At 40.7% G+C, this 54487-nt stretch overlaps 2 protein-coding genes across 7 annotated transcripts; both read right to left on the reverse strand.

Annotated features, from left to right (window-relative positions):
- Positions 1-8903: 8903 nt before the first annotated feature.
- tars2 (threonyl-tRNA synthetase 2, mitochondrial) lies at positions 8904-42175 on the reverse strand. Of its 6 annotated transcripts, none has more exons than XM_074653543.1 (18): positions 25988-27904; positions 19225-19400; positions 19023-19137; positions 18373-18494; positions 17798-17906; positions 17290-17354; positions 17121-17199; positions 16274-16420; positions 16070-16168; positions 15025-15194; positions 14043-14205; positions 13373-13510; positions 12847-12924; positions 10936-11036; positions 9721-9822; positions 9552-9624; positions 9291-9405; positions 8904-9175 (listed from the first exon to the last, which is right to left on the reverse strand). In XM_074653543.1, exons 1-18 carry the CDS (start codon positions 26039-26041, stop codon positions 9033-9035), a joined length of 2049 nt encoding a protein of 682 aa, XP_074509644.1. In that variant the 5' UTR covers positions 26042-27904; the 3' UTR covers positions 8904-9032. The 6 variants fall into 6 exon arrangements, 3 of the variants coding, with proteins under 3 accessions (XP_074509644.1, XP_074509643.1, XP_074509642.1); XM_074653542.1 differs by lacking the exon at positions 25988-27904 and adding an exon at positions 21050-21223; XR_012596161.1 differs by lacking the exons at positions 8904-9175; positions 9291-9405; positions 9552-9624; ... (11 more) ...; positions 18373-18494; positions 19023-19137 and adding exons at positions 28171-28338; positions 29134-29379; positions 29503-29788; ... (4 more) ...; positions 32785-32914; positions 41904-42175 and having other exon boundaries at positions 19260-19400; positions 25988-28022.
- A 769-nt stretch (positions 42176-42944) lies between these two features.
- On the reverse strand, positions 42945-51416 carry prpf3 (PRP3 pre-mRNA processing factor 3 homolog (yeast)). The gene is made up of 17 exons (XM_074653544.1): positions 51253-51416; positions 50300-50453; positions 48794-48924; positions 48308-48475; positions 48129-48215; positions 47749-48005; positions 47535-47653; positions 47246-47433; positions 46958-47124; positions 46712-46794; positions 45731-45874; positions 45539-45638; positions 45308-45421; positions 45084-45202; positions 44333-44410; positions 44193-44248; positions 42945-44087 (listed from the first exon to the last, which is right to left on the reverse strand). Exons 2-17 carry the CDS (start codon positions 50442-50444, stop codon positions 43938-43940), a joined length of 2106 nt encoding a protein of 701 aa, XP_074509645.1. The 5' UTR covers positions 50445-50453; positions 51253-51416; the 3' UTR covers positions 42945-43937.
- Between the last annotated feature and the right edge of the window lie 3071 nt (positions 51417-54487).

Raw genomic sequence — 54487 nt, forward strand, 5'->3', positions numbered from 1 at the left:
TGCCGTTCTCGCTTTTGCCTTGCACATTATCATGTCTTTCACACGCCTTTCCGTGCAACCGAGCTGAATAATAATAATCACTATAATCAGAATCATTTGGGATAGGGGAAAGCTACGAAGATTTGTTGAGACAAGACTAATCACAAGACTTTTCCCTGTTCGTACCTTTTATACAGAACATCGAGGCGGAATAACAGCGCAACATTTCCCGCCTTCAACAGGCTGTGTGAAAAACTCTACACTCTGCAGCCATGCTAGGGACTCTGAGTCTGTACTTAGGCACAGCAATGCTTTGAGATAAATGCAAACACAAGCATGCCATTATGCTCACAATAACAACACGCTGATGTTAAGCAGGTATAATGTGGATTATGTTCACTGTCGTAATTTAGCAGGTCAGCTTGTTAACATTTGCAAATTGGTGTAAACACAAAGTTCGGCTGAAGCTGATGGGAATGTCATTGGTTTTGCAGGTATTTGGTCATCAACACAATTTAAAACTTTGACCTGATGATGGCAATGGAGGAAGACTTAAGTCATTTCTGGGAAGGCACCCATCCTGAGGGAAACATGAACATCTGTACCAAATGTCATAGTAATCTGAACCAACCTGAAGACATTGCCATCCATAGAGCCACGCCATTAGCATGGTTAAAATGGTCTCAATGTTACAAGATCCTGTTAAGCATCTTAAAATCCCTTTATTCTATCAAAATATTCATTGGTTTAAAAAGACAAACTATACCGAAGCCTCAAAAATAAATCCAAATTAGTCTTTTCTACCTATTTATTTATGCATATAAACCCCGGCCAGATTAACTCGCTGTGGCAGCCCCCGGGCAGAAATGTACCATGAGCCCCGACCAACTGTTTTGTGAAGGGGCCCGAATCTCTACACAACGGAGACACAAGCCTGGATAATAATGCAGGACTCTGAGAGAGGCCCCTATCAGTTCAGTTGATACTGTGCCTGAATAGTGCATATTCCCACACAAATTAGCATTTAATCAAATAACCAAATAACAAATGGAACAAGGTGGATTTGGGGAGTATAGGGCGCCTCTGCATTTGGGGCCCTGCAGCAGCAGACTGGCTTGCTGGAATGGTAATCCAACCTCAATAGAAACAATTCTCCCTAAATATTATCCAAGGTCTGAATAGGTGAAACACAGACGATCAAAAAAAGCATACAAATCTCAGAGGATTTACTCTCAATGTGTATACAGAAAAAATATTGTTTAAAGGAACAGTTCTGTAATAAGCCACCGTGAAACTCGTCATTTTACACTTCGGTTTTTGGATGAATTAATCAAAAGAAGATAGGTCTCGTCTTGTCTTGGAAGCATTAGAGATGCAGGTAGGCAGGTTTTTCGCTTGGACAGAGCCGGGCTAGCTGTTTCCAGTCTTTATGAAGAGCTACGCTAACCAGCTGGTGGCTGTAGATTTAATGAACAGATATGAGTGATACTCCTCTCGTCTAAGCGTCTAAGCATCTAAAGCGAATAAGCGTACTTCCCAAAATGTTGGACTATTCCTTTTAAGGTGCTAAATACGGGATTGGGAGCATTTCTATTGATTCCTAACACTCTCAACATGGCGATGGCAAGCCGGCGACTTGCAGCTAATGGTGCTAACAGAGATAACAGTGTTAACCTGAGGGGGAACCGTAGGGTGGGTGCTACGCTTCCATGGCGACGCCGTCGGTCGTGACGGCGTCATCAGCTGTAACTGCTGTATGAGAGCAGTGCAAAGCAGCGGCCATGAGCTAGCCAGCAGGGCACGCTCACATGCACTAAAAGCACGCTGCAATGTCAACAAAGCAAGAAGAAGCTCGGAGGGAGAGTAATTTAATTATCTGCTCAGGTAGACATTACTCCTCTATATCTTCACATACAAATAGTTCTTTTAAAAATAAGTATTGTTTATCTATCTGTAACACAACCCACTTTTATTCTTAATATTTAGAAGATGCCACATGCATGAATTCTTCTGTTGTGAAGTATTCTGTATTCACAAAAACACATGCATGCTTGCACAAACACACACACACACACACACACAGACAGATGGTTAAGCTGGTTTTCTGTCAAATAGTTATGCAACTACAAATGAACTCTCTGCCACATATTAAGTTCAAAAACATTGGAAATAAATAATTACACATCAAATTTACACAGAAACAGTAATGACTGCGTTTCATGCACGTCAAACGTGCTCTGAGTCACATCTACTGTATGTCAAGGACTTGGCGGTGTACTCCAGCACCTCCTCCCCTCCTTTAGCCTTGCATGAACTGACCGGTCTGTCTCTCCTTCCCTCGGACAGATTTAAGTTACACTACCCTCTACATGCAGGAATCCTGAAAACAACCTGAGGTCAAAGTCTGAGGTCAGCCTCTCCTCCTTCTCTTACTCCCCAAGGCCTCACTAGTCTCTGCACAACATGCTGAGATGAGGAAAGTTTATTCAACATACACACTTGATATACTACATGCATAGTAGATCATGTAGGGCTGAGTTTCTGAATGAACATCTTCTACTGTTTGGAGGAGCATAGTTGGAAAAAGATGCAATTATCTTAACTTTCAACAATAAATGTCATCTTTAATAACTTCTGATTTGCAAATAATCTAATTTCACCTAATTTATTCCATGATTGTGCAGAGATAAATGGCTTTCCAGTAAACATCACATCATTTTGTTTCCCCTTTAATCCAAGATGTTGTGTAAGCTAAAGTGAATCAACTCTTCCAGCTATCAGTTGTCACTTTTAAATAGTTAACTTGCATCTTGGAAGTCTCTGAGTCTGGATGCACGTCACACCCTCAGGTTTTCTGTCATCCCCACGATTTCTTTAGTCTGCTTTTTGCGTCCCGTAAGATTTTAACAACACAAGCAGCAGTCTAGGATATCAGAGCATGGGCGTCTTCCACATGGGTTGGCACAAAGTCATGCAAGCAAATTCAAAACTGATGCTCGCTTCCCGAGCCTTCCTTCCTTCTTCTCCTCCTCGTACAAAATGTAAGAATTTACAGTGAGTTCCTGCGGGAGGAGAATGGCGACTGTAAATATTTGTACATTTACAGATGAGTTGGTTTATTCTCCTCCGCTTACTAAACTGGCCTGAGAGTCAACATGACCTCTGACCTTTCCAAGAACCCATAAACTCCTCCCTCCTGAGAGCGATTCAACAGGTTGGCTAGAACAATAAACCGAATGCCTCCTTTTTTCTCTGGCCTCTGTCTGCTCTCTCTTCTCTCTAGGTATCGCAATCTGATGAGAGCAGGATAGGAAATCAGGTCAGCAGTGTGTTAAGCATAGCAGACATAGTTGGGAGCAGACGGAGGCCAGGCTGAGACTGTACACTACTGTGCTGAGTTATCTGTGTGTCTTTGTGAGTGTGACTTCCCCCGGCATGGCACAGTCACCAGCTCAGTGTGAGTGTGTGTGCATGCAGAGCATCTATTACCTTTAACTCGATCTAAAGCCAAGTGCAAGCACGCGTCTAAATCAAAAGCGTGAATTGCACACCGGTGGATTAAAGTGGAGACCGTCTGACGGGATGAGAGAGCAGCCAGATCAAATAAGGAGCAACATACCCCAAAAAAACTCTTTGTATAAACTGCGAGTTGGGACTGAGCAGAGCAGAGTTACTGGACCCAGAACAGTGAAAGGCGAGGAGAGACAGAGAGGGAGTTGGCGAGAGGGAATGAGAGCGGAGACTGTTAGCCCAGGCAGCGCGGGTGGGCTGAGGTTTTGGGGTTTAAGAAGAAAGCTTTCTGACAAATTCATTCCCCTCTTTTACATCTAAAAAAGATTCTTTTAGCCTGATTGTTGCTCGGCGCTGTAAACAAGCAAACGAGTCCCCACCCTGCTGCATTGAACTGATTTTATGTGTGTGCTATAGGACCGCACTGTTGTCATTTATTTGCATGAAAAACATTTACCCCCAACACACCTGTTGAACTAAGTAAACAATCCAAATGATCTAGTGATATTCCCTTAGGTGGTAATTTACAAGTCCCTATTCAAACATCATCGACTTAAACACACACACACAAAGGCATGGAGCCTGAATATTGGAGGGAGTGAACTATACATCCAAATCAGTGTGTTGAGAAGAGGTCAGCGGAGGGTCTTGACCGCTGGGTCCCTGTCACTGTTTGGCTCTGAGCCCCACAGACCTCCTGTTATTGTTTTCAGTGGCTTCACTTTCTAAGGCTGCTTTGGCAGTGATCACATTTCTCTCTCTCTCTGCTCACACACTCTTTCTTTCTTGCCTCTTCTCTAAAACACACACACACACACACACACACACACATATATAAAACGCATGAACACACACAGAGAGGGGTTATTTATAACGGGGTGGAAAGGAAAGGCAGCCTGGCCTCACAGGGCCTATTTTGGGAGGTTGAGCCTTCAATCAGTCAGGATGACAGTTCTTCAGTGATACCAGGAGAACAATACAGAGCAGCCTGTTTATCTTCCTCCGGGCCGCCTGTCAGGCTTTGCCTCCCAGCCTGGGTCACAGTCACCGTGCCTCCCTCCAGGAAAACTGCACTTCCAGGTCGACAGACATCCCAAAATACGTCACTTTACAACTGCCGTTGGGCTGCTGCTTCTCTATTAGGAAATACCTTCTCTACCTTCTGTCATTGTAGTGAACAATAAAAGCCCAGAAAACTGGGCTTCAAATATGAAGTACATCTCTATAACACAGATATCCATTACTAAATACGCAAAAATCTAAGTTAAAAAAAAACCTTTGGGTATTATTTATAAAGCAGGGCTCAACAATAAGGACTGTCTGTTTGCCCGGGGCAAGTTAAATGCCACATCGGGCTAGTAAATCTGGCAACTCACTTGCCTGAAAAAATAAGTAAATATAATTTTTTTTCGGAGCTGATTATGGAAGTAGTGAAGGAGCGAGCCATCTCACTTCCTCCTCATCTCTGTTGAGAGTTGCACATGTGCAGTACCAATCGGCACTTGTGAGAAAATGTCGGCAGGAAAAGACAAAGTTTATGAGCTAAAGCACAAGCGAGTATTTCAATTATCCTGGAAACAGGAGTTTAGTTGGATGGCATTAGAGGATGTGGGTACAATTCTAGATTAATTTATTTAAATAAAGATCAAACATGACAATTAACTTTTGTCTTTGTTGTTATTTGATAACTGCTAATAAATAAAACAACTTGTATAGGGGCAAGTAAGAATTGACTTTGGTCAAGGATTTCTGAACCTTCCGACTGGGCAAGTCAAAAAAACATTAACGTTGAACCCTGTAAAGAGTTCAAAAACTCAACTATTAGTCAATTCATTGATTAGTTCATCAACAAAAAATTAATCAGCAACTATTTTGATAATCAAGTAATTGTTTTATATTTGGGTTTTGGACTGTTGTTCGGACAAAACACGACATTGGAAAACGTCACCTTGGGCAATGGGAAATTATACGCGGCAGGGAGTTTCTGACGTTTTATAGGTAAAGCGATTAAAGGTAGGGTCTGTAATGCTGAGAAACTAGCAAGAATACAGAGTTTAGAAATGATCCAACTGAAAAACCCAGCGCAGTGTTGCCAACTCTTTTCCAATGAAAGTAGCAGCAGCACTAGCTCCAAAAGTCCCTAAATCTAGAGAGAAAGTCGCCAAGACGGCAACACTGACAGCCCGTCGCTTCAGGCCTCCCTCCAAAGTCACTCCCCCAAAATGATCATTATGAACATTAACAGCAAACATGACTATTTTTAGTACTCACAGCTGTCAAGCTAGCAGCCTGTGAAAGACTCCGATGCAATTAGTGCATGGGCAGAGCACGCAGACAGGCAGGTAGACAGGCAGGTAGACAGGCAGGTAGACAGGCATGCAGACAGGCAGGTAGACAGGCACGCAGACAGGCAGGTAGACAGGCATGCCGTTAAATCATTTAATTTGTGCCGAATGAAATGATTGACCAGGTTTATTAAAGTCCTGCACCAGCCATAGATACCAGATTTCTTTCTTTTTTTTGGTCAGATTCATTGATCGCTGTCAGGATGTAACGAGAATTTCAACTAATATGACAAAAAATGTTTTTGAACAAATCTACCTTTAAATCAAGACTATACTTGATTATGAAAGTAATCGCTAGTTGCAGCCCTGATTGACGGTAAACAAACAACCCACCAACTGCCATCAGACTCTGATTCAAATGTTGCTAAATCCTGATTGGTGCACGGTGAAGTGAAAAGAGTACAGAGAAAAAAAGAAATACAGAAATTTCTCATGTGAATTAATCCAAAACGGTTTGTACTTCAGCAGAAAATCGTTTGCTCATGTAGAAGTCCATCACTCAGAGTAAGAAGCTGATTGAGAAAACGTTTAACTTTTAAGAGATGGACAGTTCTTTATGGTTTTCCCATGAAGATTTTACTCTGATATTACACTGCTGTAGATATCCATCCATGCCTCCCTGAATTAATCTCTTTATTGTCTCACTATTTAGTGTAATAAAAAGCGTTTTTCTTAACTGCCCCCACAGCAGCGTTCTTTTTCGGTAAACCCCTTCAGCTAAAAATAATTTCCTATGAACTCTGTGCGACTCCACCAATGAAGGATTGCTTTGTGTGTGTGTGTACCCAAAGAACAGATAGTGGGGGAGAGGGTGGGAGCAGTGGGAAAGTGGGGAGGATGAAGGAAGCCTGATATTGTTATCTATTAAGTAAAGATTTCATCGTTTACTGGAGCTAATGGTCTGTGTCATCACTACGCAACTACTGTGCAATGCTGGCTGGTAGCTGTGCCGTATTTATCTTCTCATTCAGCTCAAAGCCAACGGCAGGGAGTACTATAAATACTGACATGGTATGATATCAAGGATAAATCAGTGAGAAAGTACTTGTGTGTAGTCTGACAAGGGTCAATTCACCCAAATTCCAAAACCATATTTTCTTTCTTACCTCTTGTGGTATCTAACCATTTTTGGTTTTGACTGGATCCGCTTGTGTTATGATCTTATGAGAAACAGATCACATTTAGAGCAGACATTCAAGTCCCCTTCAGGATGAATTGTAGCAACTTTGACCTCCTCTGGTTTTTCATCCAATGTCATCATCGGGTCAAAATTTATATTTGTCAAATACGTATTGGTTTATGTCCAAAGTCCTGCAAAACGAATAACATTCCCAGCAACCTCAGCTGTACTTTGTGTTTAGTGCTAATAAGGACATTTTAGCATGCCAACACATGACATTATACCTCCTAGCATTTAGCTCAACGCATGTCTGTATACTCTTAGTCTTGTTTAAGTGTCATTTTTGAACCACCACAAATTCAATTTCATTCACCTCCAGTATGTTACGATGCCAGAACAAATCTCAGATGGATGTCAAATTCCGAGATGTAAAACAAAAAACTACCTGCATGCCTCAATAAGCTACATGAGAATTTGTTTTAAAAGGTACAGTGGGTAGGATTTGGCGGCATCTAGTGGTGTGGTTGCAGATTGCAACCAACGAAGTATCCCTCCGCTCACTTCTCCCTTTCCAAAACTGCGGTAACGTGAGCCGCCGAGTGCAAAACCGTGGTAACGCCGTTCGCCTCACTCAGAAGCCGTCTTTACCATAATAACACTACTTTACTTAAATCTAGCAGCTCACTTGCCCCCAAAAAGAATTAAACAGTTTTTTCCGGAGCTGATGATGGAAGTCGCGAAGGAGTGAGTGATCTTGCTTCCTTCTCAGCTCTATTGAGAGTTACACGTGTGCAGTACCGATCGACACTTTGAAAAAGACAAAGTTTATGAGCTACAGCGCATGAGCATTTCAGTTATCCTGGAAACAGGAGTTTGGTTGGATGGCATTAGAGGTGGTGGGTAAAATTCCAGATTCATTTACTTAAATAAAGATTAAACATGACAATCAATTTTGGACTTTGTTATTTTATAACTGCTAATAAATAAAACAATTTGTATAGGGGCACGTAAAAATTGACTAATGAAACATTTATAAATATTATATTACATTTCTACAAATCGGTCCGCCGAAATGTCGTTCCTTCAAGGGTTAACTAACCTTTTAACACCATACTGTTGAGCCTCAGGTCTACTGATGGCCCACTTAGCAATAGCATTCCTAGCAGCTACAGCCTTTAAGAAATAGAATATTTTGTGGCATTTCTTACAACCACAAGCTCCCGTCTTCAGAGGACCAACAAGTTACTAGAACATCCGTGGCCTTGAAACATGGACGTCCTTGAGTTTGTTTTAGTCAAATCTGAGCTTGTTTCAGACCTTCTTTTCAATCTGAGGTGACCTGTGTCTGACTCACAGCGGAGGCTTCTTCATGAACCTGCCTCACCTTTCCTCTCCGGCCCACTAAATGATCTCCGGAAGAACACACAATCCACGCCACCCGTTTCACAACCAGCTTTGTTGAAGCTGCTGCTTTTGTCCAGTCGACTCGGTTTATTCTCTCCGAGCAGACGCCTCCCTCTCGCCCTCGGTGTCACTGTTGTGACTGATGTCTTTTCCGTCCTGCTGCCCTCTCTCAATTAAAAAGGAAAAACTTCCAATCTTTTTGACCTTTACCTTGACTTGGCTGTTTCCACTAAACACACATGAAAACACACAGCCCTGACACTGCTGCTCCTTCTCCTATTTTAGTCAAATCCCCCTCCGTATCCTCCCTTTCTTCCAGTCTTTTAAAGGTATGCCTGGTTTCTATTCTGATTTCATGACACAGACTTACGTAAGTGGGAGGTTCGCATATTTAATGGATTTTATCAAACAAATTGCAACAGTAACTGAGTAATGCTGATATTAGACTGATAGAGATCTTTAAATAGCCTTAAATCTCTTCTCTGCACTTTTTAGGAAACAGATTTATCAGCGGATGCCATTAATGGACAAATCAACGAGTAAAGAATCTTTTATACACTTTTATTACAAACCTTAGCAGCCATCTCTTCAGACAGAGCCGAAGCATAACAGCTTGAACATGTAAAACAAACATTTATTACATCAGTGACTCATTATTTCCAGGATGTTTTTCATCAAAACTCATCTAAGTTGCTCCTGGTGTCTCGTAGCTGTGTGAGGGATGTCAGCACCTCCTCTGTCGGCCTCCTCCCCAGCTGTTTACCCCCTCTGCACCTCACATTCACTGTTCCACTCTCACTCTCCTTATCCCCCACCACTGGACAAAAACACAAAAGTAAAATGTTATTAAGAGTCATAATCAGATATTGTAACATCAGTAGCAATGAATAGGGAGATTCCGGCTTTAGTGTATTAAGTAGCCTCCGTTTTACCAAATATGTAGTTGTACTGGGCCAGCTGAGCAGAGCGAATCTTCTTATTTAAGGTTGCTCCCTGATCGTCATTCAAATCAACCATGAAGCCAGCTTCACAGAACTGCCGGACCACCTTAACAGGAGAGAGGCTTTTAAGATTGTATCTGTACTGTGCTTCTCACATTAACAAGCAAATTAATAATGACAGAAAGAAAAAAAGCCAGAAATAGAGTACACTTGGTCTCCTGATGTACCAGAAGGAAATCATCACAGACTGACCTGTTTGCTGTACGACTCACTGTTGCCCCCCACAGGAATGACCATGACCTGCGCTGGAGACAACCACAGTGGCCTAGGTGAGGGGAAAAGAGAGGTGATGGGGTTCAGCTACTGCATAACAGCTTAATAAAATGCATCTGACTATACGTGATCATCAGCGTCTTCTCACCATTTCCCTCCAAAGTTTTCAGCCAGTATAGCGATCATTCTCTCCAGTGATCCCAGCACTGCTCTGTGGATCATCACTGGCCTGTGCAACTGTCCGTCCCGACTGAGAAAGGTAAAAAAAAAAATGTAATTACCACCTTGCGGTTGTATGCGTCCGCTCGCCAACCAGTCAAATCCAAAATGTCATCACTTCATCAATTTATCCCATTCGACATTTGCGTGAAATTAGCACATGAATTCTTGATTAATGGCAATAAGACATGTTTTGTGAGGTCACAGTGACCTTTGACCACTTTAAAAGTCAATGTGGATATTTGTGCCAGATGAAATTGCTTCCAGGCATTCGTCAGATATCCTTTTTACGAGAATGGGACGGACGCAAGGTCACAGTGACTTTTGGTCATCAAATTCTAAGCAGTTCATCCTTCATTGTCCGGGTGGACGTTTGTGCCAAATTTGAAGAAATTCCCTCCAGGCGTTCCCGGGATATCACGTTTACGAGAATGGACGGAAATATAATGCCTCCGGCCACGGTTGTTGCCTGCGGAGGCATAAAAAAGTTTACCAATAGAGTGAGGGTTGAGTGATATGATGATATATAATGTCAGATGCTGTAAACCTGACGCCCATCAGAGATTTTGCCACAACGTTTATAATGTAGCAGCTATTCATTTAAATCTCTGAGACTATTAGGCCACAGTGCATTGATGCAAATCAATGGAAAGAGCGGTTTTATGGCAATATTGTTTGTTTTGGTGATTTTTGAATCAATGTGATAACGTCTCTTGTAAGTATTTGCTGGATTAACCAAAACCAGACATTCCTGTTTGCTTATTTTATGCATAAAAAACTACAATATCAACACAAACATTGTTGTAGCAATATAAAATGACATACATCATGATATACACGTTGCTATAAGGAGACCATGAGGGAAGTAGGGCAGACTAATGAGGCAAAAGCCAGAAACAGGGAGCACGTTGGCCTGAACTGATAAATTCAATAAGGGACGCATCATTCATGATCAAATTAGATCTCCGTGAAGTTACACATCTGTCATTTTAACTTGAGCAATTACAGGACATCCTATATAGCAAGTCTGTGGGTTCAAACAGAGAAGAATATGCTACAAAAGTGCCAGCGTGCAGATCTAAATCCCCACAGATGTAGGAATGTCTAGGAGATTGTGAGCCAAATGCAGATATTTATGACTCACCCAACATACTGAAGGTCAAATCTGATTGGCAGCTGGAAGTCCAACTGGATCGTGGCACACTGGTGTTGTCTGCCAATAGCATCTTTGATCTGGATGTCAATCTATGAAGAAACATGTAGGAGTGTGTTAGCGTCAGGCTTCACTGCTCTATTCTGACGCTGCAGGGGACAAACTGCATTTTTGTGGACAGAAATGATAACAAATGGGTTTTCCAAGAGAAGCTGATCTAGCTAATTGTGGCTAACACACCCTAGCTAGATGGCTGTGAGGAATGTTTGTTTGTTACATGGAGCGTGTTAGTGTGTGTATCTAACCCCACCCTGCCTTGACCTACCTCCACTCTCTGTGCCTCCACATGAGCTTGATCATGCAACGTCTGCCTGAAGCTGACTTCCTCTCGATGCTTACTGACTTCTTGCACAAGGAAGTGAAAATGAAATCGCCTCACAAGAAAACCAAGGTCATTCTCAGGTCAAGCCACTTTATATTTTCTTAAAAAAACAAGTAGCTATAATTTCTTCAATGAACATCCGTCACACATTTCTGTTTTTATTGGTGTTCCTGCGGTCGAGGACAGGGCGAACTTAATTCTCAAAAATGTCTCTCTGCAGAGCCAGAAGGACAACAAAGACGTCTGTGTTGCTCTCTAATCTGTGACCTGACACCAATAAACTGACTCCGGAAGAATCCGTTAGATAAAGATGGAAGATGGGATTGTTAATCGTTAAATCTACACACAATTTTTGATCGTTCAACAACTTGGGAAATACTCAAATGTGTTTTCTTCCCAAGAGTTAGATGAGAAGATTGAAAGCACCCCCATGTCTGTCCGTTAAATATGAGGCACCAGCCCGCAGCCAGTGCATAAAAACCTGACATGTTTTGGCGGCTGTTAGCAGATACTATCATAAACAATATTTGCACTTGTGTGTGGTAAAGGTTTCACAGGATAGTTGACTATCAAAAACCACTAGTTGTTTTAGCATGGTGCAGTAATAAAGCAGTGGCAAATGCCTCCTGCTATCCCTGCAAGAAAGAAGTAATGTTGTTACTGCAGTCAAACAAGTGGATGTGCTCCTTTTCCTACAACCGGGACACAATCCGGCAAGAAGTGATGATGAGCGGCGATGAACTCTTAAATGGAGGGGAAAACATTTGCCGGCGGAAGGAGGTGTGTCTCTGTTGACGACGAGATAATAAAATGATACCAGCAATCACCTGCTGACTGCTCTGATGTATGTTAAGTATATTTTATGGTATTCGCTCCTTCAGATGTAATAACATAATGTATTGGACTGTAATCGCAATATACCCAAATACCCTGTTGTGTTTGAATCAGCCTTCAGTTGGTCAAAGTAGGCGTTGACGCCGCTTTTGCCGCTTAAAATTAAGCGGGGAATCTGGCTCCAGCTCAGACAAACCTGCTGGGGGTTTAGTCCGATCAGATCGCGGCTCATTTGTAAACAGCCTCTCAGAGCCAAGCAAGGACTCTGCTATTTCACCTTCCCCCAGGTGAGTCCCGCCTACATTAATTAACCCTTTACTGAGACTTAAACTTCATTATATTCGTCATATAGGTCCATACATGAAATTTGACCTCTGCAGTGGGCTGCTGGGAGCAATGGGGTTCAGTGTCTTGATCACACGCAGACACTTTGACATGCAGACAGTAGGGGATCGAACCACCGGTTAAAAAGGACAATCACTCTACCCACTGAGTTACAGCCGCCCCAACGGGAATCGATCATTGTTATTGGCTGGAAAAAAAATTATATATTATCTCCTGCAATTAATCGGCAATTCAACTACTTTTTGGGAGTAGTGGATGACTACTAAAATGCAGAAGTCTTGAATGCCCTCCTAGTGTGTGGAAATCAGTTTCCTGTACTGCATGCAGCCCTTCCCACTGACCTTTGGTCCGTAGAACGCTCCGTCTCCCGGGTTCAGCTCCCAACGTTCACCAAAGTGCTGCAGACTCTTCTCCAACTGCTGCTCACACACACACACACACACACACACAGCATAGAGCACAGTAAGCAAGTAGGCGTAGTAGATAATGTATATTAATGCACATTATGACCACCATGTTGTTCTTACTGTGTGTGTGTGTGTGTGTGTGTGTTTGTGTGTGTAGGAGTTATGGGGGTCTGGAACCATAATGTTCAATTACACTCAATTGAATCAGCTTAAACTGCCGCTGTGCCTATTTAAGGCGTCCATGGGGATTTCGAGATAAACATCTACCCAGCAGCCCGACACGGAGCAGATCTCTATTGGAAAGTACCACTCGCATAACTGATTGTGGATATCATTACACCATGTCCTTTCTTTTAAAGATTAACTGGGTCCAGATTACAGTTCATACACGTTTTAACAGCTGGGGCCTGTCTAGGACTACATTTGGCCCACCACAATATGATAAAGTGTGTGTGTTTACCTGCTCTGCGTTATCCCATTGTTCGGGCTCCCCGAGGCATGGCGTCGGACGTGTAGACAGGAGGCAGTGGAAGGAAAACCCAAACACTCGATATACACTCCTCACAAAGTCCAAACATGCCACAATTTCTTCTTGCAGCTGGAAAGAAAAAACATTGGAGATGAGGGAAACCAAGAGGACATAATAATATAAACATTGAGACAAGGGAGTTTAAATTCAAACCAGGGTGTGTAAAGAAAAAGAAATCTGGCAATGCATTTACTGTAAAGCCTCCATGGATTGAATCATTTCAGAAGCTAACAGAGTCGTGATTATTATCCTGTGACTATGATCTCTGTGAATTAACAGAATGCCAACAGAAGGTCTGGAGGAGCGCAATCAGTATCATGGGAACCTTCCAGGGCACTATGTAGGGGATCAGGATTACACAGACTGTACAGCCATATGCACATATGGAGGTGTAATGTTTAAACAGGACAGAGACCTTCATTCATCCAGGCAGAGGCCTCCTGGAATGTCTTGGGAGTTATTTGTACAGCCCGTCTAATCACTGTAATATGGTCCCACATGTGTCCCATTCACATTTCTTACCCGTAAGAAGCATGCAGCGGTCTAGAAAACAAAATCTGCAACAAAACAATGCATGCATGCTCATGTGTGTTATGTGTACCTGCTCAGGTGTGCAGAAGATGTGAGCGTCGTCCTGGCAGAACCTTCGAACGCGAGTGAGACCTCCCAGCGCTCCGGAGAGCTCATTACGATGCAGAGCCCCAAAGTCGGCCCATCGCAGAGGAAGCTCCCTCCACGAGCGGACACGCTGCTCAAACATGAGACTAAACACAAGAGAGGAGAGTGAAGTTTAAGGCCTTTGCACTCCAAGTAGGGCTGTCTCGAATACCAGTTTTTGGGCTTCAAAGCTTCAGTGAGAAATATTGATATGTATTCGAAGCTTTGCGGCGCAGCAGGCTGACATGTGCTTCTGTCTGTCTGTCTCCATCTCCCCCGTTTCAGTGCCGCTGCTGCACTACTGTACACTCACACACCTCTACACACAACAAACAACGATATCCGACTGAGAATAACTAATAATAATAATTAATATCAAATATGAATAATGTTGTGGGATTATTCCTTATTTCATGGGCTATTTTGGGATTTAAATATTATTATTACATACTTACATACATATAAAAAACAACAAGGAAGCATTTGAATACTGATTTGGAGGTCAATTACCATGGCAATGGTCAAAGTTTTCGAAACATTGGGGTCAGCCCTAACACCAAGTCTGTATTTTTTGTCTGTAATTGTCGCAGGTTAAATACGATCTCACGTTGTCTTTCACATTTACACACCGACTCCCGAAACGTTTGTCCGTCATTAAAGTTTTCGTAACAGGTTTGATTTTCTGCTTTTTTTCGCATCCGTCAAGAGCCAAAAGAGGATTGTTTGACCACTCATTCATTAGCCCCGTTTTGGACTAGCGCTATTCATTGCATGGCACCCACATAGTTAATTCAGTTTTGTCTTGTACTGCGAATTTTCACAACAAAAGAGAATAATAAAACGCATCGGACTCATTTTGCACGTTTTCTGTGCGTAACGAAAAACAAAACAAAAATATGGACTAGAGGACAGGAATGTATTTTCACCAGTGAGCAGGACAGTTCATCGGTTTGAGAGCGTAGGTCTGAGAGCCCTCTGATGTCACAGTGAACATGTTCTCGCTGTAGTGCTCCCAGTGGCCCGAGCGCTCCCATAATGCAGTGCTGTACAGAGTTGGGGTCACGACCTCGTTGAATCCTCGCCTTCGGTATTCACTCTGCAAGACGTCAGGAAGGAAGGATGCGTGTGACAATGAGTGAAGGACGGGGGCAGACTTTCACAACAGTGCAATAATTGAAGGCTAACGAGAGCAATATCCTGATGACTGATATGAACATGTGTATCCCCGGGACACAATCAACAGCATCATTTATTGTCATGTTATGTTTGTACATGTTTGTGTGTGTGTGAGATGTTAACATGGACAATATAGTTTGCATAATCAAATAAAAATGTGCGGGATATTTCAGTTTTAGTTGCATAATCAGTGTATACCCCAACTGAGACGCATATTTCCTTTGAAGCGATATTTAGCGCTCTTCCCGACAATCTAGCAATGACATGGTCAGGACCAATGTATTCCTTAGGTTTCTTAGTTTCATATGATACTAGTATCTTCACTCTAGCTTTAATACTGAGCCCGCTACAACCTCTGAAATACAGAATAGCGGCCGTCGGATTTTGAAGAGGTTAATCTAACCATTTGGCAGTATCTCGCTGGTCCACTAGATGGCGGTCTGAGGCCCACCAGTGGGCCCGGGCCCAGTGGTTGAGAATAGCTCGTTTACAGGACCCCGTATCAAATTCAGAATATTGTCATATTCGAAATAATAGTGGAATATTAGTGTGCATGTAAACGTAGTCATTGTAATGACACGTGGAAGGGGTGTCTTTAGTCTTGTAGCATGTAAATGGGAATTATGAATGGAATAGTTCTATAACTGAAAGATTGAAAGTGCACATATGCCTGACTTTTCTGAAGTAATTCTACAATTCTCTTATAAAATGCTCTTATTAAGAATAAAGTCTACAGTCAGATTATTGCAGGTCATTTACACAGAGTCAGTGACTGTGAAGAGAGTGTATGTTCACCTTAATGAAGTCAGTGAGGGTGTTGTAGATGTAGGCTCCTTTAGGCAGGAAAAAGCAGCTGCCTGGACTCACGTCATTAAAGAAGAACAGTTCCTGGTCCTAAACAAAAACATCAACGCAGCATTTATGACCAGAAAACACTTCTTTAATCATTTGCTTTTTTTCTCATTTTCTGCACCTCTCCAGATATAGATTTCATCTTACCGTCCCAATGCGTCTGTGGTCCCTCCTCCTCGCCTCCTCCTGCTCCCTCTCCCACTCCTCCTTGTCCTTCTCTCCTGGAAAGGCCACTCCTAAAAGACGCATCAAACCTGAGGACTCTGTCTGATTGGCCAGGGTCACATGCGACAGCTGGGATGTTACAGATACAGAGTGAGGAGAGGTGAAGGAGAAGAGGGAGAGAGACAATAATGAGCGAACAAAGAGGTGGCAAAAGAGAAAGGGGAGCGCGGGTCAGCCGGAAGAGGAAGGGTGAACCAGTGAGAGTGACAACACGTCTGATGGATGGCAGTGTGTTTGTAAGGGCCGAGAACAGGAAACTGGCCTCGGACAAACACAACATCCTGCTGCTGATATTTCCAGCCTTGCTGCAATGGAATCCCAGTCTGCCCAGTGGCAGCCCAGTATGGAAACTCTTCCCACTCCATGGAACAATAAAGACGAGCAAAATTCCATTTACCCAGCATGTGTCCCACAGGACAGACTGGGCCCAAATAAAACATATTTTTACAGATTAGATGAGGTTAACCCACCATCTTTGATTATCATGTATTAAACAACATTTTTCTAAATGGTATTGTGAATCTCTTTTAAAAAAAAATATTGTCAAAGCAGCAAAAAGAGGTTGAGTTAAGATAGATGAAACAGTGTTTAGCTTTCAAGGAATCGGCCATCAATTCATAAGATGATATTGGATAAAATGACTAATGTACAAGGCAAATTTAGGAGCAATTGTGCACTAAAAATGAATGATAACAAAAGGAGAGAACAGTCAGATACATAAAACCACAAAGAGTCCAGCAGAGGAGAGGACAGTTACACAAACACACACCTGGAGTGTCTTGAAGACCTTGAGGAGGCCGGTGTGTGGGAGGAGGGGACCGTCGCAGACCGCTACGCTGTCTCCACACCTGAGTCACACAGACAGGATGAAACAGGTTTAATGTTTAGGTGAGAGTTTAGAGGACACTGCAGGTGTGTGTGTGTGTGTGTATTAATACCTGTATATTGTGACGGTGGGGCCGTCCATCTGCTCCTCAACAAGCTGTAGTCTCAGCTTACTGTTCTATAAGACGTACAACCCACAAAACACACAGAAAATTCATATATATGAATAGATGAGATAAGATAAGATATTCCTTTTTAAGTCCCGCAGTGGGGAAATTAGCAGGACAATAGGAAGGGCCCGACCTCAGTGAGTAAACACTGGGACAGAGGAAAATATCACCGGCACACCATAAACAGGAGCCACTCCTACACAGTGAGTAACATCACTGCTACTCACATGTTAGCAAAGGCAAAATATATAAACAGTCAAGTTACACAAGCTGCGACAGGTACGGAGACATTCAGCATGCAGAATGATGACCTGAAATTACATATGGCCCCAGAGTGCATTGACAATATTTTTTCATTGCAATACTATACTACTGTGTTACTTCTTAGTCTCACTGTGAGTCTGCTGTAAAACCGTGAATTGTTATAATATAAGACATTGGTATATCTGACCTGGAAGAGCTCTCGGACCTCTTCTGTATTCAGCTCCAGTCTGGACAGAGGAAGTTTGAGGGCTGCAGCCTGTTTACATCTCTCATCCACATCACTCAGAGACAAGGCACTGTATGTGGAGAGGACAGATTCAGGTAAAACATCGAAAGCAGAAAGATCTGCGGCAGTAAGACACGGCCAAGGGTTGTATGAAGAAAGAAAATGATTATGGGGAAGGAAAAGAGGTCATCGACTCTTTAAAGATTGTGTGAAATGAACATTTAATAACCCCTGTAAGGGTTCATTATAGCAGCATAGCATAATGTATAGATATGAATCTGATTAACACAGACATTTTTTTTTAACACAGGTGGTATAAATGTAAAGAAGCCACCTAAGGCAGGAAAGGGTTTTATGTATAGGTCAGTAATTCTAAAAGCACTCCACAAGTGAAAGTGGTCCACCCAAGGCCAGATTATCTTTTTACAGATTTTGCAGACTACATTGCTGTGGTTAAAAACCAGATACACCTGACCTGATCACGTTTCCAGAACTGATTCTGTCCCGTAACAGAGACAGTCACATAAATATCTCACCTGTTGTCCAGCAGATGGTCACAATAAAGCCCGAGCTCCGACGCTCCTTCTCGGCATACCTCGGCACCAAACACCTTCTCCAACACTCCACCCAGGACGCACGCTCCTGTCCTCCATGCTGCCTAAGACAGGGAGAGTGGTACAGAGTAGGTGAAGAGATCCAGAGCGTGTTTGGAACTGTCTTTTTGGATTAGGAAGGTCCCTATCTGGACTAACTGACCTGAAAACATCTAAATAACAGCCAGTAAAATTCTATTAATACTAAGGAAATGATCTTCAGAGCCTAATTAACTATCTCCTTAGCCTCGAAAACACAGAAAGACCTAAAGATACTCTCATCCTTGAATTACTTGTTCCAGCAATATTTAAAACACAATTAGCAACATGAACTATGTTATGTGACTTTGTCTGTAAGTTTATTTGTAATCTCTTGGTGACAATTTGTCTTATACTGACTTATGTTTCATCCCTTGACCTCAGGGCATTTTCCACTGAAGTCAAGGAAGGGGGACTGGGAGAAGAAAAGTGATTCCTTTAGGAGATTAAGATCCACCTTAAAGGTAATGTGACAAAAAAGCACATGCTACCGCGGTGTATTACAAAACAAACAGGAAGAACACAAAGGCATTGTATAAAAAAGATGTGATTACCTGTCTTCCCTCAACTGTGTCAAACCCCAGCAGTTGTAGTTCGCAGTCTCCCTCTAGGGGCCGTCCAAGCTCCCACAACTCCCCATTCACCTTACTGACCAGTGCTCCTTTCACACTGTAAAGAGAGATGCAATAACCCTGTTATATCACTTCAGTAAGAACAAACACAATAAGAAAACACATTTCTGTTAAATATATTTACCGGACACTCTGAGCGACAAAGAGGGGTGTGGTGACACCAGCTGTCCCCTTCACTGTCCGGCCGTCAGCCAGTCGGATACTGAGCCGAGTTTCTGTAGCTTCAACTCTCCTCTTATTGCCTTGTTTTTCCCTGAGGGACTCAAAGACTCGCAGTCGCTCAGATAGCGCTGGGCACACCTGCAGACGAACAGGAAAGATCAGGATTAAAAAGGGTGAAAGGATGAGAGGATGACAAGTGCAATACAATCCAACAGCACCACAGCCTCTAAAATAACCATGAAGTTAAATAAACACCTCTCTAAACCAATTTCAATGAAAAAAAAAAAAATTCCAAATTTTGCCAGCAACTCAATAGATTGCCATTGCTTTTGCAGTGAAGCAAATCCAGCAGCCACTTGCATATTTTACAAGCATTTGGCTGGTGCCAATTTCCAACCCTGGTGACAAGTGCAATACAATCCAACAGCACCACACACACACACACACACACACACACACACACACACACACACACACACACACACTACAGCCTCCAAATTAAGTTAAATAAACACCTCTCTAAAACAGTTTCAACACAAACTGAACATTATGACCTTCATGAAGGGTTGATTTACTGCTGGGCTGTAGTATTAACCTGCATTAGTTTTAATTAGGTGTACCTAATAAACTGGTTACAGAGTGTGTATTGATATAATGTGATAAAGCTTCAGTGTTGCCTTTTCCTCAGCATAATGGATGTATTATGGTAAAGTGATACCTCCTTCTTAAGTTAAATTTCTGTTATACTTAAATGACTGAAAAGAGTAATTAATCAATAAATAAGATAATTGCCTTTAACACATATTAGCTGGATTATTTCCTTCTTCCTTTCAAAAAAAAGACTTGCACACTTTTCTCTGCTTAATTAGTCAACGTTTCGATCAACAAGGACCTTCATCAGACCATTCTGGGTTAGGGTTATTCGACATGTCCTGATGAAGGTCCTTGTTGACCGAAACATTGAATAATAAAGCAGAGAAAAGTGTGTGTGGGAGCAAGTCCTTTTTTTTAAAAAGTACATATTGGAGGGGATCTACTCCCAGCACCACAAACAATTTTGAGAATGTGCATGTTTTCCTCTCCTTCTAGCTAACTTTATCACCCACACCTACTTTACAATACAGAGTTGGTGTATAATTTCCCAATTTGCGATCAATAAAGTACATCCATCTATCTATCTATCTTTAAATTGTATATGAAATACTGTACTGACAGCCATACCCCAGAGGTATTCAGTAGAAAAATATGGTGACTACTTTTTTAGGGAACCAAATGAGAGAGAGAGAGCAGGGAGAAGAAGTGGAGGGTATGGTGGGGTCCATGTCACTCATATAAAACACTGTACTGTATATAGACTACATCACAGGTATATCCATCTATTTATCTATAAATAAATTGTATATGAAAAACTGTACTGACAGCCATACCCCAAATTATCAATTTGGAGGTATTCAGTTGAAAAATATGGTGACTACTTTTACTTTTTTAGGGAACCAAATGAGAAAGAGAGCAGGGAGAAGAAGTGGAGGGTATGTTGGGGTCCATGTTACTCATATAAAACACTGTACTCTATATAAACTACATCACAGGTATATCCAAAAACCAAGTGCCAAACTATGCCCTATATACTGAAAATGAAATTAGAGATAAATAAGGTTTATCACAGCACAAAGCAGCTTCACACATTTGTCAAGCAACAACAACCTCCATCTCTCAATGCTAACAGGACCAGACTGCCCTGTTAGCTGTAGTAACTATACTGCAGTAATAATAACAAGCCTGCGCACCTTGCTGTACCTCCTGTACGCGCGGAGTGTCGCACGAGCTGCTGACCGACAGGTAACCAGCCGAAACAGCTGTGTCACCCCCATCCTAAACACACGCACTCCTTCCCAAAACATCACACATGTTACTGTCGCCCTTCTCTGCGAGCGGCCATAACACCGGAAGCACAGATTAGGACGACAGCGGTGACGTTATGTGCGTAATGACGCCACTATGACAGGCGCAGCGTGCGCGTACCCGGGCGCGTCAACACAGAGGAGCTGCACATACGGTACATCTGCAGCTGTCGGAGGGCTAATAGCTTGATGTTAACACCTAACACCATGCATACATTCGGTCAGGTCCTTCTGACAGGATTAAAATGTGCTGAAATCTTAAGGAAACACTGCATATTATGAACGCATGAAGCATAATAACACAAGCCCACCTATAATCACAGGACATCAGATAAAACTGCGCCTGTAATTCAGTGATGCAATGATGTGCAACCCCCAAAGTATGTCCACACAGAGACCTGCAGCATCACGACAGGCAACAAGGCTGCACACTTCGCTTTACGAGCCGTCTGCTGTAAACTATAGCTGCATTTAAAGCCTGTTGGTTTAGTGCCCGAAGCATTTGCGATCAGTAATTAAACTGAGAAATTTAATATAGTTAATATTGTACCCTCAGGGAAACCATCTTCACTGTAGCTCAAATATAATTGACAGATTTTAAAGCCTTCCTCGCAGAAACTATTGCAATAGATTTTTGAAATGTTGCATCTTAATGCATCATTGAAAAATATTTTAATAACTGTCAGATGGATTGCTATTGCCAGTTTAAACAAGTTAATTCCGACTAAGAACCTGGAAGTATTTCGTTTTTCACCATCTTCACAAGTATAAGCCAATAGCAGTACTGTAGCAACAGTAGTACTTGATGGAAACGCTATGGAGATGTGTTCGACCTCCTAAAGAGGTGAAGTACTACTGGACTGCCACTTGGGGGAGCTACAGCACTTTCAAAAGGGATATGTGGTCCTTCTACATAGTAGAGAAATACTATTATTAATATTAAAATACATTTAGGCATCTAATTGTATACATACTGTGCATTCAGACAGCTCTAAGTACGTTTTCATCTCACCAATCAGTCTAACTAGCCACATATAGACCATTTCACTGCGTTGGACCCAATTATTGATAAACCCAGTATGGATTTCAAAATATGGGACCACCTTCAGTATTTGTTATTATTTCACTATGTCCATAGAATATAGTGGAAAGCAAACAAGTAGAAGTTTGGTGTATAAATAAGCTACATGTTTACAAGCGAGAAGTCTGTTGGCCTTCATCAGATAACTGCATAAAAAGGAGAGCTGGTAGTTTTGCCTAATGGTATCAGTATTTAACATTAAGGGCCTAACTTGGCTGTACAATTAACAACACATCAGTTTTCACTGTTAACTGTAGAATAATGGGGCACAGAGCCCGTAATGAAACATTTCCCTTGGACTGTCTGGTGTAGCGGAAAAGATGCATTAACTTAATTCATCCATATGTCATATTAACTCAGTAAAAATGGTTATTATTTACAAATAAGTACACAGCCATTGCTTAGTGTTATGCTGTGAATGTTTTGACTGAGGTTATGGCTGGTCTACTGGAACTGGGTCATCAAACAGTCTCTATGTCACAATGTATTGAATGGATTTTGTAAATTTGGCCCGTGTACTGTAATGGTCAATACCTCAGTGTAAAGCTGAGTGTCACAAAGTTATTGAAGGGCATCTCTAAAATGTGGCTTTCCAACAACAGTGTGCAGCGTAGTGTGCAAATGTTTAGCAACAATCAAAAAAATAAACAGTCTTCTCGAGGAGGTAATGAGAGAAAAGGTTGAGTTCTTTGCAAGAGGAAAAAAAAGGTCATAGAAAACAGCAAATCCCCTCCCGTGTTAAATTAGGACAGAGCACCGACTGCTTACAGTCAACAGTGCAACCACAAACAAGATTTGTGAGGAAAATAGATGCAAGTCAAAAATTGTAGTCTTCCTTACGGATAATGCTTTGTGTAAAAAACAAAAAAAGGATTAAAAATATGAAGATGTATTCAGCTGTTAAAGTATGCATGTATTAACTGTGACAATACTAGAATGAGTGCATGTTCATCACACCAGAAAGGACTGGACACTCAAAGACCGGTGATATAGCATCATTGATGAGAAAAGCAGTAAGAGCAATTAAACTGATCAGATATACACAGGACATCAGCTTTGTCACATCTTCAGTCAATTTGTCAAAGAGGAAACAGAGAGAGGTTATTTATAGGGACAACTGAAGCGACGAACTTGGTATGTGCAATATAACAGTAAATATAGCTTTCTCTCTGTGCAACGTGAACACACCAAACTGATTTGACATTTAGCTGTTTCAATGAGTGAGCAGATAAAAGACAGTTTACAGAAGGTGGTAACAGACTTGTATAACATTCAGTAAAACATCAGTGCTAACACACTGTACACACTGTTTACAATGCATCTAACTTTATCCGGGAACGTTTGCAGGAACTCAGTGTGTCTTGATGAACTGTAAATGAGCACAGGAGACAACACACGCTCCATGATCAGACAAACAGGAGACATGAGGCTTTGAGCAGCAACACCCAACATGCACCTCTCACTGCAAACTACATCCGTGTAGAACAGCATTACGGCAATAATTCCTGCACAAGACGGAGGATTACTGCCATCGTGCCGACCCTTTTTTACCCTCTGAGAGGTGCACAAGTGTTTCTGGACGAAGCCATGTGAGCACAAGGTAAGCAAGGGGGCTTGAGGGCAAAAGCATGAAATTAGCAAAGAAACAAAAACAGAGGAAGGGGCCAAAACGACTGGAGTATTTAAATAAAACCATTTTCAAAAAAATCCTAATTAGCTGAAATGTCCCCCCCCGCCCTCCCCATATACCATCTGAGGGCGCTGCTGCAAATAGGAGATTCTATCTAGTAGGAAAAATACAGCGCAAAAAATAAAAGGCGTTAAATGTTAATGCATTATGAAAATGGCAGCAGCTAAATGAAAACAATTCCTCTGAAAACAGGCATAGAAATCAGCTGAACAGCGCAAATCAATTACAACAGCGCAATTCAAGTGGTAAATAGTGACCAAATAAAATACCTCCCCCCCAGTTGAATTGAAACTCTGGATTTTATTCAAGTCAGTACATGTTGAAGCCTAGCAAGAGTATGGTTCAAAACTGAAATACCTCCCCCCGACTCGCCGTCCACTACCGAGTATCTTCATGACTCAGTCTAACTTGAAGCGCGCACAGGCAGACATTTATGTTGGAAATAAAAAATACATAATTATCTTCACCCTCCTCTTCTGCGTGGTGGTTTCAAAAGGAGGACAGAAAGGTGCGACAGACGCTGCAGAGAAATTCTTCTGGAGCTAAAGCTTATCCAAGGCCTCAATCACAGTAAAGACGGGGTGCTAGAGTGACGATCATTGTCCTCATTAACAGAAACAAGAGCTTGAAGAGGAAAAAAAGCTGTGTCATCTCAGTTTTTATATTTACAAGCTTAGAAATATACAGTGGGAGAGATGGGAAGGTGAAAAGGGGCGAGCAAAAGAAGAGTATTATTTACAGCAGGCTCTCCGGAGATAGGAACAAGTGTTAACCTCGGCTGCGACACGAATCTCATCACTTCAAATGAGAAATACCATGTTAGGACACAGCACACGCCCATACACTCATCATGGAAGAAGAGATGACTTTGGAATCTACTTTCATCCTTTTTTATCAAACATTTTTAAAGGAGTAATTTGACATTTTGGGAAATATTGGCTTTCTTAGCAAAGAGTTAGATGACATGTCTGTCAGGTAAATATGAAGCTGGGGACAAGAGATCATTAGCTCAGCTGAGTATAAAGACTGGAAACAGGGGCAGACGGCTAGCCTAGTTCTGTCTGAAGGTAACAACCTGCTTTATGTGGCCAGGAGCAGTGACTTCCTGGAGTCTTGTGGCACAAATACATAAACCCCTGTATAACAATAACTTGTCATTTTACATTTAAGGTTAGATTAAACAAGCATGTCGGAGAACTACGGTGGCCTTCAGGTAAGGTTAAAAACGTGAAAGGCTCTCTCTAGAGCCAGTGTTTGGTTTGTCCGTTCTGGGCTACTGTAGAAACACGGCGGAGCAACATGGCGGACACCGTGAAGAGGACCCGCTCCCTATGTAGATATGAAGGACTCATTCTAAGCTGACGAAAACACAATGATTCTTAGTTTCAGGTGATTATACACTAATGGAAACAGTTATGAATATTATATTGCATTTCTGCTAACAGATCCCCCGAAATGTTACACACTGTTCCTTTAATAAGTGAGCTTTAGAGGGATTTTATTTTACCTTCAGACAGATCCAGGGTAGCTGTTCCCCTGTTTCCAGTCTTCATGGTAAGCTAAGCTAACCGGTTCTGGCTGTAGCTTCATATTTAGCGCACATATGTGAGACTGGTATCGATATTCTCATCAAACACTCAGTAAGAAAGCAAATAAGCTTATTTCCCAAGATGCCGAACTACTGCTTTCAATTTCTTTCTTCTGTATCCTGTGAGACCCATTCCTCTCTTTCACTCTCCTGCTCTCTCTCAGGTAAAGTAACCCAACAATCACACAGGTATGCCAACTCTAAATAAAGTATTACTTCATTTCTGCTTGAACTATCTGTGTTTTCTTCCTAAGGTTAGAGAAGAGGCTGTAGAAATTGGAAAAAAAAGGTTGTTACACAACACTCTGCACTATGTAACTGATAACCTCATAGCTGCACTGTACAGTGTAAGATGACTGGTTGGCTACCGAGCTGAAGCATGAAGATTCAATCAGCTATTTACACACAACCTACGGTAGTTTTAATTCGAGCTAATTAACAGAGTAAAGATAACTGGGCTCATACCAGCAGGGCTAACACACACTCTGCACTTCGGTGCAGGGCGCTTGCACTTCTCATTCAGCATGTGTTAGATGAGCTCTTCAGTAGCGTGGGGGTAGGTAGGGTCTCTTCTGCGAATGGAAGGGCCCGCCTGTGAATCGAGGACCGTGCCGCTTGCCCCCACGATATCCCCCCATGGGGCGATCTTGGTTAAACTGCTGAGCGGGGGTTGGGCCTCGCAGCAGAGGTCTCTGTGAGATGGGGCCTGAGAGCATCGGGGGTCGAGAACTCGGCAAGTTGAGGAGGGGAACGGGTTTAGAGGTTTGGTTGCGGGGCTGAGCTGGAGGACTAGTGGGGGGCTTCTGGTGAGAAGGGGCAGCGGACTGAGCAGGGAGGCGAGCGGGGAGATCGGCAGGGGAATTAGGCGTGGAGGGAGAGGGTGCAGAGGACGTGGGAGAAGGGGGCGGAAGAGGTAGATTCAGAGGCTCCTTCACTCTTCCCAGTAAGGGTAGAGGAACACCAGGTGTACCTGGGCGGAGGAGAGGGGGTGCATGGTGGGGCCCAAAAGGCTCTTTAACTGTGCCAGGACGGGGCATCTTAGGGGGCTCGCCTAGCAAAGACATGAGGGGTGGAGGGGCCATTTTGCTTCCTCTGGGCCCCACTCCGCCTCGCTCTCCACCTTCAGGTCTGCCTTGGAGAGGAAGAGAAAGGGGACGGTCAACAGGGACCAGCACTCCCCCCACCATGACTGCAGAGGGCACAGCATGGTGGTTAGGTGGAGGCGGAGGGGGTCGAGGGATAGGCGGAGGCGGGCCGAAGAAATGGGATGAAGGAGGAAGATGCTGGTGGAGGAGTGATGGGGGAGGAGTCTGCAAGTTCTCCGTGTGGTAGGGCATTTGGAACGGAGGATGTGCGTGAGGATGGGACGGAGGAGGGTGGAGATGTGGAAGGAGGAGGTGTGGGATAGGAGGAGGAGGCATGGAGGGGATCATGTCCTCATTGCCCATGTTAAGAGGAGGAGGGACAGCGTGGGGTGAGGGAGGCTGAGCTTCCATGTATTCCTCCTCTTCGTACCACATCGCTCCCCCTGGCCGACCGCCGGCCCCTCCCCCTCGCCGAGAACCTCGGCCAATCACGCGGATGCTCTCTACCGTCTTGATGCGCTCTCCAGCGAGTGGGCGGTTTGAGTAGCCTAGAGTTTGGATGGGTGCCCCTTCAGTGCACGGCGACACTAGTGTCTCAATACGATGGTACTGGCCCTCCTTCCCGTCCCCAGCTGGAGACTCTTGACCTTTCCCCTCTCTCTTTCCACTCAGACCTCCATCATCTGAGCCACTGCTGGCCTTACGAGAGCCTGCAGACAGTCTCCTTTCTCCAATCCCTCTGTTGTTTCCCATCATCCTTGACTGGCCGTGCTGTCCATCTTTCTTACCCTTCATATCATTACTGGGGGAAGAGGAGACCTGCTTCCTCGCATTCATTTCCTCGTCCTTTAATTTAGTGCCGCTCTTTTTTCCAGCTCCATACCGGGAAGTAGAGGAAGAGCTCAGAAAGTCTCCATTGCTGTTGCTTCCTGACGGGGTGATCACAGCATCCCAGGGTTCGCTGCGGTAGGCTGTGGGTGAGAGGTTATGACCTCCAGATGACCCTAAAGAATCTGCCACGCTCCCAGGTGTGTCCATGATCTCGTCCTGGGTGGGAGTGCCAGCAGCCTCGTCTCTCACTGGGGTCCCATCCACCGCATCGGGACTGACGTCACCTAGAGCGAGACTAAAACCTGGATTACCCTGCAGGAAACTGTTGATTTTTGATTCTAGGCTAGGGGCAGAGATAGAAGGAGCTGAGGGACGAGGAGGGGGTGGAGGAGGGGACAGCCGTCTCACTTTATCCCAATCTCTGGTTCTCCCAGGTGTGTCTCGTTTGAGGCTGTTTCCCAGAGTGGGTTTTGTTTTTGAGGTGGTTGGGCTGAGCAGGGTTTTAACTGCTGAGGATTCTGGGGAGGTTCGGGCGGCGGGGGCAGAGGTGGTGTTTGTCACACTTTGCAGGAGAGAGGACAAACCTGCACCAGGACAGAAACAGGGTTGGGCGGGTGAGTCAGCGACAAAAAAGAGATGATGACATAGGAAAAATTTTTATTATTAGTCATATTTCATAAATAACATTTTTCATTAAAAATGTAGGTAAAGTGTATTGTATGTGTGTCTTACCTGGTGTGTTTGTTTTAGACAGAGCATTGAGTATGCCTTCTGGTGTGATGTCAACACGTGACAAGATGCTGGCCAAGTGAGGGCTTGAAGAGGTCGCTTTGGAAGCTGCTGATTGGCCCGAAGGAGTGGTGGGTGTTCCTGGAGATGGACGAGGTGATGGGCTAGCTGCTGGGGAAAAAAATTCAAAGACAGAGAGGGATGTATTTAAAGGGAGGCCAAGAAAGTCCCAGTTAAATTAATCTAAAATGTGAAACCTAAATTTTCCTTCCTATGACCATCTGATAAAAAATCTCTCAATTTTTAAATACCCAATTTTAGAACTTTTAGTTTCAGACTTTAAGGTCATTAAATTAAATTACAACATATCATATTCATTTCGTAGTCATTTATTTTTCAGTCTCATATTTAAAGGGGACCTATTATGCTGTTGTGCTTTTTCCCTTTCCTTTAGTGTGTTAGATAGTTTGTGCATGTAAAAGGTCTGCGAAGTTACAAAGCCCAAAGCCCACCCCTAAGGGATTTATGCTTGCCGCATCCATGAGGGTCACGAGTGTCCGCACGGCCAAAGTGACATCACACCGTCAGACACGGCCCGTCAGAGATTATAATTACCTTGTAAAACTTACATTTATTGTTGAATAAGCTATTTCAAGCTAAAAGAGTCAAATAATTTACGCCTTAAGATGAGTCATGTAAGTAGTCACAGGTACAATTTCTATTATGATTGCCAAAATTACAAACCCCATGATACTAGAGTGGAAAAGAAAACTGATTTCAGGTTCTGACAGGTAACACATGTGTAGCTCCTTGTGGTTCAAATAAAGTGAAAATATCATCAGTGACATTTTAATCCTTTTCAGAACATGACCATGTGTTACGAGGACTTGTACAGTATATCGGGGAGTTTTTAGCTGCAGGTTCTGATCATTATTACGCTCATCTTCACCAAACCCTTGAACACACCTGTATTCTTCATGGCAGATGTGAGTGAGCTGAGAATGGAACTGATCTTTCCCAAGTCAACCTTCTCCAGATTCATTCCCAAGGCGGTTGTTTGGATGCTTTGAGCTGCAGCAGAGGTGGGAGTCACTGGGGTTGCCGTGGCAGCAGCAGTAGCGTTGGTCTTAGACGCTTTCATAGGCGCGGTGGGAAACTTCGATGCTGCATCTGACTTGGCGACAGCAGTGGATGTCTTGTCCTTCTTGTCACCTGCTAGTAAAAATAATCAAAGAGCCGATACAATTTTCAAATTTGAATCACAACAGTACAATTGGGCAGCCCAATATGGAAAAGACAATTATCACGCCACTACAACACTTTGTAGCCACTAACCCCCTGCTGTGGCAGTGGCAGCCTCTTCATCAGACATATCCATGTCCTCCATGTCTCGGTTGTCATTGGGGATTTCTCCTTCATCCATGGCCTTGCCATCCAGCTCTGGATCCACCTGGGCTCTGCTAGACCCCAGTCCCAGGAAGGGTGAGTCAGAGCCAGTGGGAGAGGGGGCATCTTCAGAGGGTGAGGGGATGGGAGAGTCCTCGGGTCCAGGTAGAGTCGACTTGAGGGAATCCAATTTCCTTTTAAGACTGGCCACACGGTTGGCGAAGGCATTGTAAGCCTGAGCAGATTGTCAGAAAGAGAAGAGAGGAAACGGAATGAAATGGGAGATATGAAGAAAAAAGGTCATTGTTATAAAAGCAATGTAGGAACAATAGTAAATATCTGTATCGCCATTTTGTCTGCTGAACCATTTTCAATTTCAATCCACAAAAAAAAACATTTTGATTTTGCCATAGCACCCTCCAAGCACGAAAACTGATGATGTCATTTGACCGAACACTCACATTGGCCACAATCTTAACCTCCTTGTACTGCATCTCATAGAAAATGTCCGCGTTTCCCAAAGCTTCCAGCAGAGGAGGCCCCGTTTTCAACTCCTTCTCCATGAAGCCGACAAACTCCTGCAACTTCAGACTGCCGTCCTCAAAGTCTTTCGCAAACTTGTTCCCTCCTGCCTTGTCTGGAAGAGGAGACAATTGATGAACAAGCAAAAAGTTTAACAGAGGGTTTATACACATTTCATACGATTCAATTCAAGACATTGTCAATGTCAAAATAAAACACAGATCACATTTCACAATGGACTGCACAATTAATCAAATATTAATCGATTTTGGCATCCCACAGTTACATGAATATTTTAATGCAAAGATTAGTTAATTAGCAGGAATATAACACAACAAGAAAATGCTCTGTTGATTTAATTTTAGGTAAAACGTTTTGGTACAATTTTATTTTGCTTCTAGGAGATGCACTTTAAATAAGGACCGGTCTTATTTTAACGCAAAGATTTGTACATTAGCAGGAATGTAGCACAACGTGGAATTGAAAGCAGAGCTCTGTTTATTTTAATGTGAAAATGCAATAAAAATATTTTGTTCCTAAAATCATTGAATACTCAATATAAATCAAAATTATCGTGATTATTAATTTGGCCATAATCGCACGGCCCTTTTTCACACAGAAAAATGTGACTATCACTATTTCACTACAAAGCCAGTGCAAAAAACGTCTGTTAAGACTGCTGTTAACACATGTATTGAACCAACAGCAACAGCTAAAGGGTCGGAGCTGGTGCTCAATGCATCAGAAAATAAAAAACTCTTTCCAAATGTCAAGAATATTTGTGGCTTAAGTTATACAGTACACAGGACAATAAGTGTGTGATGATACAGAAATAAGCTCAGTGACATCTGACCTTTAAGCCTCTTAAGAGCCTCCGTGCTGCAGACATCCACCCTGAGAGCTGCCAGCTGCTTCTCCCTGAACTCCTCCTCTGCGACTGCTCGCTTATATCTTGACAACTGCTCAATGAGGGAGTGGGGCTAGAAAAGAAACAAGAAACAGAGTGCAAAGAAATAAGTTACAGCAATAATAATGCTTTAGACACATTCTAACACAACAAGGCATGTAAGAAAGACAAAGTAATGCAAGACAACACTAAGACCCCCTTTACATCTTGCATCAATGTGTCGCATATCCAGATTGTATCTAGATCTGATTTTACTAGGGCTGTCAATCAATTAAAATATTTAATCGTGATTAATCGAAAATTAAAAAGGCACATTTTTTATCTGTTCACAATGTAACTTAAAAGGGAGATTTGTCAAGTATTTAATACTCCTATCAACATTAGGAGTGGACAAATATGCTCTTCTATGCAAATGTATGTATATTTTTATTATTGGAAATCAATTAACAGAAAAAAATGACAAATATTGTACAGAAACCCTCACAGGTACTGCATTTAGCATAACAAATATGCTCAAATCGTAACATGGCAAACTCAAGCCCAACAGGCAACAACAGCTGTCAGTGTGCTGACTTGACTATGACTTGCCCCAAACTGCATGTGATTATCATAAAGTGGACATGTCTGTAAAGGGGGAGACTCGTTGGTACCCAAAGAACCCATTTTCATTCAGATATCTTGAGGTCAGAGGTCAAGGGACCTCTTTGAAAATGGCCATGCCAGTTTTTCTTTGCCAAGATTTTACGCAAGTTTAGAGCGTTATTTAACCTCCTTTGCGACAAGCTAGTATAACATGGTATCAATGGATTCCTTAGGTTTTCTAGTTTCATATGATGTCAGTATCTTCTGACTTTAAAACTGAGCCCGCTACAAGGTAAAAGCTGCAAGTTGCGTAAATGCATTAAAGAAATTAGTGGCGTTTTTGCGAATTTGCATTAACGCGTTATTATTGCGTTAACTTTGACAGCCCGAGATTTTACCTGATTACATTTACACCTGGTATTAATATGTGTCTCCGTTGTCCCGATTGAGATCCAATCTCTCTGTCTGAAAAGGCTGAGCAGAAGCCTCCGGAGGTGGTATGTAATGCGCGGACACATCAGCCACCTTTTAGGGAGAGAGGGTCCGCAAACGTGACCTTGAAGTACATCTACACTCTGGGCTGGAAGAGGGCTGAGAGTGTGCTGCAGGTTGATTTAATTGCAATCCGATCACCCAAAACACATTTTAATGCCAGGTGTAAAGGGGGTCTAATAAACAAGACTTACTGTGAACTCTGCTACAATCTTGGACTTGAGGGCAGCTTTGGTGTTGGCTGGGGCTAGAGAGCAAAAGTAAAACATTAATTTAATAACATACAATTAGAATTCCAACTGTGAGTAATTTAAAATATATGATAGTGCGGTTCAAACTTTAGGAAGTTATTTCACAACTGACCAGTTGCCGGTGGAGTCCCCTTTTCTTTTTCTTTCTCTTTCTCTTTCTCCTTTTCCTTCTCCCTCTCCTTTTCTTTTTCCTTCTCCTTCTCCTTTTCCTTCTGCTTCTCTCGCTCCTTTTCCTTTTTGTTCATGCCGGCTTTGAACTGGGCAACGACCTCCTCTGGATACACACCCCTCTCCTCCCAGATTGTTAAAATCCTTTCCACTGACCGGCGGACCTTCCCATCTCTGACAATAATGCAAAATGGAAACACAACATGGCACATCTCAATACTAGAAGAACGGGAAGACACACTTAGCATTTATTACTTGTAGATCAGACAGCGGTCCAATACTACAGCTGAATGAAGACTGTGTGCTCACCTGATGAACTGAGTAGCATTAGGAAGGACTTCTGCGAAGGCTGAACGAAAGACAATGGCGTTCTTTCTCTTGCAGTTCTGTATCACATCATTGGCAAGGAAGAAGAGATTCAAGCGGTGATTGTTGTCAGCTGGAAAAAAAAAGAGACAAAGACAAAAAATCTTACAAACAATTAAAAATGTCTAATCTGTATTGGCATTGTGTGGCTTATTCAGATATTTAGGAATAAAACATACCAATAACTGACTGAAAGACTTTCAAGAGCGAGAGAATCACAAGAATTGATAAACAGATTATATTAAAGCTGAACAACAACCGATAAATTAATCGGGTCGATATTATGACCTGATTTTATCTTGTCACAGATATATTGGTATTAGCGGATATGTTGGAGAATAATTAACACAGTATTGCAATATAGAAATACCAAAGCTACGTTTGTTTGAGCTAATTTAGAGCCAGTGATGTCGTCACATAGTTGTTTTTCAACCTTAAAATGTCCCAAAAAAACAAATCTTATGGATTTTTACCAAAAATGTTTTTGTAAAGAAAAAAATCCTAAACAAACACACTCAATAATGAAAATCAGATTCAACCAGGCTACAATATTAACATTATTATAATGCAATGGTCAAAACCATGTAATACTGACAACTTATGCAACGTCATGTACGCTGATATAAATACATCTGTCACATAAGTCAATATCATCCAATAATATCAGCCCTTCAATGTCACTTGTGCTTCATTCAAAAGCCTTTATGGTATCCTGATCTATTAAACTACTGTCAGTGAATAGAAACAGCTACGATTAAACAGAAGGCTCAAGACTGTGCCGTTTTTTGTTGGTACGATTAACTCAGTCATAGATCCAGAAATCTGTTTCCATAGTCACATAACTTTAGAATCAGTCATACATTTCCAAAAGAAATACACTATTGGCAAGGACACAATGATTTCTACTGCTTCCTAAAATAGATTCAGTACCCTGATTTTACCCAGCAGGATTCAATTACAGTCAGTAAGCAGGATTTATGGCTACAAAGGAAATGTCTAAATCTCTCATACTGTATGTCATTATAGCAGAGGTTAGCATCTTAGTTAAACTAAAACGATGAATGCCTCAGTTCAATCAGCAAACCATTATTATTATAGCCTATGCAAAGAAACTGTATGTCTTACCTTAATTCAATAGTCTAGTTTAATAGTTTAAAACAACAACAAGGAAAGTTGACACAAACTGGGGGAAAAAGAGACCATGCAGTAAAAACTATCCATCCATCCATTATCTAAGAGAGTCAATATTAACATAGATCAAAAATATTATATCAGCATACACTGAAATTTTGCAAATATGCTCTTCACTGTTTACAACACACACAGATTGAGTTATTTTTAGTTTCTTTTAAATATCTGTACCAGCATTAACTACAAAAGGTCTGAGGTTTTTAAAACAAATAAACATTTTAAAAAACATGAAAATTTCTTTAACATCACAATAAGAGGCAATAATCAATAGTACCTGGGCTGGTATTAAATATTTGTTTACTAAACAGATTCACAATAATGCCTCAAATAATAAGAGGGTGACAGAAGTTGTACATACAGCCCCTTGAGTTCTATATAGCTTTGAACAACAGATGACGATTCCCTACTTCAAGTCAACACTCTTTCATGTACATACAAAGCCAAACACACTGCATGTATCACTTGAAAACAAACAGTTATGACACCCAAATGGTAAATTTCTAAAATTTCAATATCTGTACTTCTAATTCACCATCCAATGCTGAAACGTGTGTAAAAGTAACTTGAAAAGTTTGTAATTGCCATTAGAAGCATGATGAGAAACATCAAAACAATGAAATATGTGACTTGAATCAGCCATTTAGAAAATATCCACAGACTATGGTAAATGATAAATGGACTTGCATTTATATAGCGCTTTTCTAGTCTTCCGACTACTCAAAGCGCTTTACACTACATGTCAGCATTCACCCATTCACACACACATTCATACACTGATGGCAGAGGCTGCTAAGGTGGCAACTTTGCCAATCAGGATCAAATCTAAATACTCATTCACACACCGATGGCTATGCCTTCGGGAGCAATTTGGGGTTAAGTGTCTTGCTCAAAGACACATCGACATGTGACCCGGAGCAGCGACCACCGACCACCGACCTTCCGATTAGTGGACAACCTGCTCTACCCTCTGAGCCTGAGCCACAGCCGCCCTCGCAGCACCAACTTAATTTAGGCCTTTACCATTTACATCCAAAACATATGAAACATTTTAAGAATGACAACTGAAAATATTATTCATGCTCAAAAGGGTATAATACATATGTAAAGTTAACATATAATTTGCTCAGACTGCTGAAACAATACATGATGGAACATTTAAAAAAATCTGGTTTTGTCATTATCATTACACAAGGTGAAAAATGTCATGCCAAAGTAAGTGCCGTTTTGGGCAGAAAACTAGGGAGGGAAAAACTACATATAACAACACAAGGCTGAGATTATATTAGATGTATGTTTCCCTCAACACCATAAATAATATTCAACCAATTTTATATTGTTCTACTCGAGTTCAAAATGCATTACTGAAAATCATTTGTTGTGTATTATCTGTGTTGAATATTTTAAAAAGTGATTTCCCTAAATATAGCTTTTACCCAATACTTTTCAAAGACTAAATCAATACAATGTTTTAGCCAGTTTAATTTCAAATATATGGCATACATTAAAAATGTAGCATTGAAGCAATAAAATAACTTTTTCAAAACACAAAACAATATTCCCCTATTTCAAAAGTATTGTTTTGCTCCCTTTTGATATTGTATACACCCTATTTGATTCAGATCCATCACAACCACAAACTACATTGCATGAATCATCTGATGCCAAGAATTAATTCTAGGTCAGTCAAAGTTGACGCAATAATGATACGTTTACGCAAATTTATTTTAACGCCGCTAATTTCTTTAACGCATTAACGCAGCCTGCAATTTTTAGGTTGTAGCGGGCTCAGTTTTAAAGCTTTAGTGAAGATATCAGTGAATAATCATATGAACTACAAAAAACTAAGGAATCCATTGCTACCAATCATGTCATACTAGCTTGTCGGGAAGGAGGCTAAATAACGCTCTAAACAGGCGCGAACATTTTGGCAAGGAAAAACTGGCATGGCCATTTTCAAAGGGGTCCCTTGACCTCTGACCTCAAGATATGTGAATGAAAATGGGTTCTATGGGTACCCACGAGTCTCCCCTTTACAGACATGTCCACTTTATGATGATAACATGCAGTTTAGGGCAAGTCGTAGTCAAGTCAGCACACTGACAGCTGTTGTTGCCTGTTGGACTTGAGTTTGCCATGTTATGATTTGAGCATTTTAAATGCTAAATGCAGTACCTGAGGGTTTCTGGACAATATTTGTCATTGTTTTGTGTTGTTAATAGATTTCCAATGGAAAATATATACACATATTTGCATAAAGCAAGCATTTTGCCCACTCCTGTGTTGATAAGAGTACTAATATTTGACAATTTTCCCTTTAAGGTACATTTTGAACAGATAAAAATGTGATTAATTTGTGATGAATCGTGATTAACTACGGACAATCATGCGGTTAATTGCGATAGAATATTGTAATCGATTGACCGTCCTTATTAGTTAGGATAATAATCATATTTATAATTTTTGTAGTTGTGAGTATATGTTATACAAGAATGTATGGTCCTAATACAGTGCTTTAATGAACTAAACTAAACTATACTATACTTATTTTGGTTGCTTCCAGCATTTATCATCCTCACTGAAAGTAAATAATCTTCACACTAGTAACATTTCTAACCTAACGTCTGGAACATGTTTATTATCCCATGTAATTACCATCTCAATGCCTTAATAAAGTATTGATCAAATAAGTTGCCAAGCACCGATACTGTAGTTAAGTATACAAAACACAACTTATGCTACAAATATCCAATAAACAGCACGTTGGCAGTGGTGCTCGAAGATATCGGCTACTGCAGGTATTTATTACACTCTCCCACACATCTGAAGAGCTTTTTTAATCACAGAATAGGTTTTCAGTCTCTTTTCTCAACTTCATTACCATTCACAAATAATAAAGCCCAACTTTGGTGTGTTATGTGATCTTTTATTTAATTTCATACTAAAAATGATTGCAAACTATTGGATCCCTGCAGTGTAAGAAAAAAATGGAAAAAACTTGTCTGCATTGGAAACTAGTTTGCATGCATTGTCTTTACTCAAAATATGTCCATTTGATATATTTTTAGACATGTATAGACTTTTTTGAAATGGAACCAAACATGTTGTAGCCTACAGCCAGCAATAACTGATGATCGGTAGATTGGCTCTTGGTTAGTTGGCACTGCTCTCCATCAGAAAACAATGGCTCAGCCGGTGCGCAGTAGTTTGCCGTGTGCAGTCAGCATAAGCTTTTATCCTGCCTTTTATTGTAGGCAGTGATGTGCAAGGATAAGAAATGCCTACATGGTGATTTGAATGAGACGCTGGCAATTTAACTTGAAACTCTCTAATGGATAATTCATACCTACAAATTTTAGGGCTGAGGCCTCTAAAAGATCTGCAGACTGCACACAACATTTTTCAGGGCACAATAAAACTATATCACAAATGCAAACAAAATATATTTTCTAATGTTGTTCCAGCAGCCAAATTTGCAAGAAACTGCTCTAGAAACTCCACATTTAAGACAATTCCATAATGCGGGCTATTTCTTTGGTTTAATACTTATTTCTTTTCACACTTATAATTTATACATTTAACTCTGGTCAAGATTAGAAAACTATTTTTTGAATCAATACCTCCTGCTGAAAAATTGACTGTCAACAACAGTTCCTTGCATGATCATTAATGTTTTTACACACATATGCGCCTTCCTTACATCCAAACACCCAAATACCCAAATACCCAAATTAGCACCATGTAACAAGTTCAAGAAAATGCAATCCCAAATTTTTTTAAAATCCTGCTCCAAAAAATAGACATAACAAGGTATATAACAGCTTCTAGATGTTCACTTCATGATAATAGGCCATCAATCTTCACATAAATTAAAACTACCTACCAAACTGCCATTTCTTTCCAAAACAGATGGGAAACTAAACTTTTTGAAATCCACTGATGAGTAGATGCAAAAAAAAAATATTCTTATGACACTATCAATAATTCCTAGCCTATAAATAGTGAAAACTAAATTATTCTAGGAAAAAAAATCATCAACCAATAGACAATTTTCCAACACTGGGTTTGTGAACTCTATCAATTTTTCTACCAAAAACAATATAATGCTCACATGATAAATCATGCCTCCATCAAGCAGTTGCAACAAACATTACATTTATTCCTGCATTCACCAACATCAATGGCCAAAGCACAAAAAATACATAGGGTATTCTGCTGCCTCCACACTCAGCTGAGAAGCTGATGAAATCTTTAAATCTAATGCTGAATCATTCACTCCAAGGTTTGAAAAAACAGTCAGTTTATCATAACACAATAATACCTCCACAATTGTTTATGATTCCTGTTTTCTACAAAATTATTAGGTTTGAGACCAGGCACACTTCTGTAAACCTGTTATAAGACAGCTAAATTCCAACTGTAGTTGTAAATAAGATGATATAAATTCAGAATAGCAACATCAGAAATATTATTCATAAGTAAGAACACTGATTCTTAGAGGGGATGGAGACCAAAGCAACAGACAAAATGACAACAACCAAGTGAAGACATAACAGATAAACTAAATTAATAATTAGCACAAGCTAAAGAAGTGAGAGCAGTTCAGTGGCTTTCCAACTGTTACCTCAAATTGATTAACTCTTCCAAAGACACCATATTTGACAGTGGCGACTACGAGTACTTTCATATTAATGAAGTTAGATACTGCTGCACAGGTGGTGCATAGATTATGAAAAGTAATTTTGGGATTACATCTAATCCCAAGAGTAACGTTGGACCTCTTATCACCATTGCAATATGTCAAATGCTGCATGCAATGCAGGACTCGCAATATCTCATAATAAAGCTATATGGAGAATATTTGTTGACGCTGTGTTTGTATGCCTATAAAACATAGCATTAATTATAATACTGGACTGGTACACTGTTGCCGCCTATCAATAGTATGCAGACAAAATTTGATTTCAATCATAAAGCAAAATAATATAGATAACAGTCTATTGAACAAATTAGTGATGGAATGAACAACCACCCTGAATTAGAAATGAGGCCAAACACTCGTCAGACTCCAGTAACACTTGTTTATACGGGTTATCTGATTAAACTGTCTACTTGTGATGTTTCGCTGACAGGGGTCATTTATCAAAAAACACTACTTTGTTTCAAGTTTGACATAGCCAAACACCAACCAAGCTGAATTGTTTGAATGTGCAAACCTGCTTGGTCAATGTAAGTTATTACAGTTATCATAACTAGGGCTGTCAAAGTTAACACAATAACACATTAACGCAAATTCATTTTAATGCCGCTAATTTCTTTAACGCATTAACGCAGCCTGCAATTTTTAGGTTGTAGCGGGCTCAGTTTTAAAGCTACAGTGAATATACTGGCATCATATAAAACGTAAAGAATCCATTGGTACCAACCATGTCATACTCGCTTGACGTGAAGGAGGCTAAATAACGTTCCAAACGTACGCTAAATTTTGGCGAGGAAAAACTGTCATGGCAATTTTCAAAGGGGTCCCTTGACCTCTGACCTCAAGATATGTGAATGAAAATGGGTTCTATGGGTACCCACGAGTCTCCCCTTTACAGACATGTCCACTTTATGATGATAACATGCAGTTTGTGGCAAGTCGTAGTCAAGTCAGCACACTGACACACTGACAGCTGTTGTTGCCTGTTGGGCTTGAGTTTGCCATGTTATGATTTGAGCATATTTTTATGCTAAATGCAGTACCAGGGGGATTTATGGACAATACTTGTCATTGTTTTGGGTTGTTAATTGATTTCCAAGAGTGTGAGTCTCACAGAGTCTCACTTTATGATAATCACATGCAATTTGGGGCAAATCATAGTCAAGTCAGCACACAGCTGTTGTTGCCTGTTGGGCTTGAGTTTGCCATAGTTATACCACAGTTATGATTTGAGCAAATTTTTTATGCTAAATACAGTACCCTCTGGACAATATTTGTCATTGTTTTGTGTTGTTAATTGATTTCCAATAATAAATATATGCCTATAGCAAGCATATTTGCCCACTACCATGTTGATAAGAGTATTACATACTTAACAAATCTCCCTTTAAGGTAGATTTTGAACAGGTAAAAAATCTGTGATTAATTTGCAATTAAATATTTAATCAATTGACAGCCCTAATCATAACAAATTCATGTATTTAAATATGAAGCAATGACAATTTAGTGGGCAAAGTTGGAGGAAATATTTTGAAGGTGCTGCTGTCAAAAGCATCAATAATTTACAACGTGACATTGAAATGTGGATTGTTTTTAACTCTGTGTTACTACCTGGCAGCTTGTTCTACTCGTGTAATATTTAATAGAAAATGGACGATATAATTCGGTTAGAGTGGACTTTCCCTTTACCCTGTTCAGCTGTGTAAAAACATCAGCCACCCACCGCATCACATCAACAATCATGCATGCAAGACGACTAACCCGTCAGCCAAAACTGATCCTGCACAGAGATTAAAACTACAAAACACCCACTAAAACTGATATGTAACTACATCTAACTAAACACATTGTAACCACTGTGAGGGTTTCTGGACAACATGTGTCATTGTTTGTGTTGTTAATTGATTTCCAATCATAAATATATGCATATATTTGCATAAAGCAAGCATATTTGCCCACTCCCATGTTGATACGAGTATTACATTTGACAAATCTCCCTTTAAGTTACATTTTGAACAAAACTAATCATAACAAATGCATGTATTTAAGAAGTTTAACTGCAATCTGTTTGGTATTTAACGAATATACAGTAAGTTGATATGAAACCAATATGAAGCAATGAAAATTTTGTGGGCAAAGTTGGAGGAAATATTTTGAAGGTGCTGCTGTCAAGAGCATCAATAATTTACAACATGACATTGAAATGTGGATTGTTTTTAATTCTCTGTGTTAACTGTTTAACTGCTTATTTGTTTTGCACAATTTAAGACTATACAACATAACAAAAACATAAATGAATAATATACAGTGCAGGAAGAGGCAAACACCCCACTGGACTTATCTGAAGCCTCCACCTAGAGACAAGATTAATATAAAGAAATAATATGACTACATGATAGTGATAACAATAAGGACAAGATATATATAATAACAATAACAATACAGTAAATGTATCAAAAAAGACAAGTGTGTGCATAAGTTATGCTCCTGGCAGCTTGTTCTCCACCATTGAAAATGGACCATATAATTCGGTTAGAGTGGACTTTCCCTTTATCTTGTTTAGATGTGTGACTCCTGCATCACATCAACAATCATGCATGCAAGACGACTAACCCGTCAGCCAAAACTGATCCTGCACAGAGATTAAATCTACAAAACACCCACTAAAACTGATATGTAACTACATCTAACTAAACACATTGACACCACTTTTATCTCAAGTGTTCATCCTTTGAGATAAACTGTGCAGTGCATGGCTCTATTCTCCGTGAAGCAGCAGAATCGGTCTAATCCAGACCGTGAACCTCCGGGAGGCCCAACTGTAAACAGAGCTAGCAGTGAGAGCGTCACGCAGCGAGACGTTAGAGTTAGTTTAGCAACCGTTAGCGTTAGCTACCGTTAACGGCTACTTTTAAGTGGCGATAAACAACGCCAGTTTTTCAATAATGAAACAAATTAAAAAATATATATATATATAATTTACTTTTTAATAATTGTTTAGTGATGCACTAAATTGCCTTGCACGTCACGCAAAACTAACACTGAATGTGGCCAACTGGTAACGGTCAACGCAGAGATGCATTTGAATTAGCTTAAGCTAAGCTAGCAGTGTTAGCTTCAGTGGCTAGCAGTGTTAGCCAGCTAGCAGTGTTAGCCTTAGAGGCTAGCTACTCACATTTCTTGAGCCACTTCATCCAGTGGCGCACGATAATGCCGTGGTGCTTCTTGTTTTCAATGCACCAGTTGGACAGTCCCTGTATTGACTCCATGGTGTTGGATACTCCTTGAAACCGTCGGTCCAGAGACGCTTCCAGACCGGAGTTGGAGCTGCGAGCTCCGCGCCCGCTGGCAGCCCCTGAACCGGCCGCCATCTTTACAGTTAATGTCTGCTGCTGCTGCTGCTGGTCGTGGTGGTGCGCATGAAGGAGCTACTAACGTGATGAGGACCGAGAGAAACACGCCCCCATGTTTCACTCTATCATAGACTCATAACTGTGTTTACAAGTGCAAGTCATAGTACACAACACAGAATAAATAACAAGTTGATTTCTAATGTTAAAGCAAATTAATATATATATATACACATGTATATATATACGTATATATACATATGTATATATATATATACTGTGCAATATTATGCTATATACACTATACTCATATTTAACAGTCTCTTCTGCACTATATTCACTTTTTTAATAGTCGTGTATCACAGCTGTTACTCTGCACTATATTCAGTTTTAACAGTTTTCTTCATCTTGTATTTTTATATCTGGCATATTTTTTTTTACTTTGTACTTTGCACTACTAACTTTTTTACTGCCTTGGTGATGCTGGAAACTTGAATTTCCCTTGGGATCAATAAAGTTACGATCTATCTATCCATCTATCTATCTATCTATCTAATAATTATATGATGCTGTGCAATAATTATATAATTATATGACAGACACTTTGTGCAATAATCTGGCAAAACTGTCATCTCATCAATATACATATTGTATTTTTATATTTTATATTGTATTATCTTTTATTTATTTTTTTACATTTATATTGCACTATCTCTTATTTTTTATTGTATTATCTTTTTTAGCACCTATGGGATTGTCACAGTCTAATTTCGTTGTACTACACAATGACAATAAAGGGCTTGAATCTATATAAATATAAATATGAGCGGAGACGATTCCAACTGACAGAAAAAAACAGACAAAAATCAGTTGAAGTTTGTTTTATTTAAGGCTGCGACTATAACGTTTGAAACAAAATTAAGACCTTTTAAAACTTGACAACACAATGGCTCCCTTTGTATTTCCTGTTGCAATGTTTGTTGATGCAGACACTGACAGGAAGTCATTTTGGACCAAAGATTTTGCCCTAGCAACAGAACTGCAATGAAAAAGGTCTGTAGCTACAGGCAGGTCAAATATTTGCTCCTTTCTCCACAAGAAAAAGAAAAAAAGGATTTGGGAAGTTTAAATTGTGTGAAATGTATGTGTATCGTAATGACTACAATAAGTCTTATAACAATGTTGTGACATTACCCAGGAATCCTTCCAGGTTTACCCTAAACATGTTAATCACCGATGTTAAATGGTCATTCACTGATGGGTTGTGTTTTTTATTAACTGCTCTGACTCAAACAGGGATTATTATCAGTGTACATGGGGATTTTGTCACAAAAGTCATAACATAATCAGACAACATTTGTCATCATCACAAAAAGCCTTGGATAAGTGATTTACATCACATTGTGTAATCTGTCAGATTCAATAATGGACAACACAATATCTGACAGAATAGCCTACCAACAAAGAGATGAACACTGACGCAGGCACACACACACACTCATCTGTCACACATTCTTGCAAAAACATCCACACCGGCAGTGGTGTAGTGGTCGTTGATGAGGTGGGTGTGCTACTAGGTAGATGGGTAGCAGGTTACCGAGGAGGAAGTGGGTATATTCCACTATATATTCCATTGGGTTTTTGGCTGATAGGTGGGTATACAGTAAACCGCCAGAAAAGGTGGGGATACCCCCGTATACCCTCCACTACACCACTGCACACAGGTTTATTGTTCTTCCTTTTCAATGTTCAAGTCTCTTGATTAAGTCTGTCTGTCCTCAGGTGGAGGCAGTCAGTCAGCAGTGAGGGCCTGGCTGGGAGACTGTGGGTCTTGTAGAAGGGGGGCGTTGATCGAGGTTTCAGTCGTCGGCGCTGTCCAACACGCTCTTGCTGAGAGCTAGATCCCAGTAGTGTTCTGTGCCGTGTTTCTTGAAGTGTTCTCTGGCCATGTTCTCTGTGGGGCACTGCTTGAACTTCATCTCCCCAAAGCTACGCTCTTTAGCTGTGCCCTGGAGGAGCAAGAAAGGAATCATCAGGCTTGAATGAGGTCACAAACAAAACCATCCAAATTCATTTAAATATATTTAAGTAACGCAGGATGCGTGAACACTCACATCCCAAATCAACCAGCACTTGTTGTTCCTCTTTGTATCATCATCACCGTCGGGATCTAATTGAGAATCAAGAGTTTAGTATCCCTGAAATGAGCAGAAAGGAATGAGCACACAAGACACACAAGTCAATCCAGTCTTACCATCTCTTTTACTGTTGTGTTCCTCCCATTTGATTCTGTGCATCATCAGCTTCTTGAATTTTTTCTGGGATTTAGGGCCTAAAAAAGGAGGAAGAAATTTAGATTTTTTTAGTACGACTGATTATCCCACTGCTATAATTTCTCCAGGGATAGCGGAGAATATAAAACCGTGCAGAACCTCAGCCATTTGAAATAGACATCCAACCATGTAGAAGTACAGCTTTACATTTTTTGACCAAGTAAGTAAGCAATGTACTGCTGTGGACAGAGCCGCTAGCATAACTAACTCTAGCCATTTATCTATGCTCCTGCCAAAGCCACCTGACTGAAAATGTAATTTTACCTTGCAGAACACAGAAGTTGCTGGTCTACCTCTGCCTCGATCGGTTATGTTGTTTGCGCTATTGTGTGACTTTGGTGAATATGTTGTCTTTACATTTATTCTTGTATGATTAGCCCATAGAGACGGTCATTTTTTATTTTTGAGAACATGCATGCAGCAAAGTGCAGACCAGTCAGCAAAGAGTCAACAAATGCAAAAATAATTGACCCGCCCCTTTAATAAAATGAACATTGTTAATGATTGGTGTTAAATGTTCATACCACAGCCATTTTTCCTTCACAGCCATTTACAGTTTATTACAAATCACATGTCATGAAAAGTACCAGCTGTGATTTTTGAAAGAGACAAATTAACTTAACTGAGAGCACTGACAGGTTTGATTTGGTACTCGTCAGTGTCATCCCTTACCTCCTTCCACCACAACCAGGTTGACGTCTCTGTGCAGAACTACTGTGCCCGTCAGGTACAGCTGGTTGGCGTTGGCCTCCACTTTAAACTTCTTAGCAGGATTCTGCAGGTTACGGATCCTGTATGGGGAAGGTGCTTAAATTAGACACACTTCTATGTTGCAACACGCAAATTGCCCTATATATTTGAACTACAGTATGTGCTCTGTTGCTGCAAATGCACACCTGTATACTGCAATGTGAACACCATCGGTGAGGTCTTCTTTTAACCTCTTGACCTTCTTCTCTTTCCTCTGCTCCGCTGTGAGCTTGCGGGCTGCGTTGGCGTCCTCATGAACCCTGCAAAGAGGGGGATGCAATTACAAAATATCCTAATAGCATTATCATACAATGTTAAAAGGAAATTTCAAAATGATTTGAGAGTGTAGTAGTGAGGAAGTTAACTGCGTTACTAACTTCTGTCTCTTGGCCATCTGCGCTCTGACGTGGGCCTCTACCTTCGTGGGGTCCTGAACCGCCTCCGTCCCCAGCACTCTCATCAGGTTGGAGATGCGCACTGAGAAAATGAAAGCAAACATCAGTTACATTCTGTTTAATCTTTATTGTAGTAGTTTGTATAGCACTAGTAATTTGAGTGTGTGGGGGTACCTTTGGGTTCTGGTGGAGGCATCAGTCCCAGACGAACCTTCTCTTGAACTTCTTTTTGGCCCTCCCTTCGTGTCTGTCTTCTCAGTTTCTTCTGTTCTTTCTTTGTCAGGTACACGCCCAGCGTTACCGGCTTATCTGTGTCGACTGACAAAAAAAAAAAATATTGTAATAATTACAGCAAATTCTGGTAATAATGAAATATTTTCAATTAAGACAGTATATAGGGTGTGTAATGGCTTGTTGACAGGCGAAAGATGTATAATTAGATAGAGCATGCACATACAACATACTGCTCAGGGGAAAGACAGACAGAGCAAAAAATAAATCTAAAATATGCACATTGTTAAAAGCTGCTGCACAAATGTGAAATAGTCAATATTGTCCGTTAAAAATAATTCCACAGAGTGCAAGCATATGAGTAACAAAACCTTAGATCAAGGCCTGAGTGACAAAACCAAATTTGAATGTTAATTTATCATGGAAACTCCGCATTTCTAAAGTAAACAGGCGTGCACAGCTGGTATTCAACCAGTGAAAGGGATAACTTTTAAATGCTTAAATGCATTAAATGTATTTTCTGTTGCCTACTTTTGAGTTTAAATATTTTTTTAAAACCCTAGTTTCTTGTGACAGCATCATTGTGCCATAAATCAAAGAGTAAAGTGAATTGGGAAAATAGTTGTCTGCAGTGTAATCGTTGGACAATCTGGAACAGTAATGTTCATGATAAATCGTATATTTTCACATTTGTATTTTTTACTCTATGTAGTCTGACTTAATTTAAAATGTTCATATAATTAACTATAATACTTAATACTAATTAACTCTCCAGGTTCATGTTAACCAATTGGTATCTCTCTATGAGTGCATTTCTACTTCATGATGAAGATCTTTATGGGACAGAAATGTTCGTCTTTATAAACACACATACTTTGGGAGCACCTTCAACAGTGTGCACTTTTAAACCTGCCATACACTTACCTGGAGGGTTAATTTGGGCAGGATGTTCTACCAGGTTGGTCACACCAAACAGCTCCACCCCGTCCAATGGTGTGTTAGATGTTCTTTATAAGATGAGAGGGAAAAACATGTCAGTTAACTACAGTATGTTATTATTATTTATTATACAGCTTCACCATGGCAATGTGAGAATGAGACAAATGACAGTTTTAACATTTAACCAAAATCATACATGTTTAAGTTCCTGGGTTAGCTGTAGTTTCTTACATGTCTATGTTGTAGGGCAGGATGTAGGAGTCCCACCACTCAATGTTGGGAACCTCCCCCTCTCGAAGCGCTTTCTTAGGGGCGATCAGTGCCAGCTTGGTGGATGCCTGGATCCCTGTCTTCTTTGCTGCCTGTGCAATTTCATTCTGCAACCTTTCCAACTGGGCCTGATCAATGCAGGGGGGGGGACAAAAGACAAGGTGTTTTGAACCATTATTTAATTTGTCTATACCAAATAACCTGGCTGAGACAACTATTGACAAGCAACAGTTTAGAGCTAAATCCAACCTTAGTTCTAATTCTCTGAGCGATCTTCTCGAAGCGCCCCTGGTCGTGGAATTTGAAGCCCCTGCGAGGGCGCTGAGCCGGTGTAATAGTCACACGTTGGTCAAAGTAAGACGTGGATTCCAGGTCATCCCCGGGCTTCTCCTTCAGCTGCTGACGGAACTGCTCTCTCTTCACCGCTCGAATGTTTGCTGCACAGACAGACAGACAGAGGAAAATGAATTTAGGAACACCAAGGCAATAAACTAAGATTGTGTCTGTGTGTGCATGTATTGGACCACTGTACACATACCTTTCAGTGTGGGCATGCGGTGTGTGAGTTCAACCTCTTTGCCACTAGCATCCACAGTTCTTCCCAGGTCATCCAGAATAAGAGGGGTTGGCTTGTTCACCTCCTTGATTTCTACTTTCCTATAAAAGGGACACACAAAGAAAGCAATCTATTTACCCAAACAAATACCCAGCAAGTAGAATTTTAAAATCCTAAATACTGTGATATTACTCACGGTGGGGCAATTCCCATAGCATGTAGATTAGCTAGTGCCACTAGGTTATGAGGCCCGGTGTTCCCCAGGGCTCCGAGGATACCAGGTTTCATGGCTAACTGGGACTGTATGCGGGCCTGGAGCTCAGCAGCCTTGCGAGCCTTCTCGATCGCATCGTTCATGAAGCTGGCAGCCACGGACGGGGCGATTGATGAGGCACCACCTGCAGCGGCGGATGTGCCAAGAAGCCGTGAGACCGGAGGGATATCCAGCTGTGACTGTGATGTGGGAAGGGGCAATCGCTGACGTTAGTAAGAAATAAGAACTTCGTCATACTGAATACATTGCCTGATATTACTGATACTTGTTTTCTTGAAGTTAAAAAGAAAGAATTTCTTTACTAGTGCAGCAGAAGCTGGAGAGGAAAAGCTCAGTTGTTTCTTCCTCTCTTCTATCTGTTTTGTGGCTGCTTCCATCATCTGTTTGATCTAATAATACAGAGAAGAGGTTAGTAAATGAAGAAAGTTTATCATAAAAAATATATAAAACAACTTAACCATCAGACAAAATCATCTCATACCTGCATTTTGGTGAGCATGCCAGGGCTCTCAGATGGAGGTCCAGGTATGACCTCAGGTTCCTCCACTTCCTCGAAGCGAGGGACCCGTTTCCTCTTTGGTGCCGTCCCATCTACTGATGCCGGAGTTTCCCGCACTGCACCTGTTTCAGCCTCATCACCAAAAACATCCTGAGACAAACCAGCCGAAGCAGAAACACCAATATCACGTCACCATTAAGCCAAACATGAGTGTGTTTACACTTAGTCAAATAACATGAGTTTCTGCCTTTGTCAATAATCTCCACACAGTGAGTTAACTATAGAGTAATCAGACTAAGCATGTATACAGGTAATGTCAGATTTCCTGATTTCCGTACTTCCGTAATAGTGAATGTAAATGTGGTCACTGTAACCTGTGGCCACTAAGTGAATTAGTTTAAGGTATATTTACATATGTAGTGATAATACAGAGGTGGCTAGTTTAAGCTTGTGAGGCTGTTTGCTTACCTTGAGGTCTCTCTTGCGGTGCTTTTCTCCTGCTCCTTTGTTGCCACGTGCATTGCGGCTTTCCTCCACAGCTTCAAAAAGACGCTCTACAAAACCTCCAGCAGAGTCATCAAGGAAGGGACGTAGCTGGTCTGAGGTGGAAATGAGTGTCAAATAATTAGCACAAATCCAGGACTCTTTTGATCACTTTCTCATTCTATGCAGTTTTTCAAAGTAAGTGCTCGACAGTTAAGTCAAGAAGGATGTGCAGTACACTAACGCCATGAATCACCTTCTCTGTACTGTAAAAGAATAAATGAGGGAAATTGGGACCTGTGTTGGTGTTAAGCATTTTTCACCTGGATCAATTTACAGACTATATGAAGGCAAACTCTATCACTTGTGGTGTTAAATGTAATATGAAAATCTCTTTGACTGTTGATAGCTACATTCACATTGAAGGTTGTCAGCAATATTTGTATCCACATATAATGATTTGGTCATCATTATTGATCTAATTGAAAGGCTATTTAATCAACTTTGTGGTGAGCCTGCAACTGGACAATCATCCCAAACACTGATGGCATGGTATACCCAAATAATTTAGACTATCTTTTGAAAGTCAAACATACAGTAAAGTGAACCTTCACAGCAATCTTTCAATTTGGCTGTACAGCCAAAAACATTTGTCTTTTTTCTGTTTAACCATGGCTGCATCTTCCATATCAATTAAATTAGTTTCTGATCACAAGTGGTGTACAGTGAAAATGGCATTTTGTCTTAACTGGATCTTAACTAAATCTTCATGTAGCCTCTGCTCAGTGCCTTCATATGCTTGATGTAGCTTACCATGCATCCTTAAGGTTCATCACAAATTGTAAAGCTCTGACTCACCACTGTACTGTTGTACTCTCGGGTGGGATGGCCTGCACTGGCAACCCGTAGGCTCTCCCATTGGTACATCCTTATATATAAGGTGATTCTGGGTCTGCTCCCACAACACTTAAGTGTTTTTATTCGCAAAAAAATTGTGGACAGTATTCACTGCGTTCACAGGACTTCTGTGTGCTCTCTGTACCAAAAAGCTCAGACAAAACCTGGGGAAAGGGCTTTTGCATATTCTGCACCCTCAGCCTGGAATTTGCACCAAAATGACCTACAAATCAAGGAGCTGGTATCATGAAATATTTTTAAATCAAAAAGGAAAGCTTTAGAAGCAGACTCTATGGCATGCCAATGTTTTTAGCCCCCTTGTTGTACAGCTGACTCCCAGAAAAGTTCCTTTTTGTCCCCCCCACTTGTCTTTAGATAGTTCTCATTTAATGAAAATTTTAGTGCTTTTAGTGTTCGTGAACTGTATTTTATCTCTATTTGTGTCTCTGTCTGCAACGTTGTGTTCTTGCTGCTGATCGTCTTGGCCAGGTCTCCCTTGGAAAAGAGGTTCTTAATCTCAATGGGACTAGCCTGGTTAAATAAAAAATAAAATGTATCTGAATAAAACTCAGCAGGGTCTCAATGGTCCAATACCTGTGGTCTTCCTTTTGTCCAGTCCCTTTCCAACACAGTGTAAAGCAGCAGTAACCACTGTGGGCTCTGAGAAACCCAGCACCATCTTCACAGTCCGCTCCACCCATGGCCTCAACTCCTCCACCTCCCGTTTAGGAAGAGACATCCTCCAGTCCTGCAGAGCATCACAGTTTACAACACGTTAACATCATCGTTGACGAACCACATTATTAACCACTATTACTTTTGATGAATTTAAAACATTAATGAAAGACCTAGAAGCAGAGTCAACCGGGAGCTGTCTGTGTTTCTGAATATTTGGCTTCAAACACTTGATTTCAATGTGTTTTGTATGATATTATGTTATGTATTTATTTTGCATTTGTTTTATGTTGTGGCGTCTGAAACTTTAATGTATGTTTAAATGCTGCTGTCTTGGCCAGGTCTCTCTTGCAAAAGAGATTCTTAATCTCAATGAGTACTACCTGGATAAATAAAGGTTAAATACATGTGTCTTCATGCTGTTTGGGGACTGTGTCACACACACATACACTGATAATGACAGTCCCAAACAAGGCTACATGAGACATCCTCCAATCCTGCAGAGCATCACACAATTCACAACATGCATCATTCATAAACGCTGATGAACCACATTATTAACCATGTGTCTTCATCCTGTTTGGGACTGTGTCACACACAAACATCTCCTCTGTCTCACTCCTATAACGTTTCCCACTTTACACAACATTGTTTACTAAAAGTCAGTCCATAACCTGCAGCAGTGGCTTCACAGTTGATAGCTGTTTTGTTTGACTGGCTGAAACATGTGCTAACCAGTAGCAAAACTCAACTAACGATACATCCGCCAAAAACTCCTCTGGCTAACGCGACCTGCTAGCTAACGTTAGCATACTAACACCTATGAGCTGCCAACAAATCAGCGAATACCCGCTTAATGTAATATTACTAACCTTTAGATTATGCCTTTATCTTTTATCAGACTTAAGTCGTATAAATCCAACAGAAACTATCAAGATTAAGAAGAGAAAAACGCTCAAAACGGACTAGTTTTGATGTGAAACTTTCTGTTTGGTCGCGCCGTTCACACGACGTTTATCCTCCACGACCCGGAACCGGAAATGGAGGCTGTTGTTCCTTCTTCTTTGTGGCCTTTTCCCGCGGCAGCTCCTGTCGGTCACATGTTGGTTGTTTCCACCTAGCTGCACATGGAGGGAAGTGTCCTGTTTGTCCTTCAAGGTAACACTTGTTTATTTGAGAATTGTGATAGAAAGTCAGGTTTTTATTGAGGTCAATAAACAAAGAAAACACTTTTTATTTATTTATTTGTATTTATTAGTTTATTTGACAGGGACAATACATAGGCATTGTTACACTTGATTGAAGTGCAACCGATGCAAGGTATATAGGACTTCTGGCCATAGCTAATTTGCAGACCGTGTCGCCTTGTCCTCACTTGAATTACAATATGCTGAAAGGCTATTGTGGAATTTTTGCCCAATGATGCCAAAAATATACTGCCTACTGCCACTTTAATGGATGTCCATGCATACATTTTTATATTTCTTATGGTTATTACTTGGTCTCTCACTCATACTGCAGCTTTGGCTGCACTCGGAGGGAAGTGTCCCGTTTGTCCTTCAAGGTAACACTTGTTTAATTTGAAAATTGTGATGATGAAAAGTCAGGTTATATTGAAGTCAATAAACAGCAAAACACTTTTCATTCATTTCATTTCAAAATTTATTTCGAACATGTAGAATACAAAAAAAATTAAATTAAAAATAAAGAAAAATAATTATTATACCATCAAATGGACAGTCAGAAACAAGTAGTATTTACATACAACGAAAAGCGTAAGGAAAATAAATTGTCAACACTTGATGCCTTGATTTACATATTCAAAAAGGAGTGAGAAGTAGTATAAACTTATTTAATCCCACCCCTTCTCCATAGGTCAATTATTAATTATTAACCAGCTTCTTTATTGAGCTATACATATACTCAAATTACATTTTCCTAAATTTGTCTAACTATAATTATTATTACACTAGAATTACAATATGCTGAAAGGTTATTATGGAATTTTTGTCCAATGATGCCAAAAATATACTGCCTACTGCCACTTTAATGGATGTCCATGCATCAATTTTTGTATTTCTTATGGTTATTACTTGGTCTCTCACTCATCCTGCAGCTTTGATTAATTTACTTTAAGTGTTGAATTTTGTTAAGCCAGCCAAAGTGGGTCATGTTAAATGACCTAATTAAGAAAGAGTCAGTGTGAACCAACAACTATTATGTTGTAATCATCTACATTCTCCTGTAATCGTTGTCAGTAAACACAGAGTTGTTTCGTCTGTATCACAAAGTTGATATTAAATGTAGCCTAAAAATAGCCTGTTAGCCAGGAAATGAACGGATAAACTGAAGCAAAACGTCCACAACATGGGTTTAATTACCTTACATTTCCACTTATCTCCCCTAAGCTTTGACTCAAGACTTTGTTTACATGATAATAGTACAACCTTTCCATAATCTCCTTTTGTTAAACATTGCCTAGCTATTGCCTAACTAACCACAGACTAGTCCATGAAACCCTGTTAAAAACATGGCATTATCAAGTGATCTCTGTTTCCTTCCTCTGTAAGCCCACCCACTCATTTCTCTACATCTTTACATGATGTGGGTCAACTGAGTGCAGTTGTAGTAGTGTGAGCATGAATGCAGCAGTGTGCCTGAGGCTACACCAGTCTGCCAAAATTCACCCTAGCACTCCCTCTACAACAATCCACGGCCATACTTTCACTCACTAACATTGTGTACCAGTATACCAGTATCGTGTCGGGACAAACTGTGGTGTACATTATGTACACAGGGTATTATTATTTGCCAGATACATGTATGTTCTTTCTGCAGAGTCATAAAAGTGGTTTGCAGTCCCCCAATTTGGTGTCTGGGAGGATATTTGGTGGTTTAAAAGAAACCTATCATTAGCACCTCTGACCCAGTGACCTATTTCCTCCACAAGCCTCTTTGTGTATACAAACACAATTTTGGACCTAGTTCTCTTTGTGACCTTTCAGGTTTATGTGCAGTATCAAAACGCCACACTAAGATGTAAAAGAGAAGCAGCAACTCACACTTTTTTGCTCATTGATTAATCTGTTAATTTTTTTCCGGTCGACAAAATGTTAATTGTGAAAAATATCCATCACAATTTCACAGCGGCCCAAGGTGATGTCTAAGCTGAAACAATTAGTTTATTAATTGCTTAGTCAATCAACAGAAAATTAATCAAAAACTAGGGGTGGGGGAATAGTAGTATTGCGATTATTTTGCGTGGTTAATATTGTATCGGTACACAAACGTCAAGTATCAATCTTTTATTATATAAACTATTATCCTCTTAACAATCCAACGGCCGCCATTCTGTCTTTCAGAGGTTGTTTCTAGAAAACCTAAGGAATCGATTGGTACTGACCATGTCATACTAGCTTGTCAGGAAGGAGGATAAATAATGCTCCAAACTTGCGCTACATTTTGGCGAGGAAAAACTGACATGGCCATTTTCAAAGGGGTCCCTTGACCTCTGACCTCAAGATATGTAAGTGAAAACTCTGAGATGAACAGGGTGAAAACGGTATCTTATTACATAAAACAGATGTTGACAAACTGCATAATTTGCAGTTGAAAAAAGGTGACAAATCACAATAAATCACAATATATCTTATCGCAATACTCAGCATATCGCAAAATGTTTAAAACTGCAATAAGATCGTAACGTGACTTAAATATTGTGATAATATCATATCGTGGGGCCGCTGGTGATTCCCACACCTATCAACAACTATTTTGATAATAGAAGAATTGTAATTTTAAAGTATTTTTTTAAGCAAAAATGGGGAACATAATTGGTTCCAACTTCTCAAATGTGAATATTTGCTGCTTTCCTTCATTTTCTATGACTGTTAACTGAGCATCTTTGGGTTTTGAACTGTTGGTTGGACAATACAAGACATTTTAAGATGTCACCATGTGGGAACTTGTAATGGCCATTTGTTTTCTATTTGCTGACATTCTATATATAGACCACACAATTGAACGATTAGTCAAGAAAATAGTTGGTAGATTAATTAATAATGAAAGTAATCGTTAGTTGTCTTCAGATTGATTTTTATCTTCTAT

The sequence above is a fragment of the Sebastes fasciatus genome, chromosome 12 (assembly GCF_043250625.1).
Source record: "Sebastes fasciatus isolate fSebFas1 chromosome 12, fSebFas1.pri, whole genome shotgun sequence".
Classification (NCBI taxonomy): Eukaryota; Metazoa; Chordata; class Actinopteri; order Perciformes; family Sebastidae; genus Sebastes; species Sebastes fasciatus.

Coding starts and splice junctions, on each gene's coding strand:
- tars2 (XM_074653541.1), bottom strand. CDS start 42,099: ATGGCGGCCGGTTCAGGGGCTGCCAGCGGGCGCGGAGCTCGCAGCTCC. Junction 31,056..32,250: donor AGATTGTAGCAGAGTTCACA/GTAAGTCTTGTT, acceptor TTTCTTTTCTAG/CCCCACTCCCTCATTGAGCA. Junction 28,339..29,133: donor ATCTGCCATGAAGAATACAG/GTGTGTTCAAGG, acceptor TTTTTTCCCCAG/CAGCTAGCCCATCACCTCGT.
- prpf3 (XM_074653544.1), bottom strand. CDS start 50,444: ATGTCTCTTCCTAAACGGGAGGTGGAGGAGTTGAGGCCATGGGTGGAG. Junction 45,422..45,538: donor CAGATGGCCAAGAGACAGAA/GTTAGTAACGCA, acceptor CCCTCTTTGCAG/GGTTCATGAGGACGCCAACG. Junction 44,088..44,192: donor AGTGCTGGTTGATTTGGGAT/GTGAGTGTTCAC, acceptor TTGCTCCTCCAG/GGCACAGCTAAAGAGCGTAG.